The 70,626-nt window shown below is 38.5% G+C and overlaps 8 protein-coding genes across 12 annotated transcripts; 5 read left to right on the top strand and 3 right to left on the bottom strand.

The window, feature by feature from the left end:
- Positions 1-14,172: 14,172 nt before the first annotated feature.
- On the top strand, positions 14,173-14,835 carry LOC121990526 (dirigent protein 4-like). Its single transcript, XM_042544643.1, has one exon. The coding sequence runs from the start codon at positions 14,201-14,203 to the stop codon at positions 14,744-14,746; it is 546 nt and encodes a 181-aa protein (XP_042400577.1). The 5' UTR covers positions 14,173-14,200; the 3' UTR covers positions 14,747-14,835.
- Positions 14,836-15,461: 626 nt separating this feature from the next.
- LOC121991370 (probable leucine-rich repeat receptor-like protein kinase At1g68400) lies at positions 15,462-16,583 on the top strand. The gene is made up of 3 exons (XM_042545379.1): positions 15,462-15,891; positions 15,966-16,214; positions 16,321-16,583. The coding sequence occupies exons 1-3, from the start codon at positions 15,462-15,464 to the stop codon at positions 16,581-16,583; spliced, it is 942 nt and encodes a 313-aa protein (XP_042401313.1).
- Positions 16,584-20,382: 3,799 nt separating this feature from the next.
- LOC121991369 (dirigent protein 4-like) lies at positions 20,383-23,135 on the top strand (the record flags this gene model as incomplete). Its single annotated transcript, XM_042545378.1, has 2 exons — positions 20,383-20,400; positions 22,689-23,135. Coding segments are annotated over 2 exons (465 nt in total), but the record flags the coding sequence as incomplete, so codon positions are not given.
- A 4,898-nt stretch (positions 23,136-28,033) lies between these two features.
- Positions 28,034-29,011, top strand: LOC121991368 (probable leucine-rich repeat receptor-like protein kinase At1g68400). Its single transcript, XM_042545377.1, has 2 exons — positions 28,034-28,435; positions 28,511-29,011. Exons 1-2 carry the CDS (start codon positions 28,034-28,036, stop codon positions 29,009-29,011), a joined length of 903 nt encoding a protein of 300 aa, XP_042401311.1.
- Positions 29,012-29,171: 160 nt separating this feature from the next.
- On the bottom strand, positions 29,172-30,635 carry LOC121988905. 2 transcript variants are annotated; one of them, XM_042542623.1, is made up of 2 exons: positions 30,413-30,635; positions 29,172-30,037 (listed from the first exon to the last, which is right to left on the bottom strand). In XM_042542623.1, the coding sequence occupies exons 1-2, from the start codon at positions 30,427-30,429 to the stop codon at positions 29,206-29,208; spliced, it is 849 nt and encodes a 282-aa protein (XP_042398557.1). In that variant the 5' UTR covers positions 30,430-30,635; the 3' UTR covers positions 29,172-29,205. The 2 variants fall into 2 exon arrangements, with proteins under 2 accessions (XP_042398557.1, XP_042398558.1); XM_042542624.1 differs by having other exon boundaries at positions 29,173-30,312.
- A 3,440-nt stretch (positions 30,636-34,075) lies between these two features.
- Positions 34,076-42,104, bottom strand: LOC121988904 (ribosome-recycling factor, chloroplastic-like). Of its 4 annotated transcripts, none has more exons than XM_042542619.1 (12): positions 41,888-42,103; positions 40,901-41,033; positions 40,756-40,825; positions 40,579-40,674; positions 40,033-40,130; positions 37,787-37,898; positions 36,200-36,241; positions 35,755-35,811; positions 35,612-35,662; positions 35,403-35,459; positions 34,476-34,543; positions 34,076-34,384 (listed from the first exon to the last, which is right to left on the bottom strand). In XM_042542619.1, the coding sequence occupies exons 1-11, from the start codon at positions 41,982-41,984 to the stop codon at positions 34,526-34,528; spliced, it is 831 nt and encodes a 276-aa protein (XP_042398553.1). In that variant the 5' UTR covers positions 41,985-42,103; the 3' UTR covers positions 34,076-34,384; positions 34,476-34,525. The 4 variants fall into 4 exon arrangements, with proteins under 4 accessions (XP_042398553.1, XP_042398554.1, XP_042398555.1 ...); XM_042542620.1 differs by having other exon boundaries at positions 34,076-34,375; XM_042542621.1 differs by having other exon boundaries at positions 34,076-34,366.
- Positions 42,105-42,964: 860 nt separating this feature from the next.
- LOC121988902 lies at positions 42,965-47,262 on the top strand. Its single transcript, XM_042542617.1, has 4 exons — positions 42,965-43,183; positions 44,580-44,664; positions 46,089-46,200; positions 46,881-47,262. The coding sequence occupies exons 1-4, from the start codon at positions 43,032-43,034 to the stop codon at positions 47,162-47,164; spliced, it is 633 nt and encodes a 210-aa protein (XP_042398551.1). The 5' UTR covers positions 42,965-43,031; the 3' UTR covers positions 47,165-47,262.
- A 432-nt stretch (positions 47,263-47,694) lies between these two features.
- LOC121988901 (peroxisomal acyl-coenzyme A oxidase 1-like) lies at positions 47,695-66,887 on the bottom strand. Its single transcript, XM_042542616.1, has 14 exons — positions 66,652-66,887; positions 63,809-63,917; positions 61,967-62,028; positions 61,415-61,624; positions 61,114-61,201; positions 60,877-61,039; positions 59,707-59,905; positions 54,586-54,783; positions 51,655-51,786; positions 50,235-50,355; positions 49,779-49,889; positions 48,589-48,658; positions 48,161-48,344; positions 47,695-48,066 (listed from the first exon to the last, which is right to left on the bottom strand). Exons 1-14 carry the CDS (start codon positions 66,793-66,795, stop codon positions 47,857-47,859), a joined length of 2,001 nt encoding a protein of 666 aa, XP_042398550.1. The 5' UTR covers positions 66,796-66,887; the 3' UTR covers positions 47,695-47,856.
- Positions 66,888-70,626: the final 3,739 nt, after the last annotated feature.

Genomic DNA, 70,626 nt, shown 5'->3' with positions numbered 1-70,626 from the left:
ACTCTCTTGACCTACTTGGACTTTCCAACACCAGAAGTCCGATCATCCCTGATCCATCTGGATTTTCCCTTGCCTGGTTTCACTCACCAGAACTTTCCTCACTGCCTAACATCCCAGTTAGGACTTTCCCACTGCCTGGCTCCACTCACCAGGACTTTCCACACTGCCTAACATCCCAGTTAGGACTTTCCCACGTGCCAAGCTCCCTGCTTGGACTTTTCCAGTGCCAAGTCTCCATACTTGGACTTTTCCCGTGCCAAGCTCCCTGCTTGGACTTTTCCGTTGCCAAGTCTCCATACTTGGACTTTTTCCCGAATCAGGTCAACCAGGTCAACCTTGACCTACGGTTGCACCAATAATCTCCCAAACATCTATTCTTGTCCCATATCAAGAATAGAACTCTCTCACGAGTGTCAAACATCAACATGCAACTCAACTAGGTCAATCTTGACCTAAAGTTGCATCAACAATCTTCCCAAGTCAAACATCAAAATACAACTCGAGTCAAGTCAACTCGAGTCGGGTCAACCAGGTCAACCTTGACCTAAGGTTGCACCAACAATCTCCCCCTTTTTGATGTTTGACAAAACCATAATCAAGTTTGGTTAACCCGATAACCTAACTTAGGTTTTCCAACCATCTTCCAATGTCCAATGTTCTTTCCTTGAACATTCTCTGGACATTCTCCCCTTAGGTTAACCCGATAACCTAACTTGGGTTCTCCAATAATTCTCCCCCTTTTTGACACACATCAAAAAGTATTCCAATGTTCTTCCTCGAACATTCCTTGACATTCTTTCCCTAGCTTAGGTTAACCCGATAACCTAACTTGGGTTCTCCAATAATTCTCCAATGAACACTCTCCCCTTTTTGACACACATCAAAAAGAACAAGGAGGGTATCAAGGTCAAGAGTTTCTTCCTAATGAAAGTCTCATACCTTTCATTTGAAACTCTTAATTTCCCCCTTGATACTAAACCCAACAATCAACTTAGTGATAATCCCATATCACTAATCCTTAAGAGTCTTTTGGAGTAAAAAAAAACTCCCCCTAAAAGTCAACTCCCCTTGACAATTAGGTAAAACTCCCCCTAGAGGTCAACTCCCCCTTGACCATTGCACCAACAATGTCTTTGAGAGTTCCAAACCTTAGAAATCCACAAAACCCAACTTCCAGCTGAAATTTCAGACCAACAGCTGAAAAATCAGAAACTGGCACGCACTGATCGGTCCCCAAACCGATCAGAATCCCCCTGGATCGGTCCCCAGACCGATCCACGCTTCACTGATCGCACTGGATCGTCACTGATCGGTCACCAGACCGATCAGAACTTCCCTGGATCGGTCCGGTGACCGATCCACACTCTGAAATCAGAGATTTCTGATTTCCCTTCCCGGAAATTCAGAAACTCCTAAAAAATTCCAGAAAATTTGAAAAAATGTGAAATTTTGAGGATACATTCCTCATAACATATACTATCATGGAAAAATAGTTTTCTATGAGAATAACTTCCATTTTCAAATCTTGATACAAAATTCAAAAACTTTGAAATAGTTCAAAGTTAAGTCAACTTTGTATCACAATGTTCAATGATGAATGTTATCACTAGGAGAGCTTCATCAAGGTTTTTCAAAACAATTTTGAAATGATTTCAAACCCTTTAATTTGGGACCACAATCTTAGGGCTATATGTACATAACTTGTACACAAGCTTTCCCTATGATCCTTCATTTCTTGAATTAGGCTCATCTAGGTACAAGACCTATGTACCTTGATCCTAACTCATGATCCTAATATCTCACACACATCTAAAGTGTATCAAACACATCCAAGTCAATTTTGATGTGAGATATGGGTTTAGGTTATCTTAGACTAAGTTCTCATGCATTTGCTAAACTACACTTTGATCTCAATATCAAAATGTGTTTTTATCCTTAAATCAAATTCATTGATTATTAATGCAAGAGATGATGACATGGCATAAATGATATCATAAATGGAAAACATGTGCCAAAGTCATGATGTCATGGCATAAAGTATGAAACTTGACTAGAGCATGACATATAGATAACCTAAGCATTATCATGACATTTCAAATGATAATAAGATAAATATGATGTCATGGCATGGCATATGGCAACCAATCATGGTAAGTTAGCACAAATAAAATACCTAAATTCCCTATCTAAGTATCCTTAGCCTTAGCTAACTTAAAATCTAACCCTAGATTGCCCATATGTCCCTAAGAGAAAACCAAAATCCCAATTATGGTATTTCTCTAGGTTTTCTAAGATTGTGCCAAATAAGATTAAAATCGATATTTTTCAAATATGGCACAATTTACTCTTCAAGGAGTAAATAATAATTCTATTTCATTTTCAAAGGTTATCAAAACCTTGAAAATGCTCCTTGAGTGTCAATTTCCTCAAAGTTGGGTTAACTACCCTCCTTATTGGAGTTGACACTCTCTAACCCATCTATGGGGTAGAGAAAATGCTCCTAGGAACCCAATACCTATTAGAGCTCATTGGGTTCACTAAATATTCACTAGGGATAACTTCCCTAGCAACCCTCCTAATGACCCTCTTAGGCTTTGAAGCCTTGGTCATTTGGGTCTCATCAAGGTCAACTATAGGGGTGACTCCCCTTGTAACCTTGGTAATGGTCTTCCTAGCCCTAGGTTTTGTTCCATAATCGAATGGAACATTGTGATAAGTGGGCTTGACCATTTGGGACTTAGGTTTGTGACCCAAACCCTTTTTGTCCTTGGACATTGGTTTTTGACCCTTAAACCCTAGAGATGACTTCTCCATGTTTTTAAGAGCCTTTTCTAAATTATCAAGTCTTGACCTCAAGACATGATTTTCCCTCTCTAATACCTCAAGTTTTAATTTGTCATTTTCTCTTGAGATATTCCTAGGCATGTGTCTAGTCTTCTTGGGATTTCTACCTAGGTTTTCCTTAATTTTAGAAGCGTTAAACCTAGGGTTGGTATTTCTAGTGTTATCCTTACCTAGGCTAACATGTTTAGCACCTAAGCACATGTGTTGATTTCTAGTGTTAACATGCTCATCATTATTTGCAATAGCAATAAAACTACTAGCATGTTTCTTATTTGAATTGCAATAGTGTGCCTTAAAAGGTACCTTAGGGTTTGCCTTAGCTCCCCCTATCGATGTGCCCGGTCTCTTGCCCTTGTGAGGTTGCCTCCTCCTTGGACATTGACTCCGATAATGTCCCCTTCGCTTGCATTGAAAGCACACCACGTGCTTCTTGCCTTTGCGTGTTGGGACTCCGGCTCCCTTGACTTTTGGTGCCGGTGGAGTCTTCCTAACCCTCCTTGGACACTTACTCTTGTAGTGCCCATGTTTCCTACACTCAAAACACATTATGTGTAATTTGCTTGAAATCACAGTGTTTGAGTTACCTAGGGTTGTGGATGGAGATGAGCTTTCTTCTTCAACCCTTCCGGAGGTGGAAACTTCCTCTTCTTGCTCCGAACTTGAGCAAGAGGAACTCTCCTCCTCTTCTTCCTTGGATGTTGAGTAGCCCTCAACTCCCAATTCGCTCCCTCCATGATGTGAGCTACTTGGCTCACTAGGCTCCTCTTCATGGCTTGAAGTGGAGCTCTCCTCATGGTACTTGGCCAAGTTATCCCACAATTCCTTGGCATTGTTGTATTTACCTATCTTACACAAAATATTAGTAGGTAATGAAAATTCAATTGTTTTAGTTACCTCATTGTTGATCGTGGATTGGTGGACTTGTTCCTTCGTCCACTTGTTCTTCTCTAGAGGCTCTCCTTCTTTATCCATTGGAGGAGAAAACCCTTCTTGTACACAAAACCAGTTCAACATATTAGTCCTAAGAAAATACATCATCCTTACCTTCCAATATGTGAAGTTGTCGTTGTAGAAGGGTGGAATCGTGATGTCTTCTCCGAATTGATCCATCTCTAGCTTTGCTCCCACGGGTGTTGATCCGACGAAGAGCGTCCTCGCTCTGATACCACTTGTTAGGATCCTTCGTACGGCTAGAGAGGGGGGTGTGAATAGCCGACCCCAAATCTCTCGCGTTTCTTCCTACAATTCGTTAGCGCAGCGGAAAATACAAAGAAACGAAAGAGAAGAAAACCAAACCTTAACACGAGGATGTAACGAGGTTCGGAGATTAGGGCTCCTACTCCTCGGCGTGTCCGTAAGGTGGACGAGTCCAGTCAATCCGTCGGTGGATGAGTCCCCGGAGAACCGGCTAATACAATATACTCCTTGTGGGTGGAGAAACCTCGCCACAAACGTTTGCAACAGCAAACAAAGAGTACAAGAACAAAGAGTAAGCAAGAAATACAATAAGAATACACAAGCACTCTACCAATCTTGCTTTCTCGTCGACTGGAAGAAGCAACTCAGCAGCAGCTGCTCCAGTCGTAGTGAAGCTCACGCGAAGCTTTGGACGAGCTCAACAAAACTCAAGCACAGCAGGAAGCAGGAAGGAGGAAGAAGAGTTGTCGCACGAAGATGCCCTCGATCCTTTTATACTGCGCCAAGAAGGCAATGAGAAAACTAGGCCGTTGCGTCATAGAACTCGATCGATGCGCACCGATCGGAGGAAGTGGATCGTCAGCGATCGGTGCGGACCGATCAGAGTGCCTGATCGGTCCACGGACCGATCAGCGCTTTCTCCGAACTCCGCTAGCTCTCGATCGGTCGTGGGGACCGATCAGGGCCTATCGAGTCGGTCCCTCGAACTTCGAGAGTTGCCCAACTCTGGTGGAATCTGATCGGTCCTGGACCGATCCCACCTCAGCGTCCCGATCGGTCCCGGGACCGACAACAGTCGAAAATCGCATTGTTAGATCCGATCGGTCACCGGACCGATCGAGACAAGTATCAGATCGGTCTGGTGAACCGATCCGAGCTTGGTTTTGCCCAAACCAAGTCCCAAGTCTCCCAAGCCAACATCCGGTCAACCTTGACCTGTTGGTATATCATGCTTAGCATCCGGTCACTCCCTTGACCTGCTAAGACTCTCCACCAAGTGTCCGGTCAATCCCTTTGACCTACTTGGACTTTTCCACACCAGACGTCCGATCATCCCTGATCCATCTGGATTTTCCTCTTCGTGCCAAGTATCCGATCACTCTCTTGACCTACTTGGACTTTCCAACACCAGAAGTCCGATCATCCCTGATCCATCTGGATTTTCCCTTGCCTGGTTTCACTCACCAGAACTTTCCAACTGCCTAACATCCCAGTTAGGACTTTCCCACTGCCTGGCTCCACTCACCAGGACTTTCCACACTGCCTAACATCCCAGTTAGGACTTTCCCACGTGCCAAGCTCCCTGCTTGGACTTTTCCAGTGCCAAGTCTCCATACTTGGACTTTTCCCGTGCCAAGCTCCCTGCTTGGACTTTTCCGTTGCCAAGTCTCCATACTTGGACTTTTTCCCGAATCAGGTCAACCAGGTCAACCTTGACCTACGGTTGCACCAATAATCTCCCAAACATCTATTCTTGTCCCATATCAAGAATAGAACTCTCTCACGAGTGTCAAACATCAACATGCAACTCAACTAGGTCAATCTTGACCTAAAGTTGCATCAACAATCTTCCCAAGTCAAACATCAAAATACAACTCGAGTCAAGTCAACTCGAGTCGGGTCAACCAGGTCAACCTTGACCTAAGGTTGCACCAACATCAACTTGTCCTATCCCAAACACCCTGGCTGCAGAATGGTTCCCCATGGTCACAGAAGTGTCTTCAATTACCTGATAAGTAAGGAAGGCAGAGCGATCAGCACAACAGTGCACATTAGCACCTGTATCAACTAACCATTCATTGGGTTGATAGATCAAGTTTAGTTCGGGTTTGAAGGTAACAAACCTATCGCTGGTGTTGTTACTAGCAGTCACAACATTTGCTTGTGCCTTGGTGTTGGACATATTGCTCTGGTTTTTCTTCTTGTCCTTTTGCTTAGGGCAGAATTTGGCATAATGTCCAACTTGTCCACATGCCCAGCATGACTTGGTTCCATTTTTCTTTTGAACCTTTGGTTTGGGTTTCATCTTGTTCTTCATTTTCTGTTTTTTGAATTTTTTCTTATCAGATAAGACTACTACGGTTGCCTTTGGAATAAAATCCATAGACATTCTTTTATCATCATCTTTATGTTGTTACCGATGTTCTTCTTCGATATTTAAGGCAATCATCAAATCTTCTAGAGAGATTTTACCTCTCCTATGTTTAAGAGTCATGTCAAAATCTTCCCAACTCGGAGGCAATTTTTCAATGATAGACAAGACCTGAAATTTTTCGGGTAATGGCATATCTCCTTCAGCAAGACCATGAATTTGAACTTGGAATTCATGTGTCTGCTCAACCACATATTTGCCTTCAACCATTTTGAAGTTCAGGAATTTTGCCACAGTATACTTTTCTAAACCAGAATCTTCGGAGTTGTATTTTTTATCCAAAGATTTCCACAGCTCTTTAGCCAAAGTCGTTGAGCAGTATACATCAAATAGTGCGTCTGAGAGGCAAGATCCTCCCATGGCAGAGATAATCCCTTTGCTTAAATCTCTGTAAGGGAGCACTATAGGCAGGTTCCTCTTCATCAGGTGAAGGAGGATCTGTTTCTATAACGGAGAATAGCCCTAGCGTAGTAAGCCAAAATTTCATCCGTTGTTGCCAACGTCTGAAGTTTTGCCCGAAAAATTTCTCAGGTCTGGCGCTAGCCTCATCAGACCCCGTTACCCTATCATTCATCATGTCTATTGATGCTTACAATAAATTCTCTAAAATTGTTGTTGTACGGAGAGTACTAAATAGTAGTAAATTGTACCAAAATAACAAGCATGCAATAAAAAGGTAAATAAAAGAGTAAGATTTAGAAATTGGTATCTTCCGGTTGAAGCGTCGGCGTGCCGACTGTCTTTAGAGAATTTATTGCCGCCCACGGTGTAGAGGCTCTCCGGCAAAATTCTCCGAAGATCCGACAACCACTTGCGTCGTCCGTAGGTGCACTCCAAGACGAACGTCGCACTCGGACTCAACCTCAAATCGCTAAAAACCAAGCCTCAGGACAAGGAAACTAGAGCACGCCGAGAGGGAAGGAGGAGAGAGCAGATTGCTCGAGAGAGAATGAAAAATACTACTTGAGTGCGCAGGTATTTATTCACCCCGAAGCAAAGCACTGCTTTGCAGTGAATCGAAGCACTGTTTTGCCTCGTGTTGGTTCACGGGGGACAGAACCAAACCTCGCGTTGGTTCCCTCTCACGCGGGACAGAACGCGTTGGTTCCCTAAACCCTCATACATGGGACAAAACCAAACCAAAGACAGACTGGCAAAAACAAACCAAGCCGCCTGCAAGCGTGAGACCCACGAGCTGGGGATTTACACCCCCCCTGCGTGATGATCGCGTGCGTCGCGCCCGATTTATGGATTTCTGGCTCGAACCCACCGAAACCACTTGATTTGGGCTCGGCCCGCGCATGCGTGTAGGTCCCCTTAACATTGCTAAGCAAGGATGGAAGGGTTCCATATATAAGCTCTTTCAACCTTCTTGGCTTAGCAATGTGGGACTAAATGCATACACATATGCATTACCAAAACAAGAAAAATAGTTTGAATTAAATACACAAAACTCAACAAGACCCACTACAGGAACACTAGGTTGAAGCATCTCCACCTCTCCCACAACCAACTTAGCGGTGCCCTCGACGCAGTGCTTCCTTTCCCGACCTCCTTCCGAGTCAAGCATAATTGGTTTACCGGTGGGTTAGAGGGGGCTTCGGTTTGGGAGGATTAGAGGTTTCAACGTGTCAAGGAACCGATTGACGACGGAGATTGTTGGCCTGCCGTCGAAGTTCCCAATCTTGGCTTTTGATCAAAGCCCCGGCCTCTGCGGTTCTCCATTGCCCAATTGCGGCGGCGATATCTCGCAATTAGATGAAAAGTCTCTGATTTCGTCCCCTTCCCCTAATTCCTCCTCTAAACACGTATTCAGACTGAGATCCCTAACAAAGGTTGAGCTTACTATTTTCTTAGTCATCGGAGTCGGTGACTTGCTTGTTGATATGACGAATAAGATGACCCTGGTCGATTCGAAATTGAGAAAGTCAGAAAGTCGGTGATTGATGTGACTGTCAAAATCAAAAAAAGGATCAACACTAGGGGTACAGTCGCATGTCCCTTGGGGTCGACAAAATCGTGAGTCATATCAGTGTCATTCAAAGCTAAGTCAAAGGTCCCCATTGAGTGCTCTGGCCGATCGGACATGCTAGAGACACCACCCTACCGAACCAGGTCTTCACCCAAATATAGAGGTCAAGTGCAGATCGAGTCCTTCATAGTGGCATCCATCCTTTATCTGATCCAATCATGCCTGCAAATAAGAGCTAATCGGGTTACCAAGGAGAGCTCAGTCAGCTGACTAGCAAGGCATATTAGGGGTCTATCAATCCATCGGCTTAATAGTTCCTTTTGGTGTTTTGTGCGATAATTGTCAAAGGAATAAAGGGATATTCCCCGTGCAGTTTTTAGGAGAGAAGCTTATACTATGTAAATCACAGAGATGACAAATCTATATTTGGAAATAATGTCAGAACGTCATTCTTGGCAATGCTTTGAAATTTGTGCAGATAGTAAAATTAACAATATAAAAGGGGATTTCCATCTACAAATGCAGGTACGCAAACACATCATCACACAATCTAAGGCACTCAGATTCCACAATTCCTTTGCTATTGTTCATTGCAATTTCCTCTCAAACACATGTTTGACATATCAGAGTCACGTGTCAGTGTTTCAACTCTCCCGATTTTAGATAAGATCAAATTTGGTGTTGTCTGTCGAAATCTTCACCTGAATCTGAAATGCGGATGATGTGCGTAGTTTGTATACACTTTTATCTTTATTTTAATGCATATCTACTTGCATTTCTTGATTACATTCTATGTTGTTGCACCCTATCTTATCATTATTTCAACATTATTGCTTTCTTTGTCGAAGATATGCTCTTTTATTATTTTTAATTGACAGATTGTGATTTGAAAAAGAAATGGAGACAAAACATATCTTAGAACTACACCAAGAAGAAGTAGAGGCTGGCCATGCTCTGAGGCACGATCGTGCTTCCTCTAACCCAGAATTTCAAGACATGGCCCTGTTTAGGGAACACAGTTGTGCCTCCTCAGATCTGATCTTCCAAGACCTAGTCGTGCCAAGTTGGCACAACCGTGATAGGGCCCGTTTCTCATTCAGCCTTGTCTCTCTTATAAATAGGAGAATTCTTCTCCCTTTCAAGGGGAGGAGAGTTTTCCCCTTGGGGGAGACTAAAGGTCAAGACCCATGCTTCATTCACGTAATATTTGATGATCCAAGGTCATTCCCATTGTCTCCATCTTCTCCGGACATAAGGATTGAATTCGAAGACCCAACATCATACTTGGATAAGCTTTCCTTATCTTTCCTCTCTTGAATTTCTTAAGAAGTTTGTAATCTTAATGCCTTTGGATTCGATTGTCTTTGTCATGGAGTAGATCCATTTGTTCTAGGATTAAGGAAGTAATGTAATGTGAGATTGACATGAACTCTATAGATATGTCAATTTCTCTTCTAATGATATGTTTATGTCTTGTATCCATTTGATTGAATGTGCTTGTGCTTAATTTTTCATATTTAATTGATTTGATGTATGTATAAGATCGCTCACCCCGTAGAGGGGATGCCCTAGATCGTATACTCTCGCGCGCGTGGGTGGGGAGGGGTTGTGACAGAGGGTAACCTTTTAATCAGACTTTCAAAGAGGTGCCCTTGAAAGAGAGTGATTCTCTACACAGAATAACCTAATTAGGCATAATGGGTTGTTCCTTATTCTATGTTAATAGATTTATTGAATAATCTAGGATTATAAATCCAGGGAGCCCTAGGTGACAAAGAATAATCCTTTAACCGGACACCCTAGGTTATCTCTAATACCTAGGGACATCGAGTAATCAAGGGAGCAACACTTTGACACAATCGTCACGAGGGAGTGTCGGAATTTAGTTAGACTTCCTACATCACATAAGGATAGAGGATATGAGATGAGCAATCCATACCACATTGATCAACGTTACAATGAAATTGAACCCCTAGAATACTCTCCTTGACATGCTCTCTTCAAAACTCTTTTTCTCTCTCTTATTCTCTCAACCTTAGTTCGTGAGACTCCAACCAATATTTTGATTTTCTAGCTTGGTAGCCATGTGATCTTACTAGTGCTCATCAATCCTTGTGGGATTGATATTTTATTACTTGTGATAAAATCATACACTTGTGGCTATGCTAATAGCGGAGATGGAAGATATTGGATGACTCACTACAGTTACTTTGTCACAAGAAGACTTAGAGTTGCTAATAGCAACCTGAGCATAGAGATTGGTGCAACAACAACAAGCAGGAGCAGGGGGTCCTTTGTCGAACAACCTAGCTATATCAATGATTACACCGAGCAAGGGACCTGAGTGGAAGGACCGACTGAGTTCCAACTAGTTCCTCCTCCTCCAATCGACTTCGTGCAAGAGCCTATGCAACCGATCAGCTTGCCACCCATGTCGCTCTCCTTGCTCGCATATCACAGAGGATTGTTCCATACACCATTCGATGAGATCGACCGAGTGAAAAGACCCCAAGTATCATCTTCTGGAGATGCATTTGATCGGGATCTTCGAAAGGGGAAAACCTCGATGGCCAGTGGCTCCCCTGAGCAGATAAGTATATTGTTCTCCTAATCAATTTTGGAGGATAAACTGCCGAGCCAATTTCAACCTTTAATGATCGGAGAATACTGGAGAGCGACCGACCCAGAGGGCCATCTACTTAAATTTGAAAATGTAGTCATCCTTCATTAATACACAGATTGTTGGTGTAGTTGACACCAATGATTAAACCTAAGTTTTTATGAATAACAAATTGATTAAAGTTAGATGTGATGTGATCTAACCTTTATACCAAGTGTGTAAGACTTGACGAGTTTGAAGGACCTAACACCATACTAAAATTCAACTAGATCTGGATGACCTAATAGTTGGTGTAGAAGTCTAGATAGGTCAAGGAATGATCTGATATCTGGCGGAAAGTCTAGATGAGTCCACGGGACCTGATAGTTGGTTGAAATCTAGTTAGGTCTGTGGACTTGATAACTGACGGGAAGACCTGATGGGTAAAAGACAAGTCAAGTGATTATGCATGCATGGTAAGTAAGGTAAGTCACTGGAGGATAGTGTGCTAGTGAGGATGAGTCTTATTTAGGGACTTTATGTTGGGATGTATATTATAAGCCTAGCTTTTGTATGAACATCTATTTTGAAATGAGAATCACTTTGGTCAAATGTTTGCATTTTATATTTATATATATGTCAATGCAGTTATCCATTTAATTTATATTATAGATAACATGGTGTGTGGTGCCACACAGAAGATCATGTTATCGATTCCTTATAAATTATAAATAGTAGCTCACAACCAAGATGGATTGGGACAAACCATTGGAACGGTTGTAGTGTAATTTGGTATTAGTCTGTCTTGACTATAAAATTACACTAGTACACTATGTGTGTATTGAGCAGGAACATTTGAGGCTATTCAATTTATACTGACTTCATAAAAGAACAAAACCTCTGTTATTATGGATGTGCATCCTCTTAATCCCTATATAATAATAAGCACATATACTTAGTATTTATTTTTTTAACTTATCAATGGGTGAGATTTATTCGTTAAATCAATAGGCCCGATGAGTTAAGAAATAGTACTGTTTATATGGCGTGTTGTTGATTATAGAAGGAATCTGTGTCCTAATTATTTAGGCTGATGATGTTCCCTTGAGGAGCTCATAAGAATTATCATGTAAACCTTGCAGGTGGACTTAGTCCGGCATGATAATAAAGTTGAGTGATACTACTCTTGGAATCAGATGCTAATTAATTGAGTTGTCAGTAACTCATTTAATTAATGGATATACAATATCTTAAACACAAGGAGATTAACACACTTATGATAAGAAGGAGCCCATATTGTAATATGGGATTGGTGCGGTAGTTCAATAATAACCCTTTATTGGTATGAGTTATTATTGACGGATTTGGGTTGGGTGTTCGGGCCGAACACAGGAATCCCAAGCCCATCAGGAGGCCTAAACCAATTCCTCCTCTAGGTCCCTGTTGTAGCTTCTATATAAAGTCTCGCATCCACCCATCCATAACCTGGTTTGGTTTAACTTGGTTTGGTTTAACTTAACTTGGTTTGGTTTAACTTAATTTGATTTGGTTTAACTTAACTTGGTTTGATTTAACTTAACTTAATTTGGTTAAACTCAACTTGATTTGGTTTAACTTAACTTGGTTTGGTTTAACATAGTTTTGTTTAGATTTTTTCTAAACAAAATTCTGTTATTTTTCTTTCTTTGTAACCAACGACAAGCCTATAAAAGGAGTAGGCGGTGACCCCTAAAATCTAATTTTCTAATTTTTCCTCAAGCCCCTTCCCTTCTTGTGGCCGGCACCCCTTCTCTCCCTTGCTTAAGGTCGGCGACACGACTCCCCTCCTCCTCCTTGCTTGTGGCCGACCCCCTTTCTCCACCTTGCTTATGGCCGGCGCTCCCCCTTTCTCCTCCTTGCTTAGGGTCGGCACCCCCCTGGCTTGGAGAAGAGGAAGAAAAGGAAGAAGAGGAAAAAGAGGAGGAAGAAGAAGAAGAAGAGAAGGTGCTCCATCCTAGAGCTCCTTGGTGGCCGGCGGTTTGGAAGAGAAGAGAAGAAGGGTGGTTTTGTTTTGGTAGATCGTCACCCACATGACGTCCAAGAAGAGGAGAGGAATACGACAGAAGATCAAGAGGTCTTTAGCTACGATGAAAGGTACAACTAGTTCTTTGATTCCGTTGCGTGATTAGTTTTGTTTTCTTCGTATCATTTTTGAATACCAACACAAGAGGCCAACGATCTTGTACTTCAATCAAGGTGTGTTTTAATCCGTCAAGAACTTGCTTGATTGATCAAACACATGTCTGATCGAACATGCGAGTTGGTAGGAAAAGTTCTGTACTTGTACAATTTTCGTACAGGGAATTTTAAACAGAACGAAATTCCAACGCCTTCAAGTGGTATCAGAGCATGTTTTATGGTTCTGTGTGATTGTTTTTCGGTTAAATTATGCATTGCTCATATACAAGTTTAGGCAGGATAATAGTAGGATGTGCAAGAAAGATTAACTCTATGGTTGCAGACATCCTAGATCCAACTATTATGGCTTTGTGTGTTTGTGTATGATTTGAACTCTCGACCATGTCGAGGTTGTTTTGTGTGCATAATTGTAATAATTAAATGCAGCCGATCGCTGCATTATTATTATTTTTGTTTCATTTTGTTTGATTTAGAATACATGTATTTAACACAACAGTCCTATTATTATTATTTTTGTTTCATTTTGTTTGATTTATTTTTCTTTCTTCCTAAGTCCTGTTGCATATAAAAAAAGTTAAATACAGTCCTGTTGTGTTTAACCTTGTGCTCGCTAGCTGCGTCTTTTGCTCGATGTCCTGTGCTCCTAAGTTTCTGTACACTTAGATACAAGGTTAAACATAACAGGACTTAACATAACTTATTTAATCATATCAAAATAATTTTAGGATACCAAAACCGGTGTTATAGTCAACATAAAAAAGATAAATAAAAAAACTATAGATAGCAACTGCGTGGAAGGATTTTTTTTAATCCTCAGCGTTTTTGTCGAGAAACGACCCCGGTTCTATTGTGCAAATTTCTTTGCATTTACCATTGAGCCATGTCAGATAACAAGTCCATGTGTCTTAAATGATATCAATGATTATTTTAACGTATAAATGGAAAAAAGAAACCAAAAAATTTCTTCAGAAATTTTTATCTTCAAATATTTATAAGGCTTCCATAACAGGCTAAAGCTATAATTTGTTTACATGCAAGAATGATCAAGAATAGGAAAAATCTTCAATATTTTTATATTAAATTTTCCTTTTTTACAACCCTAATTGAATCCACATTTTAATAAATTACTACTTACTAATCCCCCGAAATCTCCTCTCATATTAATTTTCCAAATGTGTCTTGCTTGTTCCTGTATATAATCACGTAAAAGCCCCCGTTTTTTGCAAATCAAAGAAAGAGGAGAGGGTTGGAGACGACAATGGCGAGTAGAGGCAGAGGAGTGGCTCCCTTTCTAGTTATTCTCGCCTTCTTGGTGGCTCAATGCTTCCACCAGTCCACGGAAGCCAAGAAGGTCACCACCAACCTCCACTTCTTCTTCCACGACACCATCGGCGGGCCCGACCCCAGCGCCGTCCTCGTCGCCTCCGCCGTCGGCCGCACCGGCGGCCCGCTCGCCGCCTTCGGCAACCTGTTCGTCCTCGACGACCCGCTGAGGGAGGGCCCCGAGGCGGACTCGCCGGTTGTAGGCTACGCGCGGGGCTTCTCCATGTCGACGTCTCGGCGGTCTATGATGTTCGTGATGGGGCTGGACTACGGCTTCACGGCTGGGCCGTTCAACGGCAGCTCCTTCAGCGTGTTCTCGCAGAATCCCATACTGGACGGGGACCGTGAGCTAGCCGTGATCGGCGGCCGGGGAAAGTTCCGGATGGCGAAGGGGTTTGCACTCCTGCGGACGCACTCCGTCAACGACACCTCCGGCGACGCCGTCGTCGAGTACAACGTCACTCTGTTTCACGATGAGTGATTATGCTAATAAGATTTGCGTGTTATTTTACTTCGCTGAATAAATCTTCATGTTATATTTTACTCCATAAAAGGATCTTTATAAATAAAATAAAATAAAAATCATATTTTTATAAATGATCTTGAAAACATATTTTGAGTACTAAACACGAAAGTTCGAAGATGTGTGAGATGTGAAACAATCGAAGATGAACTATTATACTTTATAATAAGTTGGAATGACCCTCAATAAATCAAGAAAAACATCTCTTAGATGATTAATTGACTTTTGTCATCGAACTGCCTCATTGACCATCCTCATTGACTCACCTCCAAAATCTCATCAGCTCTGAGCCGAATCCTTAGCTTGTTCCCTGGACAATGGAGAATATTTGGAAAACGTCGACCCTTCGCTCCCTTGCAAACTGCACTCGTGATGCTAACAGTCGATTTACTCGCCCCAATACTTCCGTCGGAGGGACTACTTGGCAAACTGCACTACACCTCTCCATCAGTCAACTTAAGTCCCTTAACTCTTCCGTTTGACCCCAATCACTTTAAAGACTCCATCGGAATGCCTCCTCACCCAGCACTTTTACCCTTGGTATCTTCTTCGTGTCCTATTCTCTTAACCTCATTCTTTTTCGAATCCCCACCAATTACAGTACTTCCCGCCAACTCTTCCCTCTGTATATATTGAGCCTGCAGTGTTCTTCTTACTGGCTAAGTATGTCGCAATGTCGCAGATGCTCGTGTATTTCACCTTCGTCGTCATCAATATGGCTGGCGCCGACGGTGATGATGCCGACCTCCTCTCTTTCAGGTCATCCATCGGAGATGGCAATGGGGTCCTTCACATGTGGGAGGGTCGCAATCCTTGCTCTGGCTCCTGGGCTAGCGTCACGTGCTACTGTGGCAGTGTTGCTAGCGTTTGTCTCGACACTGCCTCCCTCACCGGCAATGTCTCGTTCCTTCTCCGACTTCCTCACCTCTGCGTCCTTAGCCTCAGAAACAATGCCCTCTCCGACACCCTCCCCGCTCTGACCCACTACCGGAACGCTAGGTTGAAGTATCTCCACCTCTCCCACAACCAACTCACGGCTCCCTCGACGCGGCGCTTCCTTTCCTGGCCTCCTTCCGAGTCGAGCACAATCGATTTACCGGCGGGTTAGAGGGGCTTCGGTTTGGGAGGATTAGAGATTTCAACGTGTCAAGGAACCGATTGACGGGGGAGATTGCAGGCCTTCTGTCGAAGTTCCCGATCTCGGCTTTTGATCAAAACCCTGGCCTCTGCGATTCTCCGCTGCCTGATTACAACGGCAGGATCTCGCGGCTAGCTGAAAAGTCTCCAGTTTTGTCCCCTTCCCTTAATTCCTCCTCTGAACACATATCCAGTCCGAGATCCCTAACAAAGGTCGGGCTTATCGTTCTCTTAGCGATCGGAGTCGGCAACTTGCTTGTGATCGCTATCGGCGTGGCGGTGATCGTCAGTATGTATTTGTGGCTGAGGAAGAACTATTGAAATCCCTGGGTAGTGCCGATGAGATCGAGATCACAGAGTTGAAGGAGAAGGAGAAAGACTGATCTGGTTCAAAGGAGGGGAGGATCTGCGGCTGGACTGCCTTTTGAAAGCGTCGGCAGAGGTGCTCAGAAAGGGGTTTTCTGGAAGTACCTACAAGACTGTCCTCGAGGATGGGATCATCGTCGTCGTCAAGCGGCTGAGAGCGGTGCATTTTTCAGCCGCGCGGGGAGGTAAGGTATTCGATCGCCAAATGCGTATCATCGGGAGGGTGCGACATCCCAATGTGGTGAGCCAGGAGGCATTTTGCGATGCTCACGAGGAGAAGTTGCTCGTCTAAGACCACATACCCATGTAAGAAAATAATCCAGACATGATAAGGTTAAGTCCCCACGTCATTAGTTTATTTTTTTTAATTTATTTTCTTGATAATTTCTTATTACTCAGCCGATCCTATTTTTATGGATCTAGTGTTAGCCAATCCTATTTTATGGATCTCGTAGTCTTTGTTCTTATCATTTGTGGTGTATTTAAAGGGTCGTAGAGGCGTGTAGAAGGTAGATGTAAGGTTTTCTTTCATAAGTTAAATTTCTATTTGTCCTATTCTTCTTATATATTCCTATGTGCTGTGGGTGTGCTATTCATCAGTTCTAAGCCAACATTTGATATCAGAGCTTTGGCAGTATAGAACACCCAAGAATCCACGATTCCACAAAAATGTCTGGCATCCCACAAGTTGCTGCGAAGGAGAACGACGGAGTGTCATTTCCCTATCCGATGCTAAGCCCTCACAATTACACTGTGTGAGCAATAAAGACAGAGGCGATTCTTGATGCCCAGAGTGTTGGTGCAATATCCTTTAGGTCAAGGTTGACTTGGTTGACCAAGCTTGAGTCTTGGTTTGGGTTTTGATATTTGACAATATATTGGGTTTAGATGATATGGACAATGCAGGTGCAGTTGTTCATTTGGGGAGATTGTTGATACAATTCTCGTTTGATCAAGGTTGACCAGTTGAGATGTAAAGGAGAGTCAAGTAGGTCAAGGTTGACTGGATACTTGACTGGAAGTCCTGGTGAGTGAAGCCAGACAGAAGGAAATCTTGGTGAGTGAAGTCAGGTGAAAGACCTAGTGAGTGAAGCTAGGCAGAAGGAAAATCCTGGTAAGTGAAGCCAGGTGAAAGACCTAGTGAGTGAAGCTAGGCAGAAGGGAAGTCCTGGTGAGTGAAACCAGGCACGAGGAAATCCATATGGATCAAGGTTGATCGGACATCTGGTGTTGGGAAGTTCAAGTGGGTAATGGAGGACCGGACACTTGACACAAAGAGAAAGTCCAGATGAGTTAAAAGTTGACCGAAGTCTTAACGGTCGTAAGTCCAATAGGGAGTTGGTATGGAACTAGGAAGTTCGGACGTAGTAAACTTCCGAAGACCATAACTTTTGACTCGGATATCGGAATGAGGTGATCTCGGATGCGAAACGAAGCTAATTTCAAGTTCTGCACAGATTTCTGCTTCCCAATCGATTGGCTGATCGATTGGGGGGTTGAATCGATCAGTGGATCGATTGGTTGACGCGAATTCATGCAGAAATGAGCTGAATCGATTGGGTAATCGATTGAAACTTCCCCAATCGATCGGTCGATCGATTGGGAGAGTTTCTGAGTGAACAGTAAGCTTCTGAATCGATCAATTGATTGATTGAAGCCTCCAATCGATCGGGCGATCGATTGGAGCGCTGGAAATCGCTCGAGAAGCCTTGAATCGATCGGGAAATCGATTCAAGGCGATTCCAGAGAGCACAGAGGTGCTCTGGATCGATCCAAAGCCTCCCCAATCGATTGGAAGCAATCCAATCGATTGAGATTCGACCATTGACGCAAATATAGACGTTGACGAGCGTTTTCTTCGACACGGCTTCCTCTCTTCTCCACAGACGAACACAGAACTTCTACACAACGATCTTTACTTCCTCACCGCCAGTTCTTGAAGGTTCTTGGAGGCTCATCCAAGTCAAGAGGCGATTTGCAACAAGAAGAAGAAGAAGTTAGGGTTTTCATTGTAATCTTGTAAGATTCATTTGTATTTTGCTTCTTTCTTTCTCATTGCTGTATTGTGAGGTTGTAAGGCTTCTCCGCCTTCGGTAGTTACCGAGAAGGAGTATTTTCATAGTGAAGGGTGCGTGAGTGTGTGGATCATTGGATTAGTCACCTCTTGTGAGTTGGATATCAAGTAAAATCTATTTGTTAGCATTGTTGTAGTGTTTCTTGTATTTCCGCTGCACATCTTTGAAGAAACAAGTAACGTCAAGCACGAAGATCGCACCGAGCTATTCACCCCCCCCCCCCCCATCTAGCTACATTTTGGTCCTAACAAGTGGTATCAGAGCAAGGCCGCTCTTCACCGGAATCATCGCCGGAAGGGGCAAAGAGCTAGAGGGTGAAGAAGTTGGAGCAAAATTCTTCAAGTCAAAGATTTCTTCAAGCTCAGCTTCAACATGGAATTCCAAGACGGACTTGGATTCGACACAAGGGTGCCTCCACCATATGTATCTACAAGCTTCGATTCTTGGAGATCAAGAATTGAAAATTTCTTGATGATGGAGATAGAGCAATGGTTTGCTCTATTAGAAGGCTTCGAGGCTCCAAAAAACTCAAAGGGCAAAATCCTCAAGAAGAGCAAATGGAGCCAAGAACAAATTCAAAGGTGTGAGGCGAATAACAAGGTAACCAAATTATTGGTTAATTTATTGCCAAGCACCATTCTTTGCAAAATTGGAGAATTTGAAGATGCAAAGGAGCTTTGGAGCAAATTGGCATCAATCCATGAGATCCCCTCCACTGTTCCGAATCAAGAGGAATCCAAAGAGGGCGACTCATTGGATCAAGACCAAGAGGAGGACTCCGAAGTTGAGAGATGCTCAACTTCCAAAGAAGGAGTCCAAGAAGAAGCTTCATCTTCAAAGGAATGCAATGAAGAGGGTAAGGAGGGAGCATACTCCTTGTTCCATGTACAAGATGAAGATGAAGAAATCTCCACCTCTAGGATTGAGGGAGAGCAACTTTTGGTGACACCGGATCAAGTAGAAGGAGAAGTCTCCACATCCGGGTCAAGAAAAGAAGAGGATGAAGAAGCTTCCACCTCCACAAATCAAGACATATCTATTGGAGGAGAATCATCATCAGATCAAGAGGAAGCCTCCGCATCCGGATCTAAAGGAGAAGAAGTCACCCCTACACAAGAAGGTATAAATAGTTCATTTAAAAATAAAAATCATATTATATGTTTTGAGTGTAGGGAAAAAGGGCATTACAAAAGTAAATACCCTAAATTGATCAAGAAGAAGGGCCAAGTAGCACAAAAGGGCAAGGAGAAGCCCAAGGAGACCATCCCCAACACAAAGAAGAGCAAGGAGCACATTGTGTGCTTCTCTTGGAATCAAAAGGGGCATTACCGAAGTCAATGCCCTAAGGGGAAAAAAACGGTCAAGGCTCAAGGAGGAAGCACAACTCAAGGGGGAGCCTCCAAGGTAAAAAGGAAGGTATCATTCATTGAACCTACCCTCTTAAACAATGGTAAAAAGCATGATAGTTCTAATCTATATCATTTTAATGTTATTTACCATGAAAATAGAAGGCATGATGTTATCAAAGAAAATCATGTGGCTCTCCATGCTAAGACAACCAAACCTAGGTCTAGGAAGGTAGGTAAAAATCTAGGCAATAACACTAAGGATTTTAGCTACAAGCCTAGAAACCAAAATGCTCATGGACTTAATGGGAAACCAAAAACTAAGAACTTAGCAATGGAGAATCAAATCTTGAGATCAAGACTTGACAAACTAGAAAAGACCCTAAAAAGGATAGAAAATATACTTAAAGGGCAAAATGAGCAAAATCTAGGTTTAGGGCAACAAGGGTCATCCAAGGGCCATAGAGGCTTGGGATACAAACCTAAAACCAAAAAGAATGTACCTACTTATCATAGAGTTTCATATAGTTATAGAATAAACCCTAGGTCTAGTGGTCAAGTCAAGAATACTAGGGAGGTCATCCCTAAGAGTATTTTTACAACAAACGTGTCTAAGACTTCTAAGAAGTCTAAGAGAGTCACAAAGAAGGTCACAAGGGAAGCAATCCCTAGGGTTGACCTAGAAAAGGTGACCAAGGCTTCTAAGAAGTCAAACAAGGTCACTAGGAAGGTATCTAGAGAAGTTATCCCTAGTGAGTACCTAGAGCATCCAAGGAGCACCAATAGATTTTGGGTTCCTAGGAGCATCTTCTCTATCCCATAGATGGGTTAGAGAGTGTCAACTCTAAGAAGAAGGGTAGTTAACCCAACTTTGAAGAAATTGACACTCAAGGAGTATTTTCAATGTTATTATTAATTAACCGGTGTAGAGCCAAAGCCGGTAACTTTATTTGTTGACAACAAAACTGCGATAGCTCTCATGAAGAATCCGGTATTCCATGATCGAAGCAAGCATATAGATACAAGGTTTCATTTTATCAGAGAATGTATTGAAAGAGGACAGATTGTGGTTGAGTTCATTAATACCGGAGAACAACGAGCCGATGTGTTAACTAAAGCATTGCCAGGAGTGAAATTAGCTGTCATACGACATCTACTTGGCGTTCGTGATTTACAACCATGTCAGGATTAGGGAGAGTAATGTGAGAAAATAATTCAGACATGATAATGTTAAGTCCCCACATCGTTAGTTTGTTTTTTTAATTTTTTTTATGGATCTCGTAGTATTTGCTCATATCATTTATGATATATTTAAAGGATCATAGAGGTATGTAGAAAATATCTCGATATAAATTTTTTTTTTGATAAATTAAATTTCTATTTGTCATATTTTTCTTATATATTCCTGTGTATTCTAACCCAACAGCTCGTGGAAAACCTTCAAACCCTGTCGCAGAGAGACAGTAATACGCTAATCCTTTCAAAGATTCGATTTTAATGCACGATTTGAGCCCGATCAATGCTTCAGGTACTGGAAGATCGCTAGATTGGGCCAGCCGGAAGCGGATTTTGGTGTCCGCCGGCGACGGACTTGCGTTCATCCACAAGTTTCCGACGAGGTACCCGCTAGTGCACGCCAACCTGAAGCCGTCAAACATTCTGATCGATGAGGAGGGCAACGGGTGCGTGTCCGAGTGAGGGATCATGCGCTTCGCCGCCAACATCCGCTGCTCGCCGGGCTACTCCTCTGACCGAGGGACCTTCGCGGCGGTCGCCCCAGCGAGTCAGAGGTACCTGGCGCCGGAGCTGGCGAGCGGGAAGGAGCAGGCTACGCAGGAGTCCGACGTCTACAGCTTCGGTATGATGATACTGGAAGTGGCGACGGTCGACGGATAAGGAAATGGAGGACGGAGAGCTTCAGGAAGAACAAAGCCCGAGATCAGCGGATGGTGAAAATTGCGCTGTTGTGCACGGCGGAGAGGCCAGAGAAAAGGCCCGAGATGAGTCAAGTTGTGAGAATGATGGGCGAGTTCTTATGAGACGCTGAAGAACAAAGCCTTCGCATGCGGGCAGTTTGATATCTGATATCAATGGTACTTTCTTTAGAATTATGGAAGTATTTTTATAGTGAGTAAAAGTTTAATTATTTTTATAGAATAAATCTAAAACATTCCATTCAATTAAATTATTATTATTATTAAATATTAATTATTTTGATTAAATTGATTTGGTCTTAAAATTTTAGGAAGAGTTAAATCAATTAAATCGATTAAACTGAATTTGATAATGTCCGTAACTAACAATTTAAATTACCTAATTCTATAATTCGTCATTATCCTTCCATCTCATGTTCCTATTTAATTGAAGGTAATTATGTTCGGTGAATTCAGTTTGATAAAAAAATGTTCGATTATCTCACAGTATACCTATTGTACCACATTATTTCTCTTGACATCCAAGTAATTTTTTTTAAAACCTAATAAAATAATATATTAAAAATACTTTTTGTTATTAAATAATTGCTAATATTTAATAAATTAATAATGTGATATAATTTTTAACGTATAAATGGAAAAAGAAACCATAAAATTTCTTCAAAAAATTTTATCTTCAAAGATTTATAAGGCTTCCATAACAGGCTAAAGCTATAATTTGTTTCCATGCAAGAATAATCAAGAATAGGAAAAATCTTCAATTTTTTTATATTAAATTTTCTTTTTTTACAACCCTAATTGAATCCACATTTTAATAAATTACTATTTTACTAATCCCACGAAATCTCCTCTCATATTAATTTTCCAAACGTGTCTTGCATATTCCTGCATATAATGCACGTAAAAGCCCCCGTTTTTTGCAAATCAAAGAAACAGGAGAAGGTTGGAGACGATAATGGCGAGTAGAGGCAGAGTGGCTCCCTTTCTAGTTATTCTCGCCTTCTTGGTGGCTCAATGCTTCCACCAGTCCACGGAAGCCAAGAAGGTCACCACCAACCTCCACTTCTTCTTCCACGACACCATCAGCGGGCCCGACCCCAGCGCCGTCCTCGTCGCCTCCGCCGTCGGCCGCACCGGCCCGCTCGCCGCCTTCGGCAACCTGTTCGTCGTCGACGACCCGCTGACGGAGGCCCCCGACGCGGACTCGCCGGTTGTGGGCTACGCGCGGGGCTTCTACATGTCGGCGTCTCGGCGGTCTGTGATGTTCGTGATGGGGCTGGACTACGGCTTCACGGCTGGGCCGTTCAACGGCAGCTCCTTCAGCGTTTTCTCGCAGAATCCCATACTGGAGCGTGAGCTAGCCGTGGTCGGCGGCCGGGGAAAGTTCCGGATGGCGCAGGGGTTTGCCTTCCTGCGGACGCACACATTCAACGTCACCTCCGGCGACGCCGTCGTCGAGTACAACGTGACTCTGTTTCACGATGAGTGATTATGTTCCTGATTTGTGTGTTATTTTACTTCGCTGAATAAATATTCATGCATGCTATATTTTTCTCATAAAAGGGTCTTTATAAATAAAATAAAATAAAAATCTCCAATTCGGAAGCTGAGGTAAATGAAGATCAGTGAAGCTGATGTTGGCATTGACAAAGCGACGATTTTGACATATCCTATATGTGTACGTCGGACACTTGGACCCTTGCGTTCCACGCGAGGCCTATGATAATGGAATTGATGGTACTTGCACTCTTGCACACACCAAGATAAGTACACGGAGCATTAGAGACCATAAATCAGAGAAGGGGTCCCTGGCGCAAGCCCTCCAACGCTCAAGTCAGGTCATTTTTCGGCGAAACAGTGTACAAAAGAAGGAAGAAAAAAGAAGTGTTGAAGATGTGTGCGGATGTGTGTGTGCCTAGTGAAGAGGATCTCCCTTTTTATACGACTCTGAAAGCCTTTTGATGGTGGATGTCCGACGACCTCCCATTGGTAGGTGGAAGGTTCCACTCTTAGTGTATGTTAGATACTGTAATATTCTTGGTCTCACAGCAGTTTTTGTTGGTGCAATATTCTTAGATTAAGGTTGACCTGGTTGACAAAACTTGAGTTGGCTCAAGTTTGAGTCTTGATGTTTGGGTTTCGATGTTTGACAATAGATGGAGATTGCAGATGCAATCGTTTGTTTGGGGAGATTATTGATACAATTTCCCTCTGGTCAAGGTTGACCAGTTAGATGTGAAGAAGAGTCAAGTAGGTCAAAGGGTTGACCGGATACTTGACTGTGAAAGTCCTAACTGTAGGTTAGGCAGTTGAAAGTCCTGGTGAGTGAAGTCAGGCAGTTGGGAAATATTGGTGAGTGAAACTAGGTAGTTGGAAAATCCTAGTGAGTGAAGCTAGGTGAAAGTCCTGGTGAGTGAAGCCAGGCAGGTGAAAGTCCTGGTGAGTGAAGCGGGGCAGTGGGAAAATCCTGGTGAGTGAAGCCAGGTGAAAACCCTAGTGAGTGAAGATAGGTGAAAATTCTGACGAGTGAAGCTAGGCAGATGAGAAGTCTTAGTGAGTGAAGCTAGGCAGATGGAAAGACCTGGTGAGTGAAGCCAGACACGTGGAAATCCAGGCAGGTCAAGATTGACCGGACACCTGGTATTGAGAAGTCCAAGTAGGTCAAAAGATTGATCGGATACTTGGCACAAGAAAATCCAGATGAGTCAAGGGTGACCGGACATCTGGTGGAAGGAAGACCAAGTGGGTCATGGAGGACCGAACACTTAGCACGAGACGATAAATCTAAGTGGGTCAAGGAGGACTGCACTTAGTGATCAGAAGTCCAACAAGAAGTTGACAAAGAGAAAGCCCAGATGGGTCAAAAGTTGACCGAACACTTAACAGTCATAAGTCCAATAGGGAGTTGGTATGGAACTAGAAAGTTTGAATGTAGTAAACTTCTGAAGGTCATAACTTTTGACTCAGATATCGGAATGAGATGATCTCGGATGTGAAACGAAGCTCATTTCAAGCTCTACACATTTTTCTACTTACCAATCAATTGGGGGATTCAATCGATCAGCCAATCGATTGGTTGACGCGATTTGATGTAGAAATGATCTTGATCAATTGGGTAATCGATCAAAACTTTCCCAATCAATTGGTCAATCGATTGGGATAGTTTTTGAGCGAACAGTGAGCTTCTGAATCAATCAGTTAATCGATTGAAACCTCCAATCGATCAGGCAGGTGAAAGTCCCGATGAGTGAAGCGGGGCAGTGGAAAAATCCTAGTGAGTGAAGCTAGGTGAAAACCCTAGTGAGTGAAGCTAGGTGAAAATTCTGTCGAGTGAAGCTAGGCAGATGAGAAGTCTTAGTGAGTGAAGCTAGACAGATAGAAAGACCTGGTGAGTGAAGCCAGACACGTGGAAATCCAGGCGGGTCAAGATTGACCGGACATTTGGTATTGAGAAGTCTAAGTAGGTCAAAAGATTGATCAGATACTTGGCACAAGAAAATCCAGATGGGTCAAGGATGACCGAACATCTGGTGGAAGGAAGACCAAGTGGGTCATGGAGGACCGGACACTTGGCACGAGACGACAAATCTAAGTGGGTCAAGGAGGACCGCACTTAGTGATCAGAAGTCCAACAAGAAGTTGGCAAAGAGAAAGTCCAGATGGGTCAAAAGTTGACCGAATACTTAACGGTCATAAGTCCATTAGGGAGTTGGCATGGAACTAGAAAGTTTGAACGTAGTAAACTTCTGAAGGTTATAACTTTTGACTCAGATATCGGAATGAGATGATCTCGGATGTGAAACGAAGCTCATTTCAAGCTCTACTCATTTTTCTTCTTGCCAATCAATTGGGGGGGGGGGGGGGGGGCAATCGATCAGCCAATCAATTGGTTGACGCGATTTGATGTAGAAATGATCTTGATCAATTGGGTAATCGATCAAAATTTCCTCAATCGATTGGTCAATCGATTTGGATAGTTTTTGAGCGAACAGTGAGCTTATGAATCAATCAGTTAATCGATTGAAACCTCCAATCGATCAGGCAATCGATTGGAGCGTTGGAAATCGCACGATAAAAGCTGAATCGATCGAGCAATTGATTCAGACGATTTTCAGAGAGCACAGAGACACTCTGAATCGATCGGCCAATCGATTCAAAGTCTTCCCAATCGATTGAGAGTCATTCATTTGATTGTGATTCGACCGTTGCGCATGTTATAGTCGTTTGCGAGCGATTTTCTGCCCAGTTCTTCAGTTTTCCTCTCCAGCGAGCACAGCGACGATTTCAACAACTTCTCTACTTTCACAGCCAGATCTTGAAGGCTCTTGGGGACAAATGTAACTACATATCCAAGGTTCAAGAGACAACAACAAAATACAAGTAAGCAAAAAGAAGAAGTTTTCATTCATATCTTTTGTATTTTCTTCTTGCGTGTGTTGTATTTGTTGTGTGAGTTTGTACGAGGCTTCTCCGCCTCCGGCTGCGACCGAGAAGGAGTGATTTTGATTAGTGGAGTGTGTGTCATATGTGGATCCTTGGATTAGTCACCTCTTCTTGAGGTGGATACCAAGTAAATCCTTGTGTTAGCGTTGTATTTTTTTTTCTTATTCTTTCCGCTGCATATCATCACCAAGAAGCAAGCAACGACGAGCGCGACGAGCTATTCACCCCCCTCCCCCAGCACATTTTGACCCTAACAGTTATTCTCTGATTGGATATTATAATTTTCTAACACTAGAATCACCTGAGACTATGATCGAGGACTAAGCCTGCGTGACCCGACCGGGATAGAGTCGGTTGTAGATTGTCGGGCATATATGCCAGGGTCATACGTAGAGACTGAGTTGTTTGAGCTTGGATAACCTGAGCAATAGGTAGCCGGCCAGGAACTAGTTAAAACCCTGGCTCAAAAATTAGCCTTGAGAACCCAACCTGTCCGTGTTCGATCAAGAATTATATGGAGGATGAAGCTATCTTTCTATGACTATTAATTGCCACTTCTTTTTAACTATTGATTTTATGACATTATCAAACTCCCTCGTTTACGCATTGTATCATCGGATTTTATAAGTGATCTTGAAAACATATTTTGAGTACTAAACACGAAAGTTCGAAGAAGTGTGAGATGTAAAACAATTGAAGATGAACTATTATACTTTATAAGTTGGAATGACCCTAAATAAATCAAGAAAAACATCTCTTAGATGACTAATTGACTTTTGTCATTGAACTGCCTCATTGACCATCCTCATTGACTCACCTCCAAAATCTCATCAGCTCCGAGCCGAATCCCTAGCTTGTTCCCGGAGAATGGAGAATATTTGGTAAATGTCAACCCTTCGCTCCCTTGCAATGCCCAATACCTCCGTCGGAGGACTACTTTACAAACTGCACTACACCTCTTCATCAGTCAACTCAAGTCTCTTAACTCTTCCATTTGACCCCAATCACTTTAAACACACCGTCGAAATGCCCCCTCACCCAGCTCTTTTCCGCTTGGTATCTTCTTGTTCTCCTATTCTCTTAACCTCATTCCTTTTCTAATCCCCACCAATTACAGCACTTCCCGCCAACTCTTCCTTCTCTGAATATATAGAGACAGTCAACAGTGCTCTTCTTGCTGGTTAAGTATGCCTCAATGTCGCAGATGCTCGTGTATTTCACCTTCGTCGTCATCAAAATGGCCGGCGCCGGCGGTGATGATGCCGACCTCCTCCTCTCTTTCAGGTCATCCACCGGAGATGGCAATGGGGTCCTTCACACGTGGGAGGGCTGCGACCCCTGCTCTGGCTACTGGGCTGGCGTCACGTGCTACCGCGGCAGTGTCGCTAGCGTCCGTCTCGACGCTGCCTCGCTCGCCGGCAATGTTTCGTTCCTTCTCCGACTTCCTCACCTCCGCGTCCTCAGCCTCAGAAACAATGCCCTCTCCGGCACCCTCCCCGCTCTGACCCACTATAGGAACGCTAGGTTGAACCGTTGAAGCATCTCCACCTCTCCCACAACCAACTCAGCTGCGCCCTCGACGCGGGGCTTCCTTTCCTGGCCTCCTTCCGAGTCGAGCGCAATCGATTTACCGGCGGGTTAGAGGGGCTTCGGTTTGGGAGGATTAGAGATTTCAAGGGGAACCGATTGACGGGGGAGATTGCCGGCCCGCTGTCGAAGTTCCCGATCTCGGCTTTTGATCAAAACCCTGGCCGCTGCCCGATTGCTGCGGCGGGATCTCGCTGTTAGCTGAAAAGTCTCCAGTTTCGTCCCCTTCCCCTAATTCCTCCTCTGAACACATATCCAGACCGAGATCCCTAACAAAGGCCGGGCTTACCGTTCTTTTAGCGATCGGAGTCGCCGACTTTGCTTGTGATCGCGATCGGCGTGGCGGTGATCGTCGGTATGTACCTGTGGCTGAGGAAGAAACTATTGAAATCCCTGGGTAGTGCCGACGAGATCGAGATCGCGGAGTTGAAGGAGAAGGAGAAAGGGCTGATTTGCTTCGAAGGATGGGAGGATCTGCGGCTGGATTGCCTTCTGAAAGCGTCGGCAGAGGTGCTCGGAAAGGGATTTTCTGGAAGCGCTTACAAAGCCGCCCTCGAGGACGGCATTATCGTCGCCGTCAAGCGGCTGAGCGCGGTGCATTTTTCGGCTGCGCAGGGAGGTAAGGTATTCGATCGCCAGATCCGTATCATCGGGAGGGTGCGGCATCCCAATGTGGTGAGCCTGGAGGCATTTTGCGATGCTCACGAGGAGAAGCTGCTCGTCTACAACTACATGCACAAACCCCGTTGCAGAGAGACAGTAAGACGCTAATCCTTTCAAAGATTCAATTTTAATGCACGATTTGAACCCGATCAATGCTTCACGTACTGGAAGAACGCTAGATTGAGCCACCCGGAAGAGGATTCTGGTGACCGCCGGCGACGGACTTGTGTTCATCCACAAGTTTCCGACGAGGTACCCGCTAGTGCGCGCCAACCTGAAGCCGTCAAACATTCTGATCGACGAGCAGGGCAACGGGGGTGCGTGTCCGAGTGGGGGATCATGCGCTTCGCCGCCAACATCCGCTGCTCGCCGGGTGACCCTTCAGGCTGCTCCTCTGACAGAGGGACCTTCACGGCGGTCGCCCCAGCGAGTCAGAGGTACCTGGCGCCGGAGCTGGCGAGCGGGAAGGAGCAGGCTACGCAGGAGTCCGACGTCTACAGCTTCTGTATGATGATACAGAAAGTGGCAACGGATAAGGAAATGGAGGACGGAGAACTTCAGGAAGAGGAGATCAGCGAGATGGTGAAAATTGCGCTGTTGTGCACGGCGGGGAGGCCAGAGAAAAGGCCCGAGATGAGTCAAGTTGTGAGAATGATGGGCGAGTTCTTGTGAGACGCTGAAGAACAAAGCCTTCGCATGCGTGCGTGCGTGCACGCACGGATTGCGTTATCTGATATCAATGGTACTTTCTTTAGAATTAATTATATTTCTTAATTACTATCCTCTTCATGATATGCATATCAAAGCCTAAAAGAAATAAATTACTCACTAGATTACGTCAACACGCAAAAAATTAAAGAGGGTAACTATTCATTTTTCCAAGCATATAATGTGAATGAAAAACCAAGCCCTCGAGACCATGGCAACATTTTTTCAGATGGAAGGCGAGTTTGAAACATGAAGACAGCACTCGTCGAAGGAGCACCAAAAAGCCAACTATGAACATCCCAAAATACTTCGACGGGAAGCCCATCAACAAGGATAGTCTGATTGCCGCGGAATTTCCATGCAAGTCTCTTGACCTGCATTACTCGTTTCCGATCAATACTGATCTCCAGGCAGGGATCCTTGACCCCTACAGTGTCACACTCTATGGCAACTTCATGGAATTGGCCATTGTCACAGAATTGTGCCTTTGTTGAATGTATCTTCTTTCCGTAGATGTGCGCCTTCTTCGCGATGAATACTGCATTTGAAGGAGGAGTCGTGCTAGTCTTCCGGCAAGCTTCTTTTGAGAGATCTCCAAGATGGAGGATCATCTTATCATCGCAGAGGACCGCGACATAGAAATCTTCAAGAGGCTCCGGGCTACATCCAAATTTGGCAGCAGAGAGATCCCAGAAAAGAACTATCTTGCTATCCTTCACCTCCATGGTCCTGCAGCCCTTTCTCTTGGAGAACAACCATGGCTTAATTTCCAACTTGCAGAGGCATCGTTTGGTTAAATCGTCGATCTCGATGCTCAAGCCTTGCCCCATCAGATTCTTGCTCCATGTAACAATGATCACACAAGACCGGCCAAAGAGTTGAGATTGGTAAAGGCAAGTCACTAGATTTTGAGCAGCTTTGCTGGCCCCCGACGTGGAATCGGAGACCTGAACTCCACTTTCTCCGAAGCAGGAAGGGAAATCCTTCATTCTAATTCGTAACCGATGCCAAAAATTCAACAACGAACTTGGAGAATCAATAGACAGAAGAATTATCTTCGGCGAGGCAAATCCCTTTAACCAATCAAATCAAGCTTTTACAAATTGTCAGTACCAAGCCAGAAAGAACCAGAATCGACCGAGTCAAGAGACAAAAGGGACAATCAAGCATTCAAGATTCGGAAAGGGAAAAAGGAGGAAAACTAAGAGCCTAATTCCACTCCCACTCTCCACAAGGATCAGATCCTTCTAGGAGGGGATAAAAACCTGGATCCAAAAGCAGTGGAAAGCAGATCAAAAATCTCACTAAAAATGAAGAAACGAAGCCTCAAAAAGATTCCTTTTTCTCAGGAAACTGGCCTCTTACCCGTGAACTCGTTCCATTCTGGTCACCGCCAAGCGACTGCTGTTTGTTCTAGGAGTCGTTCACCTGGAGGCAAAAGGGGGGAGAGAGAGAGAGATTGAGATTGGGGAATGTAGGCAGCAGCAAGTGCAGTTGAAAGAGGGAAGATAGAGCTGCTCCAGATGCTGTTAAAGCGGACAAAGCGGCACTCGTGAGACGCTGTCCGTCACAGCCAAGATGCTTTCCACATCCACCTCATTAAGTGGTAAAAGGCACTGTCGTTCCTAACATCTGTCATCGTCAATTTATTTCATGTCAATAAAAAAAATTAATAAATTATAGATGACTATTAATTTTTAAAATAATGATTAACATATGAAAAAAATATTTATTTTGACTATATCAAAATTTGAATCCCACCTCATAAGTTAGTTATTAGATCATCCAAAGGACTACATGAAACTCATTCAAGCTCATCCTTCTGCTTCCCTGCCGTTCGGGGTTTTTACTGTGTAGAGGCAACAAATGCCCAAGCTCCCCTCTCAATTAAACTTGCTAAAGGTGGAAATAAAATTGGACTGATGAACCATTTTATTCTGATGGTCTATACGAAATTTTAATAGCATTAGATCGGTCATTCAAAATTGATCGGTATAAACGGCATATGATGTCAACTGAAGAAAATTTACGGATCAGGTTGAGTGGCACTTTGGACCATGGGTCGGAATTGGACTGAGAATCAGATTAGATTTACAATGGGTACAAAATGCAAATCAGGCGCTTGTTCCTAAAAAAAGAAATTGATATTTCTTGAAAAAGAAATATCATGGTAAAATTTGTATACAATCATTATTGACAAACATAATTTTACCAATAGTCTTCATTAAAAAAAATTTTTATTTCCACTTCCTAATTAAATATATTTACCTAATTACCTTCAATATTTTAAATATTAAAAGTCTAAAAATGAGTATAACTCCTTTTAAATTCAGTATATTAAACTAGAATCTAGTATATTTCTATTAAATTGAACACAATTCTTTTTCTATCTCAATTAAATAGAAAATATGTTAGATTTTTTTTAAATAGTACTCAATTGGATGCAAAAATATACTAGATTTTCTTTAAATGATGTTGAATTTAGAAGAAATTATATTAAGTAGGAAAAAATCGTGCTCAATTTAATAGAAAATATACTCGATTCTAGTTTAAAGTACTGAATTTAATAGGAATTATACATGTTTTTCAGACTATTTGTACCTAAAAAAATATGAGGGGCAATTTTAATAGAAAATATACTCGATTCTAATATAAAGTGCTGACTTTAAGAGGAATTATACTCATTTTAATATATTTTCTATCAATTGAATACGATTCTTTTTCCATCTCAATTGGATGAAAAATATACTAGATTTTTTTAAAATGATACTCAATTAGATAGAAAATATACTAGATTTTCTTTAAATTATGTTAAATTTAGGAGGAATTACATTAAAATAGAAAAAAATCATGCTTAATTTAATAGAAAATATACTCGATTCTAGTGTGAAATGTTGACTTTAAGAGGAATTATACTAATTTTTAGACCTGAGGGGCAATTAGATAACAATATTTACATGAGGAAGTTGAAGCAAATAAAACTTTGCATGCAGGGAGTGGAAACAAAGTTTTTTAGAATTGGGGGTTGCATGCAAAATTAAAGTTCTGATTAGGGATTTTTCTCAAAATTAAATTTGCATACAGTCCCCATTAACAAACACAACTTTGCATGCACTCCCCATTGAAAAAATTCTTTGTTTTCACTCCCTAGTCTAATATACTTACCTAATTGCCCCTGATATTTTAAGTATAAAAAGTCTAAAAATGAGTATAAATTCTTTTAAATTCAGTACATTAAACTAGAATCTAGTATATTTTCTATCAAATTGAGTACGATTCTTTTTCCACCTCAATTGCATGGAAAATATACTAGATTTTCTTTAAATGATACTCAATTGGATGGAAAGTATACTAGATTTTCTTTAAATGATACTCAATTGGATAGAAAATATACTAGATTTTTTTTCAAATGGTGCTGAATTTAGGAGGAATTATATTAAATAGAAAAAAAGTCGTACTCAATTTAATAGAAAATATACTCGATTCTGGTTTAAAATGTTGAATTTAATAGGAATTATAGTCATTTTTAGACTATTTATACCTAAAAAATATGAAGGGCAATTTTAATAGAAAATATACTCGAATATACTATATTTTCTTTAAATGATACTCAATTGGATAGAAAATATACTAGATTTTCTTTAAATTATACTTAATTGGATAGAAAATATACTAGATTTTCTTTTTACATGGTGCTGAATTTAGGAAGAATTATATTAAAATAGGAAAGAAAATATACTCAATTTAATAGAAAATATATTCGATTAATGTAAAGTATTGAATTTAAGAGGAATTATACTCATTTTTAGACCTTTTGTACCTAAAAAATCTGAGGGGCAATTAGGTCACAATATTTGCATGAGGGAGTTAAAGCAAATAAAACTTTGCATGCAGGGAGTGTAAACAAAGTTTTTTATGAGTGGGGATTGCATGCAAAATTCAAGTTGTGATTAGGGATTTTTCTCTACTTTACCGAAATTATAAACCCTAAATACATATAATACACCTCGTGAGTATCTAAAATTTATAATTTTGAACACTATAATTCAAGAGGAAAGCTTGAATTCTAAAGGGAAAATCTTATTGGTTCAAACTCATTATAACTCAACTCCTAAATTTTAAAATCTTAAATAGTAAATACATATAATATGCCCTAAAAAAATAAAAATAAAAAATAAAAAAAATAAACTTCTAGGGAGTTGGGGCGCACGATATTCGTTATGCTGGGACCAAATGTATAAAGGTGAAATCGCTCGTCCCTAACGCCCCCGTCGCACTCAACCCAAGGCTATCAGGAGGGAGGTAAATCACGGTAACCGAGAGAGCAAGTGGTGGATGGAGTGAGATACACAGGGTCCGAAGATTTACGCCTGACATCCCTATCATTCGACCCCGTGTTCTCAACTATAAATATAAACATCACTTATCATCTCATATAATCCCGTGGAGTTGGGATTGAATATATAAAGCTTGCATTTAAGATGAGGAACTAAAAAGATTGAAGTCTTTTTTTTTAATTTAATTTTTTTAGATACTTATTAGTTAAGGTAGAGAGTTAGTAGGGATATTTAAATTCTTCAGATGTCAAAATGTGAAAAGTTCATAAATTTCATAAAGGGTGGTTAAGAACTAGAACATCCATTGTGCTAAAAAAAAGAAAGTAAGAGCGTGAATTGACTCAAATACACAAACTTCACTATACACATTGACGTGATCATTGGTATATTCTGAGTTGTTAGTTTGGTGAGCTCAATTAAATTATCACGCGGTTGTGGCAAGCATGTGTTAAATTGATTAATTTAGTCTAATCCTAAAAAAGTATATGCTAATGAGAATATTTTTGATGCTTATAAGCCTTAATTAATGACTTTTTATGATCGCATTAATGTAATCTGAGTAGTGAGAAAGATCTGTCCAAGCAATAAGTTTAAACGACGTGTCCAGCAGGATAAAGCTGCACTGATACGTCAAAGAAGAATTATTTTGTTCCTCCTTATCTTTCATTTCATCAAAAAAAAAAACCAATAATTATCCTTCTAAAAATGTTGAATTTGCTCTTGCATTCTAAAAAGACCATTTCATCGACTTACACTCTGACCTTCTGAGTTCATAATGGATCACATTGAATCTTTTATCGAAACAAGCAACAGTAAAAAAATGTCTACCAAAAAACGCAAAATAAAATCCGGTAGGAAGACAAAATTACGGACTTCTTTGTTGCTTGCATTCTGACCATGCGCTTTATCAACAAGGTGAGACCTCAAGAGAGACAATTCACTATTATACGCCGTAGAAACCTTCAGCAAATGCAGTGTAGGTCTTCAAGTCCTAGTATCACTATGATCAATTGTTTCGAAGAGAATTCTTATACAGGAAATGAATTAAAGACGCAATCAATTTAGAGAGGTGGGGAGGCAAAATCGCTTACATTGCCAGCAAAAGAAGTTAATGGATGCACATGGTTTGTAAGGCGCGGTGCTATACTGTTAACAGTTCCTGTAAGATGATAGACAATATTATAGGACATCATCGAAGAAAAAGCAGATAGAAATTCCATATATAGTAGGCTCAGATAATATAAACTACAACAAAATGAGTTGTCTGGAATGCACCAAGTTTCAACTTTAGTTACAACCTTAATATCATCTTAATTCTTAACAAGAACAAAATTTTACTTGAGTAGAGAAAACTAGGGTAGAACTGGTAGCAAGGTTGCAATCATTGGTGTGACATGGAAATCAACCGGAAGCACAAACTTTGAAATGTACAAATTTATTAATGCTTCCACATGTTCTAAACTTGAAAATCATCTGATATTCTCCTTAAAGTCTCATAACCAACATTAGATTTGATAGATTAGATAAGTGAGGTTTCCGTAAATTGAACAATTAGTAAACTGACCACTTGTAGTACTACTCAGTGCAACTTTGCTCCACTAGCGCTGTCTCTTATGAGAAACACACATCCCAAATTTTATTCAGACAGACTAATATAACCCAAAAGTTTGAGATGAAGTAAAAGTCAAAAACTTTGAAACTAAGATGGAGATGATTTTAGTAAGCATCATTTTTGTGAGACAGCATTTTGGTTCTTTTGAACCTGAGATACCAAACAAATGTCTAGTGAAAAAGACAGCTTATAAGTGGGGGGCATATGAGGCAAAAGAGACCACAGGCTGGTATGTTACCAAGAGATAGAAACACATGAATCCAATGTACAATCCCTTAATCATTGGTAGGTGATTAAATGGTCAAACTAGCAAAGTAGATAGAACAATGGTATTTATGAATAGATATAAAATGTTGTGTTACTAGTGGATATATGAAGAAAAGTATGTATTTTCCTGGGATTTTACCTTTTCCTTCTGTTTTTGAATGGCGTCAACCTTCTTCATGTAGTCATCAGTCAGTTTCTGAAAAATGATTATAAAGAGCATAACAATGTTTCATGAACATATATTTTGAGAGGCATTTCCAGGAGGAAATAATCTACGTTATCTAAATATGAGAAATAGTTAACATATAACCACATATTCCAGATGACATAGTGCTATACTTAACATACTTGAAGATCACTTGACAGATCTTTAACATTATCTTCTGAAAGTTTCTTCTCCTAAACAATATCCATGAAAAATTATATTAGATGTCCACAAACACAAAAGCTTACGTAAAAGTATCTGTTATTGAGAGTCCAATGGAACAAACTTTCTCAAGTTTCTCATAGGCTTTATTTGCATCTCTTCGTATATTTCTTATTGCAACCTGCAAAAACACAATGATACCATCAAGCAGCGATAAAGCATAAAAACTGTGGTTCTGCAAATTGCTAACTATGAGTCATACTTCCACTACAAAAGCCAACAACCACATGGTGTTAAATAGATTCTAACATCACATTGCATTCATGAAGTAATTTTCTTTCTCTTATCTCAGACAGTGAATTGAATCTACAAGCATTCAAAACTGTGCAACTGAAAATCATGTTCTCTTGTTAAGTGAAGTAAACAGATAAATCCAACGAGATTACCTAAATTTACCAAATAGAGATATTGGGAAATTAAATTTACAAGAAGTTATGTCATTGAAAAATAAAACACTTGGTACACCTCTATCAGTGAGATGTATGCCAGGAAAAGAAACTCTAGTTTACCTTTCCTTCCTCGGTGAGTTTTGCAACAACTTTGGATAACTCCTGCAGCAACATTAAAGCAGCAGATATAAATCAGATCAGCATAATTCAAAAGAACTTAAAAGCAGAGAAAGAATGAAGCACAAAGGTATTTTGATTTTCTGATGTATGATATGCATCTCACATTAACAAAACGAAAACTATATATACGTGATCATATAAATAGATTTAGGTTGCAAAATGAATTTACTAGCTACATACTCAATTTCAATGGAGAAATAGATAAGATTCATATGGCCTAGCTAAAATAGTTGTGATAAAACATAGCTTAACGATGATGATGAGGCCGAGAAATGAATTAGAAAAACATGTTTGATATTGAACAGCAAAAGTGAACCATAAATTGAAAGATAGCCAACAAATATTGTTTATTGTGACTGTGCACTCAATCCAATTAATGGTTCCTTGAGGAAATTAATGATCTGAACAGAACTTCAGGATCTTGGCACCCATAAGGCTGATAGTCTACTGTAAAATTTTGAATGTTGAGTCAACAAGTAATTAGGATTTTTTACATCTTATCAATCAAATTCAAGGGAGGAAAAGGGTTGTGAAAATCTTTGGAAGAAAAAAATGCTTACAGGGTTCCAGGTTCCTAATGTGCATGTTCTTAAAATTCATGCCCTACCAAGATGTACTTGTGGAATTCACTGATCTGGGCAGGCTAAGGAGCACACAATTCATGGTTCTATTGTGAATAATGTGTACCACGGTACCACCTGGTACCGATGATGCATATCATGGTGAAGGTGGTACACGTTTTCTTATGCCTGATATGCTGCCCATACTGAGCAATATATGGCTTCCAAATGGCTATAATTATAGCCATTGGACATCAAAAATCAAACAAATATATTGATTGAGTCCTATGACAATTTTCTCTCAACTGAGTGAACAAACATACAGGTTAATATTGATCGAGTCACTCAAGCAACAACCAGAGCTATACAGAGTCATGCTGATATGTAGTTGGATGATTTTGACACAAAGAATATCAGAATTTCCTCATTTATAACATGTCATATTTCATAGAGCTATATAGAGTCACACTTGGTGTAGTGAATGATTATGATACAATATATTTTCCCTTAAGCCCAATTCTTCCAATTCAAGTTATTTGTCCTCAGGTTCAATCCATCCAGATTACCCGCCACTAAGCTCAATTACCTCAATCTACAATTTGGCATAACAAGTGTTGCACACGAGATGCACCAGTATCAAATAGACACCTAACTTGAGACATACTGTTGAACAATCAAAACACTATGGTTAAATTTAACCACTGACCACAAGAGGAACTGTTTTCCAACAAATCTAGTAATGTGAAAATAAATTCATGAAAATATTGTGCAAAGAGAAACATGATAAACATTTGATAACTCTATAACCAGGTAGAAGAGGGGATGTAGAAACATAGGTGCAAACATTACAATGAAGCATCTCTGAAGAATATTTGTTCCCAAGTAATCTTCTCATGAGTCATTCTAAATATAAATTATGTGAAACATTAAGTCATTGCTCCGTAAAAAATAAAGAAAACTATCAAACCTTTCTTCGCTCAGATGTCAATTGAGGGATGCTTAGTCGTATCACCTCTCCGTCATTGTTTGGTGTTAAACCGATGTCAGAACTTACTATTGCCTTCTCAATAGTTTTTAAGCTGAAAGTTAAAAAAACATATGATAGTTTAAAAAAAGAAAAGAAAATTAGAAAATACATCCACACAATTTATATATCATAACCACTGTATTAGAGACTAAACTATTCATTCCACTTTAATATATCCACTTAACTTGGAGTCTGAATGCTGATAACTGTCTAGTCTGTTACACAAAATACTAAAAACCCACAGATTGCGGAAAAAAAATCTGACAGAGATATCATGGAGAAGACTTTATATTGATGCAATGGTTGAGAGATTTAGAGATGTGATATTGAAGTCAATGACTTGGATTGTGCTTCAAAGGGCTTTTTCTTTAATTTCCCCTCAAACTAAAGTACCAAAGGAGTACACAGTTTGCCAAATCCAAAAGTTCAGGAAGAACAGAGATTAGAATTCCAATATATACTTATAAAAGAATTAAACAGATGAGGAAATATTAGAAGAAAGAAGTCTAATATTATGGAAGGGCAGTGGAAGATGCTTACAAAAAAGAATGACAAAAGTTCTTGCATCTACTCAAGAGAAGACGATATTAGAAGAGAGAAATAACTATTCTCTTTTAAGGTTGCAGTCAAGGGAGAAAATGTATGGGAGTGCTGCAGAAAAAATGTATAGGATTCCAGCATCTATTCTGAGAAAGAATAACTGTCAATAGACAAACTTTAGATTATTTTATTCTAAAAGGAGATGGAAGACACCAATGCAAAGAAAGTAAAACTGTAAAAGTTTAAAATTGACCTCGGCCAAAGAGAGATGATAGAAGAGAAAGAAAGTGATTAATCCCATTTTATAATTAATAGATAAAAGATGGCTGCAGAAGGGGGAAAAAGATGAATAAATTATGAATTTAATGGTACATCAACTTTGAAATAGAGGGAAGAATCACTCTTGGTTTGCAAAAATATGTTTTCTTTTACTTTAAGTTTAGTATTTTATTTAAAAAAATGAATTGATAAGAAGACAACTAGTGATGCAACGCTGCATACACTTCAAAAGAGGAATGAGATCATGTACTAAACCCAAATAGTTATGAGAGACACGACTTAAAGATGATGATGAAGACTTAAGGATCAGTGATTTTATAATGAACTACTCTTACATTCTTTTACATGTCAGTATATTTATTACACCTTTCTTCTTCCCAATCACACTAATGATGAAGCCTTTTTTACACTTTTCTTCTTCCCAAAATAGGATGAAACCTTTATGTTACACCTTTCTTCTTCCCAAAGTATTTAGTTCAAGGCCTGCTAGACTAGCTCTGGGCTTGGGTCAGTTAATGCTGATTCTTATTATCTTATGAGAAAGCTTGGATACTTGCATGTACCTGGGATACAGAAGTTATGAAAGATGCAACCTAGAGGTGATAGCAATCTCTTATAGTTGCCTGAGCCATGCTAGAAAGTGCACCAGATCAGGAGGACATGGAGCAATGATAGTCTGGGTAGGGTGGCAAAGGAGACTCACAGGGTGTCTCACCAGAGATGGTGAGAAGATCACACTCAGAATAATTACCATGGAGGGATTGCACATATGATGTTCTTGAGAATCTGTAAGGTAGCTTAGCTTTGTTGGCATCACATAGGCAGGTAGTATTGTGAGAGAGCACACTCCGTTAAAGATCAGGTGGTAGCTGATGGAGGCATGGGTGACTAGAAGATTATGTGCTGCAAAGACTTGCACACGAAACCACAAAAGTCCCATAGTGCAACAATGGCTATGTGAAGGTGGTATGCATTGGCATTATTGAAAGTAATGTGGGGAAAAGTAACATCTTTAAGGAGAAAGGCTTCTATAATGAGAGGGGAAAAGGAAGGTTGTGCCCAAGAGCAGAGGAATAGGGGAAAAAAATGAAACTCTAACTTTATCAGGAAACTGTTGATAGAAAGTTAAAAGCAACTGAACCATATCATTCTATTAGAAAGAGAGCATGACACCAGTATATAGGACCATAACATGACACCAGTATATAGGACCATAACATGACACTTATCAACAGCATTCTATGCAGTAAATTATATCTTCTAGATAACATTGAACTATAGACTAATAGAAAAATATATTTTTTTTTCTAAACCCAACCATCATCAAAAAAAAAAAAAGGGAGATCCTTATTAACTGACTAATATACCTAGATTTGTCATACGGCTGCACAAGAAGAGTGCTTCCATCTGGTGTACTGATTTGTGCAATGCTCTTCAAGCTGACAGGAGTTCCATAGTACTCAACCTGGAAGAAAATGAATTCTCATGATAACAAAATATATCAAGAAGTCAGAAAATAGACTGAAAACAGAATCAAGAGCAATTTTGCTCTTCTCTCATAAAAAAGGGTTGGTGTTATTGGGAAAAAGAATTCAATACTACCCAGAAGTACAAAAGGCATGAAGTAGAACTGCTGAAATATCTTTTAAGATTGCTTGGTGGAAGAGAAGAAATGAAAAGTCCTCAGTTACATCTTGTAGAGGTATTTTTCTTAGAAAGTGAAATAGGATTGGTTGTAAAATGGAAAATTCAAAATGAAGACATAGAAACTGCTGTTCATTTTATTTAGGACATAAGAAACATACACTATCTCAAGAACTATCATCTCTGTTATCTACTACTACTACCACCAAAACATCAACAAAAACAAGTATATTGTGTCAGAAATAGCCTTGAGCAAGATAAGTAGAAACCTCAACACGGTCAAGCATGGAAGGATTTGCTCTTCCTGTTCTCACTGCATTAAAACTTGTCCGGACAGTTTCAATAGTCCTCTCCATCCTATCTCTCTGAAAGATCATTGAACTTATGGAGATTTGATATAATCATTTCAATATCAGCCTTACATCCAAATAATCACAACAACTTACAGCATCCTTCTCAATCACCAATTTCTCAGCCTCGATTTCTTCAATGGTTGCACACTTGATGATTCCTTTTCTGAGAATATGCAAAATAAGTCAATGGAAATGATAACTTCCAGCAACTTTAATGCTGCATATGAAAGAGACTAACCTTCTCTTGAAGTGTTTATTATTGCCCAAGTTCTTGCAAAAGAATGCAGTTGTTCCCTCCTTTAAAATTGAATAGGTAAAAGATGAGCTCCATGAGGACAAATGCGTGTACATATTTCCATTATGGACATTTTCTGCACAAGGAAGAAACATAGAATGAACTGATTCTGTTACACTAAAATTGAACCTGAAAAACAAAGAAGTGCTATGGGGATGAAAAATCTAAACTCAAGCTTATGGATGCAAGAATTCACTCATGCAAATTCCTTTCCCCCCAATACACTTGTATTAGGACATCATACAATTTAGTAGTCGCATTGTGAAGAACTCCCTACTTATGGTTGTACCTCTTATAACAAAATATATTACTCATTTCCACATAGCAACTCACTACTTATGCAAGCAATTCCCTTAAGAAGTGTCGCTGATAAGTAATAAAAACGTATACAAGAGCTACAGAAAGAAACAATATCAATCTAATCAAAGTGAAGAAATGCAAAAGTTCCACTATATAACGATGTAATAATTCCAAATGTATGGGGATTTTTTATTTTAAAGGTCATGGTTCTCTGCGGCTCAATGGTGAAAAAAGATCCATATAGCCGACCCCACCTAGTGGGATAAGGCTTGGTTGTTGTTGTTGTATGGTTCTCTGATTTTGAGGTTATCTTAGTAAAAGAACAAGGACAGAAGGATTTGATAAGTCATCAGATGTGTCCATAATAAATGCAAGTACAAAATTCCATTTTTTTTCACTCGTGTTTCTAATTATAACTCATTCATCGACCTTCTGCTTGGTCGCTGAACTGTGAAGCTACACTAATGTTATGTACTACCCATAGACCGCTATCTCTGCCAATTCGCTTTTTTGTGTCAAGTTTTCTTGACTTAAATAATATCTTTTTCGATTCTTTATGCAGCCGTTTCACCGAAAAACTATAGGTAGTGCTACGAAATTAGAAAGCGACAGTGAGGAAAGCGGAAGAACCTGGTATTCTGACGCAAAGGGTTCGCGATGGCGAGAGACCAGGAGCTCTGAGGCTTGGATGGACGAACTGGGAGAAAGACAGGGATCGAAGAGCCATCGGAGGCTACTGGCGAGAAGGGGGAGAGGACGGAGCGAACTATGGAGATACGACGAGGCAGGGGATAAGGGGGCAGAGCGGCCACGCGGCCGTCACTCTATCGGATCGGGTCGGTTTTTAGCCTTCTGGATTTGTGTTTCAGGATCTGTTTTCTGAAATTATTTTTTTAGGTTAATTAATTAATTTAGTTTACCTTAAATATAACACACGTTACGTAAATATTAGAAAAATATAACACCCAAGTCCCGAAAATTATGGAAATATTCAATCGAGCTATATAATTACAGCGATATATTTCGATGGTATGAAGGAAAAAAAAATATTTATTAGTTATTTGTACTAATGACTAATAATCATCTATATATTAGTCTAAATATAAATTAACAAACACATAGGAGATTAATCATCTTTTATGATATATTTTCATTCAAAATAGATAGAGTTGTTAGATGATTACACCTTCAGTCGGTAGTTGTTAAAGTTACTATTCCAAAAATTAATAATCGTTCATGATTTACCTCATCCGTATTTTGATCTTGGAACGGATTTATTAGTAGGAATTAATAATTTGATTGGGATGAATGTATGAGGACTTCCCATACGATTGATAATTAAGCTTATCTAATTCAATTGAATTTAATATATTTTTGTTTATTGAAAAATAGAAAAATAAATTTTTAGCCTAAGACTACGATGCGATAGTAAAGGGATATGCTTCTTTTTGCAATTTATTTTATGGCTGATATGATATAAAATTTATCCGGATAGATCATCTGCCGGATTAATTGATACCTGGAAATGAATTCTGAATTATTTATTCCTTTAAGACATTAATGCTCCTAAATATAGTGCAAACAATTTTCTCGTCCGGAGATGACGGGCACTCATAAAAATGAGCGGCTAAATTGAATTTTGGCAAAATTCGAGCCCCTAGGTGCAAGATAAACTAAATATCTCATCGGTCTATAAATGTGGAAATTTTAGAGATGAACGTGTAATTTACTCGTAGAAAGGTGAAGGAATCGTAGACTGAGTCCAGATCTGGCGATGCCTTCGCAGGCACTGCCCAATCCGAGGACAACCATGAGCCGCTCCGTCGGAAAATCTGCGCAACCGCTCACCCGCTCCTCTATGCAATCTGCTTTCCAGCTGCCCCCTTCCGAGGAGGAGGCTGAGGCGGGCATCTCCGTATTGAAGCAGTGAGAATGGCTTATTTCGCTTTCTTAGTCTGACTTGCGTTTTGTTGATTGTGCCCTTTTTCCTAAGAATTCATATGTAGGCAAAAATAATAATAATAATAATAATAATAATAATAATAATAATCGGCAGACTAAAAGCGAGTTTTTTATTTTATTTTTCGAATTTGGTGTGCATGTTTTTGTTCCCTTGCGTTTCTTGGGCATTCTTTTGCTCTTCCACAGAAAGTTCAAGCCTAACTGATAACTGATTTGTTGTCTTAGTTGCACAACGAAATAGTTGGGTCTACCAGTATGATGATGACTGATGAGGCGTACAATCAAGCCTATTAGGAACTTACGGTCTTTGCAAATTAGACTTTTGTTAATCTTGCAGTTGTTGTATGGTTACTAACTGCAGTAAGCTTCATAGTTTGTTGACAAGGTTATAGAAGCAACCACTACCAAACCATGAGGTCCAACTAGAGTAGTGGGTAGATCTTTTCTTTCCATTTTGCAAGGCTATGGTAACACTCAGATTTTGAAATCACTCTTAGTTGCATTAAGTAGTACTCAAACACTAGTTGTTCAATTTTTCTGATAATCAAAGTAAAACCAAGTTAAAGACCACTTGTGGATTTTCTTAATCAAAGAAAGAAAAAAAAAACAAGTACTAGTCTTTTTATTCATTACTATTTGTTTTCCCATAACGTTACTATTTTGTGCATAGTTCTATCCATCTATCTTACTACAAGGAAAACACCTAGTAACCATTATCTAGTTGGAGTTACTTGCTCTACTAAATTTCAAACATTTATCTCAAGGAATTAGCCAAGCCCCTTGGATTCTAATAAAATCAAAAACCAACTTTTTGATAACTAACTTTATCCAATGAAATGAAAAAGGGAGTTAGCAGGGATTCTAAGGGTGCTAACTTTTCATCTAATTCCTCATACCCATGTTGGATACCCAAAGAATATGAGTGAGACACTGGCATCCCTATTGATCATGTAAAAATTTTAGAAATGAGATGAAACACTTACGTTCAGACCTATGTTGGATAACCATAGCTTATTCTAAGTAACATCAATTAATGGGCATGTGTCAGGTATTTCTTTTTTGATTTTTACTCTAAGGTTGTATTGTCAAGCAAAGGCCTAGAATCTAGGGAATGTTTTGCAGTTATCTTGGTGAATGAACAAAAGGTCAAATTAGCGAAAGTAGCAGCAGGACTTACTGAAATTGCAACAGTTTCATCTATGACTAACAGAAAACTGTCATAGTTTTGCCACATTGGTCTTCAGTTGGCTATGGAGAATTGTAATGAACCCTGTATGTGACTGTTATGTTTGAGCAGAAGGCACAAAGGTGTTCTGTATGAATAAGTTTTGACTTAGTTTCAGTTACATGTTTTTCGCAGGATATTTTTTTCAGAGACGCGCGTTCAAGGACCACCAAAGATTCTCTATCTGTTCAATTTATTATGCTTAAACCCTTCTCTTAGGGTAACAAACAAAATCTTCCCTTTCATTTATATCTGCAAATTTACAATTTGCTTCTGGTTGCCAGTCTATTTGTTACCACGTTTGTCCTTTATGTATTCATTTTAACTGATGCGCCGTAGATGCATTGCAGTTATATATCGGAGATAATGTGATACAGACATAGAAAAAGAGAGCATCAAAAATAAGTGACTGAGGTTATTTAAGCTTTATAATCCTAAGGGGTTGTTGTGATGTGTGATTTAGGATTATTCACTTGAAAAAAAAATCTAATCATGAAACTCAATTAGATGAACAGGTCATTACCACAAGGTAGGTTTCCATCAATTGAGTCCTTAGTTAAGATCCCTAGACTAGAATATCCTTTGGCTACACAAACTATATAATGTATAAGTAATGTATCTGTTAATAGGAAAACAATTGTTTTTTCTTTTATATCTAAATGCTTATTAACTAATTGCTCCTCAAACACTTTGTTTACTAGTTAATTGCTACTTCAATTTCTTGACAATCATTGTAAATTAATAATTTGGTATGTAAAAGTATGAAAAGTATGGAATGAAATGAGTATCTCTCTCTCTTTTTGGATCATTCAGCTTCAATCCAAAAATTGGAGTGGAATCATAGAGGAATGAACCATTTCCATTCTATTCTAGTCCACCCTACCAACACTCCTTAATACCTTGGTCTATGGCAAAAAGCCTTTCTCATCGGCACAAAACTTGCACTTCAACTTCTTACCATGTCATCCATATTACTCCACATTTTCCTTGCAGTCTTCATCTACACTTTGCCAATTTTCCATTTGAATGTGCACTTCTTTCGGACTTGTTTGTTGCTTTTCCACCTCATTGATTCTCTGGCCATGAATATGTAAGTTGAGATCTTGGCCAATTTTTATGGGTTCTATGATTCCAATGGCATATATCTAATTTTCCACTGATATTTGATGATTGTTGTCAATTTAAAATGTCTCCCTAGTTGTTTCTGCAAGATTTCTTGATTTTGTGCTTCTTTGATTGATGTCTCAGCAAATCTTGGATCAACTTTGGCCAATCCTGAGTGAATTCCGTCTATCTCTATTGAAAGATTGTCAGATTTTTCCAACTATGATTTGCATACATAAATGTAGCACTAATCTAGTCAGTGATCATGACAAACATGCAGTTAAGGGTAAAGAATGGACAAATTTCTGATAAAACCTCTAAAACTTAAGAGAATTTGATGTTTTATGATGCATTAGCTGCTTCTTCCATTTTCATTTATTTAGAATCATATGTTTTTATGGGCACATCAATTTATAAATAATGTTACATATTATGATGATTGTAACTTGTAATTGAAACCTAAGGTTGTCGCTTTCCCTAGTTGTTGATCAAGCAGCTTCAACTGATAAAGTTCCTGAAATTCTCATTGTGCTTATGCAGCGAATGGTTGTATCATTGGCATCTGATAAAGCCATCTGGGATGCGATTATGAAAAATGAAGCAGTTCAAGAACTCAGAGAATCTTGTATAACTGGTCTTATGCTACCTTCAGGTTGGATGGCAACTGTCTGATCTTCTCTAACTTGAGTAGTGTAGAACAATCATATGATGTTTTTGAACAATAGTGGTGCCTGCATTGTTTGCAAATTTGAAGCTTAATCTATTGTAGCTTGCAACGTGAGATAGGGTGTTCATTTGGTTTCAACCAAATTAAATTGAGAAGTTTTATTAAAATCATTACCAACTGACCTGAATTAAACTCCTATTAAAGCCAAACAAAACCAATTGAAATTGTCAAAGGCTCACATGACATCCTAGGTGAGGCTCACATGGAAAGTTGAGCTAATGAAGAGAAATATCAAGTTTAGACAAGGAGCAACTATTTGACTTAAGCATTATGGGATTAACACACTTGGCTACATGCTAATCCACATTTTTAAACCAATCTTGTTTTGTGTTAATCGACATGTTTACCTTGTGATTTTGTCACGTTAATGCAAATGGATGAGTTCAGTTGATTGCTTGTGTATCTGGAAAGAGTTGGTTATACTGATGGATAATTAGCCAGTACAACATTACGCAATTGTCTTTAATGATTATCTAAGACTGATAGTGACAGCTTGTACGGAAACATAGGAAAGCAGATCATGTCAACTTTGTTTGACATAACACCATCGACATAGTAATTTTCAAAATTTATCTTAGTAATCTTCAACTCAAGTTGTCTTTCAGGTTGTCAAGGAGAAACTGGAAGCATCCTGTCTGAATTCTGGAATGCAGGTCGTGACATTGCCATAATAATTCTCAGATGGATCTTGGAAAATCTCAAAACAAAAGTTCATGCACTTTTGCTTCTGATTTCCCAGCTTGTCGATGAGCTCTTTCATGTTGTGGAACCAGGAACAAGCATGGGTTTCTTGGACGGCATACTGAGATCTATGTTTATGTTGTCGCTCATGGTAATTAGTATTGTTATCATTATTCGTATCCAGCAGAAATATGGTCTGGCTCGTTGAGCTGGTCATAGTTTGTGGATTGTTCGAACTTAATCATGCCACCATTGTTCGCCAATTGGGCACTATAATAATTTAAGGCCCTGAATCGTTTGATGAAATGACTGTTGAAGAAGTGGTTGTTGAAAATGTTTGGATTTATTGGTTAAGACTGATGTTTACTATGGGTTTCTTTTAAATTGATGACATGGTGAATGTCACAGATAAGCTATATTATTTCATCTCAACTAAAGTAATGAAATGGTTGGAGGGTGAAGTGATGAAAACAGTTAAAAGCACTGATAGGGATTTTGATCATTTTGAAATCTTATAGCACAATTTAAAAATGAGCAATGGTGATGTGAGCCTTGGCACAACATTAAATTTGCTATCATATGATTAGAAGTCATGGGTTTGAGTTTAGGAAATAATGTCTATGTACAATCTTCTCTGAGATCCCGTATTGATGGAAATTTCATTTTATTATTGAGCAATGATTCTTTTCTCTGAACTTAGTGTAGATTGAGCTTGAATTATCTACTGATGTGAGCTTATTTTAGAAGTGGGCAAATTCCTCAGACAAGGACTCTTATTAGAATTAAATTACCGTCGGACTCAGTTTTTAAGCATAGACAGCTAGGTTATGTCAAGTATAATGACATCAAACCAAAATATAGGAAGAAAAAATGAATCTAAAAGTTTATTTGAATTGTAGTTTAGAGCCTTGCCGCTGCAACCTTCTGCTGGAGCAAGGGCTTGATGTACTCGTGGTATCCATCGGGCACAACCGAATCATTTAGTGGATCATTCCATGCCGCCTCATAAAGTTTGGGGTACACATTTCCATCATAGCGGCCAAGGATTGAACCCAAGTAGTGATCAGTATAGTTAAAAGCATCAACTAGTGCAACCGCATTTGGACGAAGCTGCAAAGATCGTTAGTCCATTTCAATGAAGCTGGAAAGTAACTTCAAATAGGAGAAAAGAATACGATGGAATGGGAGAGATTATTTTACACACCTGGGAATATAGAGATCGAAGTTTCTCGTTGGCTAGTGCACCTTGCTTGGGTGTAATGTACCCTGTCGCGATGAAATCACCGAGGTGCTTATGAACCAAAGAGAGAGCATAGACACTGCAGAGAATCTGGAGTATTTCTTTAACTCCACGTCCTTGCATGTCTTCTTGCACCTTGTCAATGAATCTGGACATGGTAATATGGAATGGAGTCACTTGGTTATATTGCTTAATGCGATTTGAGAGAACCATTAAAAGATCAGTGTCAGTGTACTCAGTTTTGGTATATCTTTGATGGTGCAAATGTGGCTGAAATTTATGTCACAATAACAAATTTTTTCTTTGGATTTTAATATGCCAGAGCCATGATATAAACGTTCAAAGAAATAGAATTTATTAAGCTGTACTGGAAAAGTAGGTAGGATAATTACTTGGATACAATGATTAGTTGACAATGAGCAATTGCCGCATCCAATAAATCAGCAGAAAGTTCAAGAAAACCTGAAGGAGAGATCAAAGTAAACAGTCAAAAAGAAGAACCAACACTAAATTTGGAGCAAAATCTAGTTAGCAGTTTTTTTCTACATTCCCGACAATATATATTTGATACATTTGAAGCAATATTTTTAAGAAACAAAAGGGAAATGATCACATCTCCTAGTAGCTTGTAAGTAATTCCATCTAAGGGTGGTTTAGTATGGTATATTGAACCTTAAATCACATGTATACTATATCCAAAAGTTCGGTATAAAAAAAATTATACCGATACCGTACCAAATTTTGGTATACTGAAAATTTGAGATATGGTATAAATTTCATACCAGTTATAGTAAAATTTCAATATCGGTATCGTATATCAAAAATTTCTATATAAATCTCATACCAATATTGAAAAATTCAGTGTGATATAATATCATTAGTATATCATTAAATTGGTATAGTTCAGTATATTTTGATACGGTATGTACGATATATCAAATTTTCAGTATTTTTTCCCACCTCTAATTGCAGCCACCAACGGCTAACTCTTTCATTAATGTAAAGTTAGGTGCTTAACTTCAGTAGACTTTATGCTAATACCTTGTGTAAGTTAGAGACCTTGACTTAGTCTATGTTGATAAGTAGACTACTTGGTTATTGAGAATTAGCTTGATTAGCTCTCTGAGACCTTTAGGAATATTCTATTTTACAAGACAACCTCTATAATTGGCCTAACCAAATTGGAATGAATATGCTAGCCTTATAGTTTACAACTTCTTTTAAGTTTTCTCTAATTGACCTAAGATCATTAGTCCATGAGCTATCTTCTTTCTGTACAGTGAATTCCTATAAAAAGGTTAACATCTAATCTAACTGAAACAAAAGCAAGAATATAAAAGATTTTCCCCAAGGAAAGATACATCCAATCTAACTTAAACAAAAGCAAGAATTTAAAAGATTTCTACCAAGGAAAGATAAGTAACTGCATACAATTAAATTCACCTCTTCATTAGAGTGCATACAATGTTTCAAGAACAGAGCCATAAATATATAGAGGCATTTAACATCTTCAGGGGTGTATTTGTATGAGAGTTAAAACACTACAAATAAAGAAGATCAAATGCGAAAAAAATTAAATAACCTTCTTCTTGGCTTGGGAACTGACTAATGTTTTTGGCACAGTTGACAACCATTCTAATAGCTCTAGCTTCAAATGCTTCCAGTATAACTGAAGGTTTCAACCAGTCTTCAGCTGCAAATGAAAGTATGGGTGTAAGTTACAATTGATCAAAAGAAAAATTAAAAGCCGGTGAAATATCCTAAACTACAATCAATCAATGAATTTTTCTAAAAGTCAGTGTGATGAGACATTTGTAAATCATGGTTGAGCCATTTTTATTTTGAGTATGTAGCTACCACTACTCATCTTTCACTTCTAACACATCAACTCAATTACTAAGCAAAACACACCAAATCCAACACATTTTTTTTAAAATAGTTTACCAAAAGCCATGGAACTATATAGCATACCGAGGTTGCATTGTGTTGTTTCATATGCTAAACTCTGCTTCTGAAAAAAAAATTGTTGGATGTTTACCTGTGAGAACGTCACATTTGCTCTGCATCAAATGTTGTATTTTTCCCATATATGCCGTTGTACCAACAGGTTGTTTTCCTGAACCTAGTCGAGAAATAGTCTTCATAAGGAACCTTGCTACCTGACAATAGACAAGTAATTCTTGTAAGGTTATTAGGTTTTTCATGTCCTGGAATGTGAGATCATATGTAAAAAGAGCCACAAAAAGATATTGATATGCTGGTGGAAGTGACTAGACCTTTGAGATAAATGCCCATTAACTAGATAGGCACGAATCATGAGCAAAAATGCTGTAAGTAATTAATGGTAAACTTAATATGCTTTATGCCTAATGAACCTCCTTAATCAGTTCACACCTTCCAATATAGGGGTGGTTCGGTATGATATACCAAACCTTAGACCGCATACCGTATTGAAAAGTTCGGTATAAAAATTTTTTATACTGATACCGTACATAAATTTCAGAATTTTCAGTATGAAATGAATTCTATACTGGTTCTATAGTAAAATTTCAGTATCGATACGGTATACTGAATTTTTGTATATAAATCTCATATCGATACCGATACCGAAAATTTTGATATGGTAGAATATTATATTGCAATTTTCGATATACTATTAAATAAGTATGGTTCGGTATATTTTGATACGGTATGGTATATCGAATTTTAGGTATTTTTTCCCACCTTTAATCCAGAAACTAAACTGAAGTATGAGAAACCACTTAAAGGGTTAAAGATCTTAAAGCAGAAAGTGTAAATTAGCCTAAATTATCCCTATCTAACAGCATGCTAAGCTAAGGATGACCATCAACACAAGCATCACTTTCAATTCGATTTCACTATTTAAGTTGATCATCCAACAAACCATCAGCTGAGTCTGCCTCAATACCATTTGTTATGGCTAGCTTGAATGAGACACAACTATAGCCCATTATCATAATAGGCATCACCCATTAGACCATACTACTTAATATTAACTAAGTAAATAACAATAAACTCATGTAAAGCCTAAGAAACCTACTTGATTAGCCCACAATACTAAGGCAGAATAGTGATATGCCTAATTCAAGATTATGCACTCAGGACACTACTCCTATGTCCTAACTAAATTACTACCAAGAATAATTGATGCAAAAGGAAAACAACATAAAATTCTATGAAACTGAAGCAAGTGATAATTCAATATTCATCCACCATAAGATAACCATTTCCCAAACAGAGTTCACTCCTTTCTCTATAAAAATGTTAACTAGAAATACATCATTTTTTATTATTCAAATTGTCTAAACAGTGATTTATTATTCAATAGAAGTAGAAAAATCCATATCTAAAGGCAACTATCAAGCACAGGCAAAAACCATATTCTTGAACCTCATGAAACCTTCAAATTCATAAAGAGAAACTATAAAGGAACTAACCTGCAAAAGCAGAACAATGTTATCTCCTTCATACGTACAGGTAGGAACAAATGCAGCAAATAACTCAGGGAGCCCACTGCTGCATAGATAACCATGGCCACCGCACAGTTTCCGACATTCTTCAATTCCATCCTAATAATTAGAAAAACTGATATCAATTAAAGGGTATGATGGGCAAGGAAAAAAACATCTGAAGGTATGTTTCTAGAAAAATAACATTTGTTCATATGAAGGATGCACGGACATAAGAAAAAGGCAAACATGCTTGCTAGATAAATTCATGATTTATAAGAATGATAAATTCAAAATTCAGTAAAAATTCAAACTCCTGTGACACGAACATTATTGTAATTCAGTTAACATAACTTCTGTTATATATCAATTTTTTCATCCAATTAAATTTTCTAGTTGTAATTTGAACTTTAATTACCAATTCAGTTAAGCCAAACTAATTTATTGCCTTTCAAGGACCCAATTGAGGTCGGATTAGGATTTGGTTGAGTTTAGCAAACATGTGTGGTAATTAGGATCAACTGGGTTCAAAGAGGGCTCGATTTGAACTTATTTTGATAAGGCTAAATAAATTTTATGCTCATATTTTGTTGGGTTTTAAGATTATTAAAACCCCTATTTCTCTTCCCATGTAACCACACACTTCTCCATGCTTCCCGTTCATGACACCATCTCGACCCTCACATATGGAGCGCCCATCAAAGTCCTCTTTGGTCACTTTCTCCTCTCCTAATCTCTCTCTTGCACTAGCTCTCAGAGCCATGTGAGCCATGTTGCCCACTTGTAGCAGGATGCAGAGCCTCCTACGAGCGGTGGTCTTCCCTTCCTTGAGCAGCCACTCTTCCCTCTCCTAATCTCCTCCATTTTCTTTCTCCCGAGCCCCTCTTCGGTCCCTCTTTCACTGTGACCCTACGACCACTGCCTCCTTCAAACACAACAATCGTCCACCTTGTGACAGCACTAGTGGTAGGGTTTCCTCCCTACACTAATTCCTAGCCATTTGAATAGGTTTCTTGATCTGCAATTATTCAACCTCGGATAAAGTTCCCTTGGATATTTTTCTTGCTTGTGTTGTTGATTGGCTATCTATTTCAGACCCAATACATGTTATATTTCCAGATCAGATTGATTCAAATTTTTCCCCATCATTGAAACCCCTTCTATTACTTCCTTTTTTTTATTGCCTCTATTTAAGGATTAGATTGGTGCTAATGCTGTTGGCGGCTGGATAATTTAAGGATTTAGGGTCATGTATTCGTGTAGGGTGTTTTGCTAATTAAGTAGAGTTGCAGCGTGGTAGATGAATCAAGATTAGATTAATTGATCTTGAGTGTTGGTTGATCCTTACATTTAGCAGTATTATTGTGTTTAGCATTATCTTGAACCCTTTATAAGTTGTGTATGTATTTGTTTGTATAGAGGCTCATCCAGGAGGAACACAGACAGATCACTTTTGGTTCTTCCCCCCTGTACGTTACGTGGGTAAGTCCTCTATTTGGGGGTAAGTCCTCTCTTTGGTTTCTTATTAAGCCTTCCCTTCCCTTTGCTCATGTGAAAATAACATTTAATTTGTGAATAATTATTGTTATTCATGTTCTTTGAAATGTGCTGTATAAATATTAAAACGGGTTATAAATAAACTGACGAATGGGACAGAACATGGGTACCTATAAAATGCTAAATTTCCTTTTCTTATGTGACGAGGCATCTTGTGGGATCAAATTTACTGAGCTAATGTTTTTAAATTTAAAACCATTATACTGATTTTTATGTTGATATTGTATACTTCTAATGTGATATAACCCTATATGAAAGTCATCCAAAAAATCATTACTAAATTAGTGTAATGCATAATAAACGGTGACATAAATTAGTCCCTTAAAATTAACACTCATTGAATATATGAATTGCTTTATAATTGTATAATCTTAAAAGTTGTATAATATATGGTGTGTAATCTTAAAGCAAATAAGTGGCTATTATAAGGAGAGAAATAAATGCTACAAAGTGAAAAGTTTGAGTCTGGACACAAAATTGAAATTGTTGGCCTCAGACGAACTATGTTATAGCATCTGTCATGTGCAGCCAAATTTTACATGTTACGCTAATTACTAGCTATCACTGGTGTTTCAGCCCACATGTCAGATAATACTAGTTATACTTTGAGGAGCTAGCTTTAATAATTTACTTGCATAAAACAAATGTGAAATAATTAAATATGGACATACGTATATGAGTGATTACTAAGATATAGAGGAATGTTACAAAGTATACAATGACTAGTCGTCATTGCACAAAATGGTAAAACCTCAATAAATATGCTTCAAGATCAACGTTTGTTTAACATCAAACAAGAATTGAAGTGCCATCCATCCAAATATACAATATCAGAGCCATTTCTAATCTCACAGAAGCTAATAGCAAACAACTAATGAATTAGGGTGGATCCCATTGTATCACAAATGACTAGTCATTTGAGAAGGGATAATATATACATATAATGAACCATTGCACTTGTCCAGCTTCAGTGTGCATATGTCTATCATGACACTGAGGTAGAGCAGCCTAGCCCTGATTCTATATTGAATTGGGATGGAGATCATGGATTATCACACTTGTCAATGTAGGACTAATTGGTATGAAGTATCTTAGATTCAATACAAACAAATAGAAAAAGATGTGGCAACTAGCTGTCGCTAATTTGGGTGGAAATGCATGTAATGACTATTTATCCTCGGTCAATTATTATAAACCAGAGAAATTGGATATTAATGAAAATTTCAAGAAACAAAGAAAGCAAAACACTAATCAACAGACAGAAAGCAACCTTCATGACACTCTGGTTCAGAATTAAAGAGTTTGAGAATAGAATGAATTGAAAAAGAATGTAAAGCAGGAAAACTACGTTAGATTACGTACTGCTGTCACAGAGGTTGTCAAAGATTTCAAACCAGCAGTGCATGCATGTGCCTCAGGCAATGTTGAAAAATCATTGGCTCGTAGTCTATCTGTCACATCATTATATAGCCACTTCAGCCATTCACCAACAAACCTAAAAGCATATGCTGAGGCCATCAATGGAAAGAGCCTGCTTTGCTGAGTTTTGTAATCAATGACCTATGAAACAGATAGTATAACAATTTACAATTGCTCGAACACCATTCCAGGGGAATAAAAAACTCCATTTATAGTTTGCTTACTTGAGTGGATAAATAAGAGAGAAGAAGGGAGCACGGAAGTATCAAATAGTAATTTGAACCAAGATGTGATTGTGTAACTGTGTGGTATCAATATTTCAGTAGCTAACTAGATATTTCATTAGTCAACAATACCTATTGGGACCCACGGAAAGTGGAAAACAGTACGTGTAATATATATATGTATGGTTTGGTAGTAATGTACATATTGATAATTTAAAACTAATGCAGTGTATATTCATAGGAGTAAAATATGACAGGGCTCAACCGTGACTAACACCAGCAACTGTGATTTACGTTATTACTGCAAATTCATGCATATAAATGACAGTCATTTCTCAGTATTCAGCAATGTAGAAAAAACAAGGTTGGACATCAAACAACAAATCTAAACATTGAATAAAATGATAAGAAAAAGATCTTTACTATATAATTTTTTTTAGTTGGCATCAGGTGTCCAACTTACGCTGACTAATCCGGGTGAACAATTCGGCCCCAAGAAAGTTTCCCACATGCCACTAGGATAAATCGGGTGGCGCTCAAAGCGGACGGCTTATCAGCCTAGCATTCTTAAGTCAACTGCTCATTAAGGGAACCTTAATTCGCTAAAGCTCGACTCAATCCTTAGATGCATGGGAAACTGAAAAGGCACCTTGCCGTTGCACCATTGCTCGGGGGCTATAAATTTTTCATCTTAGAACTTTAACTAGGTACCCAAATTTTCTCAGTCCAAGGTACTTTCATCAAAAGGATACCTACATACTTAAGAAAAAGAATGTAAAGGATATAGAGGAAAAGCAGCCATGAGTAAATTACAAATTCCTTTCTTGTGGAAAGCACTTGAAATATCATAAAAGATGGGATCAATGAGCAACCTTCGTTTCAAATTTATTTTTCCAATGTCGTTTCTACTCCTCTTTAAAGATATGGAACAAGTAAAGTGTGAAAACACGGGATATATGAATTAAGATAGTCTAGCAAAAAGAACAATGCACAATGCTGAAGGCCTCTCTAGGAAGATCTTAACATCACATCTAGGATGCAACTGAGACATTCGATACTTCAAGCAGAGGAAATAACCATCAAGTCCACTTTTCAACAGTATTTAGGGTCTACATATGGTAGCCTTTGGCCTTCTTTAGCTTATGTTTGTGGTAACAAGTACAACCATCTAGGAAGCCATGATATGGGATATATACAACAATAATAACAACAACCAAACCTTTCCCACTAGATGGGATCGGCTGTATGAATCCTTTTACGCTATTGAGCTCTATCTCCTATTATATCATCATCTATATTTAAATAAATTTTATCTTGTTTTATTGATGCTAACCAAATCTTTTTTGGTCTTCCTTTTCCTCATTTGATATGCATATTTATCATAGTTTCACATCGCCTAACTGGAGCATTTATTGGTCGTCTAAGTACATGTCCATACTATCTTAAGCGTGTCTCTCGGAGTTTTTCCTCAATAGATGCAACTCGGACTTTCTCTCTAATGCTCTCATTTCTTATTTTGTCCATCCTCGTATGTCCACACATCCACCTTAACATCCTCATCTCTGCAACTCTCATCTTCTGCTCATGTGCTCGAGTCATAGTCCAACATTCAGCTTCATATAACATAGCAGGTCTAACTGCGGTTTTATAGAACTTACCTTTAAGTTTAAGAGATACTTTATGGTCACATAAAACACTCGACGCTCCCCTCCATTTCACTCATCCTGCTTGTATTCTATGTAAGACATCTCTCTCAATCCCTCCATCGTTTTGCAAAAATGATCCTAAATATTTAAATCTCTCGATTCCGGGCAACTCATCCTCTCCTATCTTAACAATTATTTCATTACTTCTAATATTGCTAAATTTAAATTTCATATATTCTGTTTTTAATCTACTAAGCTTAAAACTTTTCCCTTCTAGTGTTTCCCTCCAAGATTCTAATTTAGTATTTACTCCTTCACGTGTTTCATCTACCAAAATAATATCATCTGCAAACAACATGCACCATGGTACTGTGTCTTGAATGTGCGCAGTGAGTTCGTCCATAATTAGTGTAAAAAGATAGGGACTTAGAGTTGATCCTTGATGTAACCCTATCTTTATTGGAAATGCTTCAGTTACTCCACCTGAAGTCTTTACTTTGGTCGTTATATCCTCATACATATCCTTAATTAGTTCAATATATGTTATTCTAGCATCTCTCTTTTCTAAAATTCTCCATATAATTTCTTTGGGACTCTATCATAAACTTTTTCTAAGTCAATGAATACCATATGTAGATCTTGTTTTTGCTCACGATATTTTTCAATTAATTGTCTAAGAAAATGTATAGCTTCTATTGTCAACTTTCCCGGCATTAACCCAAATTGATTTTCTATCACTGTGGTCTCCTTCCCTAATCTTTTTTCTATTACTTTTTCTTAAAGTTTCATAGTATGACTCATTAGTTTAATACCCCTATAGTTTGCATAATTTTGTACGTCTCCCTTGTTCTTATATAAGGGAACTAGAGTACTTATCCTCCATTGATCAAACATTTTTTTCGTTTTCAATATCATGTTAAATAATTTTGTAAGTCATTCAATACCTTGTTTCCCTAAACACTTCCATACCTCTATCGGAATATCATCTGGTCCAACGGCTTTTTCATTGTACATCTCATTTAAAGTTTATTTTACTTCTAAAGTTTGAATTCTATGATAAAAGTTAAAATTTCTATGCTCGACCTACTTAAATTACCTAAGTTAAGTTCCTAACCCTTCATTAGAAAGTTGATGAAAATACCTCTTCCACCACTCTTTTATTTCTCCATCGTTTACTAATACCCTATTACATTCATCTTTAATACATTTTATTTGGCTAAGATATGTTGTTTTCCTTTCTCTCACTTTAGTTATTCTATAAATATCTCTTTCCCCTTCTTTTGTATCCAATTTTTGATATAATCATTTAAAAATTTCATTTTTTGCTTCACTCACTACTTTCTTAGTTTCTTTCTTGGCTATTGTATATTTTTTTAAGTTTTCCTCGTTCTTACAAATATATAATTCCTTGTAAGCTATTCGTTTTTCCTTCACTTTCTCTTGTACTTTCTCATTCCACCACCAAGATTCTTTACTTAGTGGTGCATGTCTCTTTGACTCACCGAGTACACTCTTAGCTACTATTTTCAACTTTGATACTATCTTATCCCATGTTGTATTAGAGTCATCATATATTTCACCTAATGCTTGTACTTCTACCTTCTCCTTAAATATATTTTACTTCCTATTCTTTAACTTCCACCACTTAATTCTAGGAATCGTATATATTTTCTTTCTATTGATACTATGTTTGAGGTGTATATCCAATACTACTAACCTATGTTGGGTAGTTAAGCTTTCTCCAGGGATGGCTTTGCAATCTTTACAAATCTTTCTATCCTTCTTCCTAGCTATAAGAAAGTCAATTTACGATTTATTATTCCCACTTTTGAATGTGACTAAGTGTTCTTTTCTTTTCTTAAACAACGGATTAGTTAATATAAGGTCATATGCTATCGTAAAATCTAATATAGTTTTCTCTTCCTCATTCCTCGTTCCAAACTCATAACTCCCATGTACTCTCTCATATTCCTCATTTTTCACTCCGACATGCCCATTTAGATCACCTCCTATTAAAATCATTTCATTTGGTGGAATATTTTGTAATATTTCATCTAAGTCCTCCCAAAACCTTGATTTGATAGTTTCATCTAATCCTACATGTGATGCATATACGTTAATTATGTTCATAGTTGCTTTCGCCACTATTATCTTAAGGGGTATAATTCTATCCCCTTTTCTAACTACTCCTACAATTTCATCCTTTATAACAAACTATCTACAATAACACCAACTCCATTTCTTGCTTTACTCTTTCCAGTGTACCATAATTTAAAACCCGAGTTCTCTATCATCTTTGTCTTCTCGCCTGTCCATTTTGTCTCTTGTACACACAAAATACTAATTCTTCTCCTAATCATCATATCTACTACCTCCATTTACCAGTGAGAGTTCCTATGTTCCATGTTCCAAATCTTAGATTATTAGTTTTCCTATCATATTTGTTCTTATCCAACCTATGGTGTGAGAACTCTTGCCTATTTAACACTACACTCAAGTTCTCATGGAAATATAGCGGTCCTTGCTGAGACATTACAGTCGGACCCTATAACACAAACTCTTGCATATTTAGCACTACACTCGAGTTCTAGAGATGTAGCGGTCTTTGCCGAGACGTTACAGTCGGACCCTGCAACGCGTTCTTTCCGGGGAACAACCTAGCATTAGCACAATAGTTTAATAGATCCATTCATTAAATATTTACCATAGTTTTGACGTTGGCTGGCAACCTAACGCAGCCCTCCTCCTTTATCTGGGTTTGGGACCGGCTATGACCGGTCGTCATGGGTGGAGTTATGATATGGGATATATAATAATAATAATAATAATAATAATAATAATAAAATAGCACGTACATATTAAATCTAACAATGAATTCTTAGTATAACAATTATATACGTAACACTGACAATGCTAGACCAAGCACAAGGAAGAAAAGGCAGAATGTTGTAGACCTTACTAACCAACATAATTATTAAAACTTCATATCATTGATTTTGAGTCTTGACTCTGGACTCTTGACCATATGTATCCATCATCATAATTGTTGTCAGGCGAGATACAGTAGCAATAAAAGATAGCAGAGCTCAATGGCAGGATAAGACAACTCCAAAAAGTTGGGAAACACAGTTGTAATAGATTTATGTCTGTCATAGGATATTTTCTCAGTGTAGCATAGAGTAACAATGCTGTACCTGAGTCTCAGGAGAACCATCTTGTGATCCAAATTGTCTACGTACAGAACTATATCTTGCAGCAATACAGACAGCTCGAGATAAAGCCTTGGAAGCATCAGAGACAATTGTTTGACGAACAAAAACCATTGTCCCATATAAAAGTTGCTTTGGAACATCAGATTGCACATACTTCCCTTCCCTTGTAACTTGTGAAACCCTGGATGATATTCAAAATAAAAATCGCCAATATCATTGCTAAGTAATGCAGAAATCACATCTACAATATCTGTCAAAACCACTATTTATACAATCACTTCAGTAATGGTAAACACTTGATAGAATAAGAAGTAACTTCCCTCTGCACAGTAAAAGCTAAAGTAAGCAAAGTACTAGCTATGAGAATTTGAACTATTACACTACTCCATTCTAGAGTCAATATGAGTATAGGACTGCATGGAGAAAAATGAAACTACATGGATTTGTCATGTACCAAAATTATGTTGTTTTAAATAAATATAATTAATGGTAAATTAGAATTTGGTGGGTTTAGATTATAATTTTTACATCTAAAACGAATAGTTAAAAAGCTGATTTAGTTGTTTTAATTTAGTTTTGGGGGTTAACTACACACTCACTGATTGGTGGATTGCAGTAAGCAGATAAAGAGTTCTTTGAGTGAATCACTACATTGTTTATTATTTTTGGATTGTATGCTTGTTAAGTGGTTTGTATGGTAGTCAGTGTGTGGTATTCGTGATGATTGAATTTTGCATTTTTACTTAGTTTCAATTTATCATGCTTATGATGCACTACTGTAGACTTTGTTATTGATTAGCATTATGTTATCCCTATATTCATTTTGCCCTTTATGCCTACTTAGCACATTTGTGCTCACTTTCCCTATGTTGCCTCCATTATTTTCAGGTTACCTTTCAAATTGATTGCGCTAGATGCTGCTTCATGATCAAGGTATAGATTTTTTACACTGGCATGGTTCTAGATCAAACACATACCAAGGGGATTCTATTGTTTAGCAGACCAACCTTGAGTAAGGTATGATAGTATTAGCTTTCAAAACAACCACACTACTGAGTCAGTTATGATTGTGGGAATGAAAACAAAAATATCAAGCTTGAGCAACTAAGGCTATGTTGTACATATTAAATGCAAATAAAGGTATTAACTAACCGCATCAACATTTGATCTCGTGGAATGCGCACATGATCAAACCGCAAAACACCATTATCCATTGTGTTGTAAGCACCATTGCCGAATTTCATCCCGATATCACCAACAACAATTCCAGGAAGAGGTGAGTGATCATCCAAACTTCGTAACTGGACAATGAAACCTGGAAAGCAATATACTTCAGAAAACAACTATAGAAAATCCCTAAAATAATCCTCCAAACACATAAGTGTTTACCATTAATTCCATGGTCTTTTCCATCAATTATCAGACGGGCATAAACAACTGCATGAGTGGATACTTTGCCAAGACCACCAGGCCACCACTGCACATGAAAGAAATGGGCATATAATCACTGAAAGATTTAGGGACATTTTCCTTTTCAATTTTTTTTTTCTAAATAAATTGGCAATGAGGAGAAAATTATTGTTGAACAATATGTGAAACTAGATGATTATAAAAAGTTACTATAGTTTTAACAAATCTATCAGTGAATCTAGGTTGACCTCAGAACATAGAGATTGATACTGTCACTTACTTTGCTTGAGGTAAGTGTAGGGCTGTGAATAACAAATTCATCGGTTTTGGGATCAAATGTCGCTGTTGTTTCAAGACCTTGAACATTTGAACCATGACCAAGTTCTGTTTGAGCATAGCATCCAATTATCAGCATCTTATAAGCCAATGGTAACCACTTCTTCTGTTGTTCCTCAGTTCCTTGTCCTTTTATAGCAGGAATAAACATTCCCTATTAACCAAAGTACTTTAAGCAGAGGAAGCAAACAAACAAATAACAGGAAAGGTGAAAACTATACCTTTCAGGAAAGGTATAGAGAAACATTTTTGGCAATTTGAAACATGAAATCATCACCAACATGCTATTCAAATGCTACTTAATAGTGCATACTGTAGATTAACAAATAAAAGTGGCCAAATGGTAGATAGTATCATCTGCATTAAAGTTTGTTAAGTGGGAAAAACTGATATTAGCAAAAATATGAAACAATATATGCCAGATTCATCTCTTCCAGATAATTTGAGTAAAATCCCTACCATCCAACATATGAGAAATAGTAGAAGAGGTCCTCACCCAGTGGAGATCCCCATATCCAGGTTCATCTATGAAGATCCGGAACTGAGAAGCTTCTTCTTCTGCAACATCAGAAAATTGGATGATTATCAGCAAACTGAAAGGAAGGCAGAGAAAATATGACAGGATCCTTTAAACTGTACGCATGCCAAAGGTCTTACTTTAAGAAAGCATGTTTGTGTTACTTAATTTTTTTATGTTCTAGTAAGAAATGGTTTTTTCAATAGCTAGATATGCCTAAAATAATACCACATTAAAATGGGCAGATCAGATAGGCAGGGTGATTAGTTTTGTCAATGGGTGTGTCTACCTGATCAAGACACTCCAATGAAAATCAAAAGAAATAGAGGGTGTGGCTTGGCCCGTCGGTAGGCTGATTTTGTTTCGGGGCATTCAAAGGATAAGATAGTTGTTTGGTATAAACATCAGAGGATTAAAGGAACGTATGATGCTAATAACTTATTGACGTGCACAATAAGCAACATGTAGATTATGACTTCTTGTGTGATGGTTGATCAGAATAACATCCAATCTACTGCCATTTGAGAGAATACTTGCTGATGAACATCTCACTGAGATTACTGATTAAATTTAAATTGCAAATTTCAAGGCTTACGTACTTCACAGCTCTTTTATAAAACTCCATAAAATAGTTTCTCATAATCTTTCATCTTACTTCACCTTTGTCATTCACTTCCAATTATTGACTATTCATTGATTAAAAAAACAATTTGGTCAGTTACAGTAAGAACATATTTTAGCTTATGACATTTGGAAATCCTTGACCAATGAGTATTTCACAGAGAGACAACAACGGATTCCATCACAAATAATCAACAAGGGATTCCATGGGACAACTCAAAGGAGGTACCCTAATGATCATAGAACCACCTATCCCATTTTCACAATCCCATTGTTGGCTGTTCACGGATTGTAAGTACCTACAATTTCCTTTTTAGGGTCAATATCAAAAATTTAGTTGTTCATCCGAGTTCGAATGATGACCCTAGAAGAAGGGCCAATGATTGCTGAACTAACCAAAGTCAAGTAGCCAACTAATTCACCTTAGTTATGATGTGCCTGGTGAGGAAGACTAAAATGATCAGGCATGTCATTACACACAACATGGATCAAATAATACAGTACCCAAATGCTACTTATTAGCTTGCCAATCAATATTGGGCCAAGTTTTTCTTTTGCCAGTCAAAACTAACAAAAAGTATAGAGAGAGGGTGTGTCAACTACAACCTTGGAAAAATATTGTCATGCTCACTTGCCACCAAATGACCAAATGACCAAATAACAAAAGATCATTAGAATTATAAGAAGTTATACTTGACACAGTCAACATATACATCCAGCTTGATCATGGATATAGGTTCCATTAAATGTCCCGAGTGAAAGTTTGAGTGTATTGTCCATCAAGAAATCCAAGCCATATACCAATATCCATGCAGACAAACATAAAGTACATGGTAGGGATTGGTATCAATCAAAGTTGGAGGAGTGATTACCATGAAAAAGATAGAATACAAAATAGGAATGCAGTTGAGAAAAGACAAGGAAGAGAAGAGATGACAATAAAGATGAAAAAAAAGAGGGAGAGAGAGAGAAAAAAATCAAGGGAAAAAATACAAATAATACAAATTCATTTTACTGTGTCGAATCATTATAGCCTGGTCCATGTACTGACTGATGTATCTGACTGTGATGTTATCATTGTTAAGACTTGCTAGAACTTTCATAAAAAGAGCGAGGGAATGGTTATGCATGCTTGTATCATGCCCAAAGTAATGTGTAAGAAATCATCACAGATAGAGTTTAGAATAAAAGAAAATATACCTGTAAGGTGTAGCTCATATATTCGCTTCCAAGCATGAGCTGATTTTTTGAGTGTGTTGTTAAACAATTCCTTACGGCCAAGCGTCGTTCTATTATCTTTGCGAAAGACCTAGACAAAACTCAAGTGAAACGAGGTAAATATTTCAAACATAAAAGTAGGTTAGATATAAATAAATGGGATCAGAAACCCAAAACTACCTTGGTAAATAGTGAGGAGCTATACATATTGTAATGTAAGTGTAGTTCAAGTAAACTGGATACTCAACGGAACAATTATTTGGAAAAGCAACAACAATGCACACGCATACACATGAACTTATAACCTTTATTTGAAAATCATGATCCACTTAATAGCTGCACACAATTAAGCCATACTAGTCAACATGTTTTATCCTTTAGTTTTATAAACATGGTCATAGTTCTACTTCAATCCATTATGAACCATTGCAAAAATCATCGAAATGACTATTGTTACAATGATACTCCTAAAGATGCAAATAGCATAATTAGTACTTCACTCAAGTCATTCGGTAAACAAAAAAGATAAGAATAGAATCTATTGTCCCAAAAATTTGGGATTTTGAAAAGTCAACTTAAAATTCTTCAGATTTGTGTTTGAGAATTCCTGCTAATTTATGAAACCAAAGAGCTTTACATTATGATAGTAAATTATTTCCAAAAAGAGAAATGGAATTCCAATTCTATTTTTTTCTCATAAATTGAAATTAGAATTCTTATAAACTCTCTTCTAGTATCAAATTGGATTTATTCTCCAACAGAAATTGCTTCCAAACCAGCTGCAAATGTACAGTTTCTCATATTCTCATTTAGAAACTGACATGTAAGAGATTGAGTTCATCAATGTCAAAACTTATGATGGGTTTCCAATCCACGTGACTGACACCTAAATCATTTCTGGAAAAGGAAAAATCTATGTTATAGGCGAGTAATGGAATAAATATACCTTTGATTCACATATAATGTTCGTTATCACGTAGCTAAAATGTGGCATTTACTAACATTTTTTTACTTCCGTAATCACAGTGCCAAATAATGATCCAACAAGAACCTTGGCTTATAATGCAATGAATAGGGAAGCTCCTAAGCGGGGTCCACGGGTCAACGAGCCGGTGTGAGGGGCAGTCAAAAGTCCAAGGTAGGTCAAAAGTCGAGTAGCTGGCGTGACGGGATCTCCTTCTCCTGATTGGCTAAGGCTGATCGGACAAACCCTCAGGGTCAACTCCACGATTCTGTCGGACGCCTACGGGGCCCTGCTCTCCATCATCTCCCGATCGGCTAAGGTTGATCGGACAGACCCTCAAAGGCCCAGCTCCCCAACTTTGTCAAACGCCTACGGGGCCCTACTCGTCATCATCTCTCAATCGGCTAAGTCCAATCGGACAGACCTTTAGGGGACCAACTCCCCAGCTCTGTTGGGCCCCCCTGCTCCAATCATCTCTCGATCGGCTAACCGATCAAACAGGCCTCCAACTCCCCGGTTCTGTTGGATGCCTACAGGGCTCTGCTCTCTATCATCTCCCGATTGGCTAAGGCCAATCGGACAGGTCCTCAAGGGCCCAGCTCCCCGTCTCTGCAGGATGCCTACGGGCCCGGCTCTACCGGACGCTTATGGGCCCGGCTCTGCCGGACGCTTATGGGCCTAGCTCCCCATCATCTCCCAATCGGCTAAAGCCGATCGGATAGGCCCTCAGGGGCCAGCTCTCTATCTTTGTTGGATGCCTACGGGGCCCTGCTCCCCATCATCTCTCGATCGGCTAAGGCCGATCAGATAGGCTCTCGACGCCCAACTCCCCGACTCTATTAGACACTTACGGGGCCTCCCTCCCCATCATCTCCCAATCAAGTAAGCTCTCAAGCACCCAACGCTTCAATTCGTCAGTTGCCTATAAGGCTCAACTCCCCCTTTGGATATTATCATAGCTCATTCACTCCCCACGGGAAATTGGGCTCCCTGTACCTAGCCCATCTTCTGATTAGCAGCCCAATAGGCCTCCCGGCCCATGAGCTCATCTCCCCATTAATGTAGCACGTGGTTTGTCCGAAAGTCAAAAGATTATATCCTTACATATGTAATACTCCCTCATACCTACGATGTGACTGCAAGATACAGTGGAAACACGGTGATTAAACAAGTTATCACACAGTGATATGATGTCTCATTAAGTGCGGAGATCACATGAGGTATTATAAAAGGGGTCCTTCTCCGCTTGCGCAGATATGCAAGTCCATATTCGTTACGCCACTGTTCTTCTTTCTTCCTCAATCCTGACTTAATTGTCGGAATAGCTGTGTCTGCTTACTAACAGTTTTCTCCCTCCTTCTGTTGGTGTCCGCAAGTGTTCGCCAACGCTCCCTGTCAAAGTCTTCTTCCCGTTAAACTCACAACCAGCCCACTGGCAGTCCACAGCTCATCGCTTCCGGATGGGATCAGCTTCTATTAGCCACGGTCAACCAGAATAAACAAGGAGCCGGGATATGAATTTGTGCTTATTACGACCATCTTATGAATTTCATAGTAAGCACTCTTACGACAAAACTTGGAACTTCGCAATCAAAGTATAGATCAATTACGCTTGCATCCTTCAACATACTGGAGTTAAAGCAATTTGTGCGAAGCTAGAAGGGACCAGTCTCACATTCTTGCGATTCCTTAAATTTCGCAATAAATCTACTAAGAAACTCTAAATATAAGAATGCTTTTTTAAAAAAAAAAAATCTTTCAAAGAAAAACGGGAAAAAAAAAACCAATAACGAACAAATCGGGAGCGAATCTGGAACCAAAAAGAAGAGGCGAAAAAAAAAGAGAAAGGAGAGAGAAAGACCGGATCGCTTGCCACGATGCGAGCCATGCGATCCGAGACATCAAATGCGTGCTTGGAGCCGGCCCATACGATCTTCATCGCCTCGACATCGAATTGGGCTTTCTTCCGCTCGGCCGCTAGATGATCCACCGCCGGTGCCTCCATTCTCCTCCTCACTCCGCCGCTCGCCAAACAAGGTAGCAAAGAACTCTCAGCAATCCCCCTCTCCTCGGGTGGAAATGTAGATAGCCATTTATTTCCACGCCCCGCCGACCAGCAAACACTTAATACACGCGAAACATACTGGAGCCCACGTGCGCTCCGCAATATCGCCAATTCAAACCAGGTACATTAGGGGTAACGCAGTCCGAAGTGATGTAGAAATTCCAATTTTATTGACGTTGATGTGTTATTTTATTTCTTTTTTGGACAAGTCGATAAAAGAAAGAACGATATTAAAAAATATTATTGGATTCCAAAAAAAAATCTGAGAACGCAAAGCACGTGATTAACATGGTATGCGCTTAATATCGTTGGGATGTCAAAATTTAAAAAATTGTCAATCTTATTCAAAAGTGTAAAATTGTTCCCCTTATTTTTCTAAAATATTATTAATTTACTCTCATGAAATAACTCGGATCTAATAATATTATGAAAACCATTAATTAATTAAAATGCATATAATAATATTATTGTAAAAAAGACAATCTCATTGCTTCTCTCTTAAATTGTGAATTGTCCAGTTCAGTGTCGTGAGAACTGAGAACACACCTTACTTAACGAGATAAAATAAAATTCATATTATGCCTTGTTATTTAATGCTCAGTTTATTTGGATGGACTGATGAGTGAGGGAAAGAAATTAATTATGGAAAAATATATTTGCAGGAAAAGAAGGGAAAATGAATTAATCCTTAGGGAAGATAAAGAGGCGAGAAATGAAAGAACCCACAGCAGCACTTCTAATGCTCAAGAGATCTAGATCTGTGGCGGTGAGCTCCGTGATTCTGTTTTTTTATATATTTATTTATTATAAAATTATGAATAGATTAAATAAAAAATATTTATGGATTATTTTTTAAATATTTTTTATTTTTAAAAAAATTTAATAGAATAAACTTGGATAAAAAATAAATCGAACGTCTCAAATTTATCAAATTATCAAATGAACGTCTTTGAAAAAAAAAATCAACACTACTAATAATTATTTAGTAACTCCGGGTAGTTATTTAGTTGCTTTTATAATTATTTTAAAGTTATTTTGATCGATTTAAAATAATTTTAATCAAGTTGGTATAGATTATTTTAATATAATAGTATTTAAGATTTCAAATTTAATATTCAATATTTTAGGATTTTTTATTTATGATTTAAGATTTATCTATAATTGACATTATAGTTTTACGATTTACAGTAATTTTGATTAATTTAAAATAATTTTGATAAGGTTTAAATAATTTTATACAAGTTGATAAAATATATTTTGATATAATAGTATTTAGGGTTTAAAATTTTAAAATTTAAGATTTAGCTATAATTGTATAACAAGCTATTTAGGAACTTCTACCATAGTTTTAAAATGATTTTAACTAATTTAATTGATAAAATTTAAATAATTTAATCAAATTGATAAAAAGTATATTGATATAATAATAATAATTTATGTATAATAATTTTGATTAAAATAAAATAATTAATTTTTCACATCCTAGTAGACACGACTCACTATTATAATGTGTAACCGCTACTTATAATAACTTTGAAAGTAAAGACATTCTCAGAAAATAGAATATTCTTTTAATTATTTTTTTAAGATGCTCATATAAGGATTTGATAAATTTACAAAGCCTTTTGATTTTTACCTAATAATTTTTTTTTTTCATCGTCAAGCTAATTCCTCACTTAAATTTTTCCCAATAGTATTGTCACTAACAAAAACAAGAAAGGTGGCTCCAATCGTGGGCTCATAGTGTTGGTAGTGGGAGATGGGGGCAGTTACTAAAACTACTCACTTACCCCATGTTTGCTCCATGATATATTACGTCCATCCAAAGAAAATAATAGTTTTTTCTGCTTTTTATTCTTTTCTTGCAAGAGAACATCTAGACTTGAGAAGATTTGGTTCATAAATTGAAAAGGTTGTTTGATTTTGTAATCGCTCTTTAGACAACAAGCACAAAGAACAAAATCAGTAAAAAAAATCACTATAAGTGTTTGCAATTTTTTGTTTTTCATGCATATGATTTAATAATGGCATAAGCTATAGTTTTGAAATGCATGAGCATCCCTTTGCGAGGAAATTCTTTTGCATGCGATTTCAATATTGAAATTAGAATCAGATGCCTCAAGACACCTGTTTAAGGTCGGAGGGATCGCCAACGGATTTACTCTGTCACTTTCTATTGTTGCCGGACGAACTCGCGATTGTGTCACGATTTGCAGCCATCGTCGAGCCCCGAACACAGAGGTCACTGCCATAGAAATTTCCTTTGTTTCTGGCTAACGAGCCAAAAGGGGGTCGTACGGGGCTGATGGCGGCATAGGTGCTAGCGGAGAAGATAAAGTATTTTTTTTTTATTAATGCATGATGAAATCATTTTTTTTCATGCTTCACTGAGGGCTTCCATTAATTGGGCTTGGCCATAGGTCCAATTGGGTTGGAAAACTAGGTTTGGGCAAAGGTCTGATTAAATTAGTTCTTAAAGATGAGGACATTGGACCAAGCTAGTTTCTCAAGGCAGTGATTATTTAACCTCTTTATTGGTAGAATATTAGATTGATATAAAAGAAGCCCATGATATCCCTAATAATCACCCCAAGTGTGCATGACATAGATATTGTGTCATGGAAGACATGGGCTTAGATAAGGTTCAATCAACATATGCATCGCGTAAATGAGGGTGTGACAGTGCATGTGAGCATGTAAAGGTCATGATTCTCGGCTATGTGCTTTCAGCTATGTACCTGTATTTATCTCCCTCCATATCCGTGGGACCGACTCTAGGGGAGTCACTAATGTAGCGCTTCCACTTTTTTTTTTGTGTGTGTGTAAAGGTCATGGATTAATTCAGATTAAATTTTTTGATTGTTTAATGTTTTTAGAATATTTTTCTTATTAATTTTTTGTGAGAAAATTAAAGTTTAAATAAGGAAAAAATATTATTGGAGTCTCAAATTTCTTTATATACCTATTTCTTGCTTATGTTCTTTAGTGTGTTGATTCTATGCATGTCCAGAATTGAATTAAATCGATTTTGTTATTGGTTTGTCAATTTCATACTAACTTTGTTTACTTCAATTTCGGATGGCATGGATTATACACACTATTACTCGACAAATGAGTTACAAAATTAATTGAGGGAGGCTTCTAGGAGATAGTTTATTATCATGCTAATGGAGTCAGAGGACATATTAAAAGGCTAGATAAGTTATTTTGGAGGCTCGAGCAATAGAATTTTCTCATAGTAGACAATTGCCAGAGCTGGGCATTGGTGCGATCACTACCAATACACTTCGATGAAGTAGCACATCACATATGAGGATGCTATGAAGGATGCATCACATATGTGGAGTTGGTCAATGAGCTAATTCATTATATAGACCAAGCAGAGGATGATGCATCACCTCCTCGAGAGAATCCTAGTGAGATTGAGGAGGATTCGAATGAGGATTCTAAAGTAAATTCTGATGTCATCCTACCTAAGATCATTGTCACAATTGAGAATAGAAAGATAAGATTTGTGTTGATTACTACTGCACTAATGTTTATCTTAGTGGAAATAACAATGACCTATCTAATACTGTAATAGTGTCAGTCCTAATAGGAATAGTAATGACCTATCTAGTTACTGTTATAGTGTTAGTCTTAATGGGAATAATAATGACATATCTAGTTACTTAAAGTTGTTTCTAATCTTATGTTATGTGTTAATAGACTTGAAAATGTTATGTTATATGTTAACAATTTTATTTTAAAAAAAATATTCTGTGTTAATGA

This window comes from Zingiber officinale, chromosome 6B (assembly GCF_018446385.1).
Source record: "Zingiber officinale cultivar Zhangliang chromosome 6B, Zo_v1.1, whole genome shotgun sequence".
Lineage (NCBI taxonomy): Eukaryota > Viridiplantae > Streptophyta > Magnoliopsida > Zingiberales > Zingiberaceae > Zingiber > Zingiber officinale.
This window is presented reverse-complemented; position numbering and strand designations above follow the sequence as displayed.

Bases quoted from the DNA above. Each gene is read 5' to 3' on its own strand.
- LOC121991368 (XM_042545377.1), top strand. From the start codon at position 28,034: ATGTACCTGTGGCTGAGGAAGAAACTATTGAAATCCCTGGGTAGTGCC. The intron at 28,436-28,510 runs GTAAGACGCTAA...ACGTACTGGAAG, and splicing joins AACCCCGTTGCAGAGAGACA to AACGCTAGATTGAGCCACCC.
- LOC121988904 (XM_042542618.1), bottom strand. From the start codon at position 41,984: ATGGCTCTTCGATCCCTGTCTTTCTCCCAGTTCGTCCATCCAAGCCTC. The intron at 40,826-40,900 runs GTTAGTCTCTTT...GCATATTCTCAG, and splicing joins AATAAACACTTCAAGAGAAG to AAAAGGAATCATCAAGTGTG. The intron at 37,899-40,032 runs GTATATTAGTCA...TTTAACTTTCAG, and splicing joins CAGCCGTATGACAAATCTAG to CTTAAAAACTATTGAGAAGG.
- LOC121988901 (XM_042542616.1), bottom strand. From the start codon at position 66,795: ATGGAGGCACCGGCGGTGGATCATCTAGCGGCCGAGCGGAAGAAAGCC. The intron at 61,625-61,966 runs GTGAGGACCTCT...TTTGGTTAATAG, and splicing joins GATATGGGGATCTCCACTGG to GGAATGTTTATTCCTGCTAT. The intron at 48,067-48,160 runs GTGTGTAAAATA...CGATCTTTGCAG, and splicing joins TTCGATCTCTATATTCCCAG to CTTCGTCCAAATGCGGTTGC.
- LOC121988902 (XM_042542617.1), top strand. From the start codon at position 43,032: ATGCCTTCGCAGGCACTGCCCAATCCGAGGACAACCATGAGCCGCTCC. The intron at 43,184-44,579 runs GTGAGAATGGCT...TGTTTTTCGCAG, and splicing joins GGCATCTCCGTATTGAAGCA to GATATTTTTTTCAGAGACGC. The intron at 44,665-46,088 runs GTAACAAACAAA...GTGCTTATGCAG, and splicing joins GCTTAAACCCTTCTCTTAGG to CGAATGGTTGTATCATTGGC.
- LOC121991370 (XM_042545379.1), top strand. From the start codon at position 15,462: ATGTCGCAGATGCTCGTGTATTTCACCTTCGTCGTCATCAATATGGCT. The intron at 15,892-15,965 runs GTTAGAGGGGCT...GGGAGATTGCAG, and splicing joins CACAATCGATTTACCGGCGG to GCCTTCTGTCGAAGTTCCCG. The intron at 16,215-16,320 runs GTATGTATTTGT...TCTGGTTCAAAG, and splicing joins CGGCGTGGCGGTGATCGTCA to GAGGGGAGGATCTGCGGCTG.
- LOC121990526 (XM_042544643.1), top strand. From the start codon at position 14,201: ATGGCGAGTAGAGGCAGAGGAGTGGCTCCCTTTCTAGTTATTCTCGCC.